Source organism: Camellia sinensis, chromosome 1 (assembly GCF_055761805.1).
Source record: "Camellia sinensis isolate YWXY chromosome 1, ASM5576180v1, whole genome shotgun sequence".
Taxonomy (NCBI): Eukaryota; Viridiplantae; Streptophyta; class Magnoliopsida; order Ericales; family Theaceae; genus Camellia; species Camellia sinensis.
Window position 1 is genome coordinate 5,565,117 of NC_138961.1, and position 72,089 is coordinate 5,637,205.

At 37.4% G+C, this 72,089-nt stretch overlaps 2 long non-coding RNA genes across 3 annotated transcripts; both read right to left on the minus strand.

Moving 5' to 3' along the window:
• Positions 1 to 4,317: 4,317 nt before the first annotated feature.
• Positions 4,318 to 40,526, minus strand: LOC145791199 (uncharacterized). Of its 2 annotated transcripts, none has more exons than XR_014331074.1 (6): positions 40,457 to 40,526; positions 38,340 to 38,437; positions 36,876 to 36,952; positions 32,132 to 32,161; positions 7,884 to 7,996; positions 4,318 to 4,740 (listed from the first exon to the last, which is right to left on the minus strand). It is a non-coding gene; the product is annotated as an uncharacterized LOC145791199 (long non-coding RNA). The 2 variants fall into 2 exon arrangements; XR_014331076.1 differs by having other exon boundaries at positions 7,884 to 8,000.
• A 15,864-nt stretch (positions 40,527 to 56,390) lies between these two features.
• On the minus strand, positions 56,391 to 59,249 carry LOC114264590 (uncharacterized). Its single transcript, XR_014331050.1, has 2 exons — positions 59,120 to 59,249; positions 56,391 to 56,660 (listed from the first exon to the last, which is right to left on the minus strand). It is a non-coding gene; the product is annotated as an uncharacterized LOC114264590 (long non-coding RNA).
• Between the last annotated feature and the right edge of the window lie 12,840 nt (positions 59,250 to 72,089).

Genomic DNA, 72,089 nt, shown 5'->3' on the forward strand with positions numbered 1-72,089 from the left:
CTCGAAGTATGCTTCATACTATGGCATCTAAACGAGCGTACTAGGTTGCTTCCAATGTAAAGGTTCTTCATGTCGGTGTATTGAATTTGTTTATATTTATTTTTTACATATGTTCAATTAAGTAAAAATATTTATTAATCGTGTTCATTCGTGTCGTTGGGTATTAGATAACCTTTAGCAGAGACGTTGGAATTTTTTTTTTCCAGGCCTATAATGTTAGTTTCTGCCTTACAGACTTTACCCTATATAATGTAACATTGTACACATTTTAGGGTTAGAGAAAAAAGAGGAGAGCGAAAAAGCAAGAAAGAGCGTTTGTAATTCTATAATCAATATAGTGAATTGGTGTGGCTTCTAAGGACGTGGGCACATTATTGAACTTGAATGAGCGAAAAATTTTATTTTATATTTTTAGAAGTGTGTTTTTGGGCTTAGAAATGGACTTATTTCCTCTATTAAAATTGGGCTCCTTTTTGTTCATCTAGCTGACATACTACTCGATGACTTATCTGATGAATCGGTGACAAAATAACTAGGCATATGTAATGCCCCAAATTTCTAGCCCAAATGATAAGACAACAATCATGGCTCTTTCAAGGAAAACCGAATATAAATTTCCAAATTTACATTACATGATACAATAGTTCTTCATGCAACAATACATTAATCCAACAACAAGTAAATAAACAAATAAATACCCCCAAGGGTTTACAAGTTTCCAAGGCTTGAGCTTGGTTACACAAAACAGTTATTCAAACCCACACAAACACAGCCCTTGGCTTACACACAGAGTCACAGCAAATGAGAGCATTGTACTCCCAACACACATACTTCCACGCCCCTAGTTGAGCCGGATCACCACATCTTTTCCTGCACAAAAATCTCGTAGGGTGAGCATAAAGCCCAGTAGGAAATTCTTAACAAAGTATATACATTTTATACAACTCTCAAGAGATGAAATGCACATGCCATGCTATGCCCTTTTTGAACATAAATCACATTTTCATCTTTTAAAAACTAGCATGCTCAATGATATCATGCAATTTCAATTGTTCAAAACTTAACAATTTATTTCAAGGGCGATAAATATGACTTTGGTAATCCCTAGGTCGGTGTCTGCAAGTAGACTATACAAGTACTACCAACTTGTCATTTCTACCGGTATTAACCGGAAGGCTCAACACCTATCTGCGCGGGTTTTCGGTCTTTCACCTCGGACTCTCAGACCAATTTATTCAATATCATCTACACCAGCTATCAAGACTTACCAACGTATTTACCCCAAAACCACTCTATGAAAACTTGTTTCTCAACATTCTTTTCTCAATGCAAGTTTTCAAATCAACTTTCAAAGTTTAATGTAATCAAATGAATTGATATGCCAATAACACAAGATGAATATAAATACTTTTATTCCAATTCATCATCCAAGGAATAACACAACTCCCTCTTCTCAAGTATCCTCAACAATTAGTCATTTCAAGACTATTTCAACATTTTGAACAATAATTTTCAAAATGAACAACAATTCTCATATTCCCTGAAATTCATCATTTATATAAATATAAATAAGAAAATTTCCAAACATCCATTTATTTTGACACACAAAATAAATATAACAATATCATTCATGGATTTTCAGTCTCTTTTAAAAAAAATCCCCAAATTCTAGGTTTTCTCACCAAAACTATACAACTCAAATCTTTTGAAAGAAAACTTTTCAAAATCATCTTTTCTTCAATCAACGAAGATCAAAACCCATAAGATCATTTTAAAAGAACAAGTGACAAACCCACTTTCAAAATCGCTTAACTTCTTGAATCAACAATCAATTTTCAAAGCTATCGAAATATGATTTCGAAAATCATCTAGATTTTGCAAAAATATATATATAACTCTAAAAAAATCCCTACCTCAAGTTTTGAAGAAGAAATGAGATGAAACCCCCAAAATCAATGGTGTCGAAACTCGATCTTCACCGCACATAACGAAGCCCTCGAGAAGTTAACCAACTTTGATGAAGAACTTATGGCAAAACTCTAATGAATCTTGAGAAATCAAGGTTTTGATCCTATTTGGCATAGGGAAATGCAGAAAGAAGGGAGAGGAAAGGGTTCTTAGAGAAAAAGAGATATACAAAAGTGATATTAAATATCAGATTCACGAACTGATATAACATGGTCCGCTCGTGTGTGGAAAGCCCCGCTCGAGCGTCAAATACACTTTCCTAGTACTTTTGTAGACAGGTCAAACTTCTGAAACCAAACATTCTCCACTCGAGCACATAAATGGCCGCTCGAGCAGACAAGCAACTTCTAATGTATTTTGCATTTTTGCTTCAGGGGCGCTGCCCTAGGACCCGCCAAAGAGCACTGCCCCCTGGACCCCCGCGAGCTGACCGGACATCTCTATCCCCGACATACTCAGCAAAGTGGCAAAATTGGAATCGCTACAGCGTAAACCTGTTATTATCCCTTTGGTCTATTCCTATTGGATCTCCACTTCTTAATATTTTTTTATCAAATTTTTACCCTAATGTAACCACCCTTATTACCAATTCCAAACCCTAACCTTACACAACCCTTATTACTAATTCATTTGGAACCCTATCCACATGTTCTCCCTACACCCTACCTTCTCTCCGCAACTCTAGAGCGATTGGCAACTCTCCGCAACTCTAGAGTGACTGACAAATAGAATAATACGAGAGAAAAATTGATAGAATTGGAATTTAAGGTGCAAGGTCACTCTTAACAATTTTTATTTTGGTACTTCTAGCTCCAAACCCTTAATCTTCCAAAACCATGCAAACACTGATAATGTAATCAAATTTCTCAATTGCCACTGTCAACTAATTTGCGCTTGAATATTTAATCTTCAGTGGATTTAAGCTTATATAGTGGAATATTTTTAAATTCAATATTTGAATTAGAACTCTATTTTTTTTATTCTTTCACATTGGTTGCATATAGGACACATTTGATTGGGATATTAAGAAGTAGATTGAGTGCAAAGAACATGTAACGCTCTGTTTAATTGTGGGATAAGGAGGGAATTAGAGGTGGGGTATTTGTTTTGCATAGTACTAATACTATAGTTTAGAACTAAACTCTAGATAATTTTAATATTATTAAATAAAATCATCACCAGTGTAGTATTAGAATAATGAAGTCACTCAATATACCTGATGAATTCTCAAGATAATTGTAGGATCAGCCCTTGTAAGCATGCAACCGAATTTCATTTATAAATAAATAAATAAATAATAAAAATAAAAATAAAAACTATTTACAATCTCATCTAATCCAAAGCTTTATTGCAAGCAAGCAACATTTTATCTGCCTCAAGCAAAACAATAATATTTTAATATTTTAACAATTGCAAAGCATTTAACAAGATATGAAATAGTATGATTGCAAACATCTCTCATATATATGTATAAATATATCACCCCAAACTCTTAACTTGCAATTCTATTTAAAATGAAACATTGTTCTAATTGGATAATTACTCCATCCATACATAACAGTCACTGATTGGAGGCATAATTTTTAGACTTCAGTGTGCTCAGGACATTCATGAAGTAGTGGCGAGAAGAACAACAGCACGACATTTAGGAGAGCCTATTTAAATTGGGGACAATTGTTGTGATAGTATTTACAAAACCCTTTCATTTATTTCTTGCCAAGGCACTGCACAATTCAATAAAGAGACAATTGTTATAAATCTGGACCTCATGATAATGTAACACTATCATGATAAAGAGACAATTGTTACATTATCATGATAATGTAACACTAACGTGTTTAGTACAAATGCAATGGTTAAATAATTCCAAATGCAATGCCGGAATAATTATGTTATAACTACAAACATAAGTATGGAATACAATGAAAGAATGAGAACACTTCTATGTCATCAAGTATATATATATATATTGGGGTTATTTATAACATCTCATACCAAATAGTGTGGAATTGTTTTCAGGAACTTAAAAAGAAAAAAAGCAATAAATACATAAGAAAGCACAAAACATTTTCCCTATCCATCACAATATAGTTTACAATTGTAAGATTGAATGTAGTTCCTTCTAGGCTGTGTTTTAGACATTAGATTTGTAATAAATAAAATAAAGAGAACTATTTCATTAACTTTTGCCTTCATTTTTCTTCTCTCCCAAACAAATTCAAGATCCAAACATAATCATAGGAAAAACAAACGAACTTCAAAATGATGACAACTGTTAATCAATATCCATAAATCACACATGAAAAGAGATCATACATAACATAGGAAACAGTTAATATTTTGCTTGATAAAAAGGGTAGGAGTGTACAATTGTAATGCCCGAAAAAAATTGGGCAGGGTATATCTATTTATACAACAAACCCACCTGATAAACAAACACATATATCTAGCTAACTATTCCATACATCCATTTCCATTTAATCCCAAATGCCAAATACATGTTGTTCACATCTCAATGCCCCAGTCCTAATCCCACGCATGCATTTTACAACAAGTATGAAATGGAAGCCAAACAGACAATAAATGCCCTATAGGCTTACAAATTTATCCAAGAACATTCTTGGTTACACAAAATGGAGTTTCAACTCAATGCAAACAACCCTGGGCTTACATTCAACAAATAACCATAAAACAAAAATGAAGCCTCAACTCCGAGTCCTCCAAAGTCAGTGCCTTGGCGGAGGCATAGCACATGTACCTGAAATGGTTTCCCTTATAGGGTAAGCCGCATCCCATTAGAGACATACTACACAACATATGGACCAAGACAAGAGTAAAGAGTATGCCCATGCCATGCTCATGATAAAACAGTTTATCTTCTTTTTTTTTTATAAAGCATGCAATGCTAAGATGCAACAACAGATATAAAATCATTTCCATTTTAAACCATATATGTTACATGAATACAGGCTGTGTGAATCTCTAGGTGAGTGTCTACAAGTAGGCCCTAATGCACCACCACTATCATTTTTACCAGTAAACTGGAAGGCTCAACACCTAACCGCGCGGTTCTACACCCCCTACCCAGATTTACCAAGTATTCATCTTTTCACAAATAGATACATTTCCAAACATTTCTCAAAAATAGATGCATTTCCAATGAAATGAATGTAATGCAATGTCCAATGCAACAAATGCGAAATGTGGTTCAATTTACCTAACTCTCATGCATTTCTACAACCATCATGGCTATTCTCCACCGATAACCCAAAACAGATATTTAAGCAATTAAATTCTAAAAATTTTGATAAATACAATCTATTCCACATCTCATCAAATATGAACAACTACACTAGTTTTCATATCACCATCACGTCCAGTAAACTCTCAAAGTCCATTTCCAACTGTGTCAGTTTTGTTCCAACGGATACATTAAGCAAAATAATAACATTAATGCCCAAGAAAACATCATTTTCTTTCCAAACTCATTCTCCAAGCATTATTCAACTATGACATCCTATTTTGATTGAAAGCCCCAAAAGTTAAACGTAATTCCTTTGTTTTCTTTAAAAATGCTCTTTTGGCTACAAACCGGTAAAAATTTCAAAATCAATCTAATCGAAGTCCATTTTTGTTCAAATTTAAAACATAACTCTTTCATAACCTTACAAACATATTCCAAGTTTACACTTTCGCAATTTGGGCATCAACTTTTTATTTTTCTCAAAATTTCTCTTTTAAGCAAATAAACCACAAATTTTTCAAAAATTCTAATTAAATTATATACAACTCTAAGCTCCCTATAATCAAGTAAAAGTACATAAAGAAGTGTAGGAAAAATCCCTACCTTAAGCTACAAGAGGAAATAAGCAAAAACCCTAATTTTCAACTTTGTCGGATTTTGATCTCCACCGATCAAAACGTTACTCTTACCAAGCTCTTCATTTTGGTCTCAAGAACATGGGTCTAAAACCTAATAGATTTTGTTGGATCATAGATTTTGTGTAATGAATGTTCAAAGAAAAAAAAAATGAAAGAGAGATTCAGCCGATAGCACAGAGGCGAAAGAAGAAATGAGAAGAAAGAAGAAGAAAAGAGAAAAAGAAATGAGTGAAAGGAGTGGAGGGGTAGCCACCCACGTGGGTTGCCTCTCATTACATTAAAATATATATATATATATATATATATATATCAATTCAAGTATATTTTCACACCATCATAATAGTTTGTAACATAAATGATAAAATGATATAATATTTTCTCACCACAAAATATATTTCGTTTAATGGTGCACACCATAAAATCAACTATCAAATATTTATTATGATCCTATATAATAAATAATAAATAATAACTCCTAAGTGGTTATTACCAATCACATTTTAAAAGGACCAAACTGTTAAACGTGAGTCATTAAACAATTGGGTCTCACCCGTAAGTCAAATATGGTCTAATTATATACCAAAATAAACCTAACAAATTTATCTCAAATCATGGTTCGAACACCCAAAACTCAATTTTTAATTCTGCTATATATTAAACTAAACACCAATCAGTCCATGAATTTTCATAAAATAAATACTCATCATTAAATTCTAAAATTTTTATCCAACGTGCTAGACTCATATAGGAACAACATATAAACATTTCATAATTTTCTGAGATCGGAAACTATTTTTAAAAAATACAAAATCGAACTGTTTTCCCACAGAATTTACACGGCAATCAAATTTGAAAATTTGCTCAATTAAATTATGCGTTGGCTATTTAAAAAAAAAATTGGGTCATTACAACAGTAGTAGCAATCCTCCTACGGCTTGACCAATGAAGCCACTACCTACCAGTGACCCGAACAAGAGGGGCCTAGACTAGTTTGAGCCCTACCAAGGTCCTAGCAAGCGGAGGTCAGAAGCACATGTGGATGGGAACCACATTGCCCCATGAAGACTCAAACCCAAAGCCACTTGCTCACGCAATGGAAGTGAGCTCCTATGTTGCATAGACTTGGGTACAGGTGTCTCGTGCGGGTGTGTATCTAGAGGTCGAATACATCAAACTTCAAATTTAAGGATACGCAGACTCGATAAAAAAATGGTATTTATGTATTTGTAATACATTATGTGAGTTAGAATGTGACATTTAGTGTCAAAAATATATTTCTCATTTTATAGCAATCATGACACAACATATATAATGATAGTGTAAAATAAAAATATATAAGAAGTGTCCGATGCAAAATATTGGACACATATCCCACACGTCTGTCCAAGTGTCAAGTATCTGACAAGGATATTTGATTTATTTTGAAGAATCAATGTAACATAGGTGAGCCCCCACCCGGTAGGCAACCACCCTTGGTGGTATGAAAGAGTTAATATAATCCATGCGTAATGGGTTTTGGTTCCTTTTTCTGGCAAAAGAAATTAATGATTTTACCTATGATTTTAGGCAAACTTATTTAAGGATCAATTCCTATTTCAAGTTATGAATTTGTTGCAGTCCTAGGTTCAAAAATATGAATTATGTTTACTTAAATAGGACAACTTAATAGATATAACCAAGGACTGCATCAAATTCGTATTCATTGTTTCCTATCCTACCATATTCATTATTTACAAGCCATAATAACAAAATGGATAAGAGAAACGCATGATTAACATGATAATGTATTTGTCTTCAACATTGACACTGATTCTTGATCCATAGGATTGAAAAGGATAACACATTTTGATCATAAAACTTAAACGACAAGAAAAAAATTGAAATGGGATTCAAAATAAAAATTAATCCAAACCATATGATTCTACCATAAACTACACATTCCATATTATTCATTCTCAAGCATAAAAAGCAAGAAATGATTATTATAGCACATGAACAAATATCTAGAAGTCTCTAAAATAAACACAATTTACCTCATTGTGCAACTCGTAAACTATTTTGCACTTTTCAGTGTCCTTTGCATTTTCATGTCTCAAGTAATGTTCGATGCAGGCAAAACCTGCAGCGGTTGCTTTTCTCTGGAGATCTTCCTTATGTTTTGCATTAAAAAGCAAGACCAACACAATTCAGAATGCATATAAAAAATTGTTTTGGTTAAATTACAAATATACCCCTTGGGGTTTATCAAAAGTACAAATTTCCCTAAAAATTTGAGAAATTACAAATATCTCCTGTCAAAATTTGTCTTTTAATAGAATTAATAAGAAAATATAAATTACCTAATTACCCATAGTACCAAACACACATTAATGTGTATTGATTGGCATTTTTTTTTTTTTTACCCATAGTACCAAATTAAATTTCCCCTAATACGCACATCTCCTTGCCCCAACATCCAAACCCCTCCACCCTCATCCACTCTACCCAAGCTCTACCCTTTCCCCACCCTCAACTGCCATCCCCACCCATTTCCCATGCTCAACCAACAACCTTTGGCAGCCATGGAGGAGAAAGCTACAAGTTACAACAATTGCTCTCTATATTACTTGCACTCTCTACTTAGCCTCAATCCCTTTGTTCCTTTTTATTCTCTCCCACTTTATCATACCACCATCAACGATTGGTTTAATACATGCTATGTTCTCATTAAATGAAGTTGTTGGAACCTAAGTAGCACAAACACAAATACACCAACCTAAGAAGCATGGATACGGACACGTAACACAACACGGGTACGCCGGCACGTTAATTTTCAAAAAGTACAGGACACGACACGTGGGGGACACACATGAAATATATAATTTTATATGTATATTATGTGTTATATATATAAATATATCATTCAAAGATAATAAAAAATACAATATGACACTAATTCTTATAAATTTATATGGGTTTTGTTTTATTATTGTATCTTAAGTTGTTTTGTTCAAACTTATAATTAGTTTCACATGTGTCTAATTAATAGACGCGTGTGTTTAAGCAATTGACGCGTGTGTCTTCCAAGTGTCCAGAGAGTGTTCGGGTCTTTAAAAAAATTTAAAAAATATGACACATTTTGAAGAGTGTTGGACACATGTCCTAAGAGCGTCCAAAGACTGTCCAAAGAGTGTCGGTGTCCAACATGGACACAGCACGGATACGTCACCTTCTTAGAAGTGTTTGTGGTTCTTAGACACCAACATTGCGATTTTTGAAAAATACAGAACACGTCACACTTGGGATAAAAATAATAGAACAACTAATTACATTAAAAAGCAATATATTTCATAGCTTAAACATTAAGATTTCATTCACGTATCAAGTACATTATAAAGAATGCAAAACAATTATAAAACATTGTAATACATATGATGCAATCATCTTACAAATGCTTCAAAACATATTTAGGCATTATTTGGCATCCCTTATAAAAGTGTACTTTTTTTATTTTCTTATTTTTTTTGAGTCACATCCTCTACTTTTTTACACATCTTTTGGTAAAACGTCAAAAAATTATACTTATTTAGATCATCTCAAACACCCTCTTAGAGTGCATAGGAGCATCCACACCAGCCTCTTCAAATTTTTAGTCAAATTATAGCTAAAAAAACTATTTGACTATTTTAGCTAATCACCTCTTTAGTGCCTACTGCATCAAACTCTCTATTCTAACTTAATCTTGTTGAAATATTATTTTCTTATTGTGTTTGTATGGGAGAGTAGTTTGAAAATACTCTTCTGATCCTGGGAGACGCCCGTGATCCTCAGCTAGTCACCTGAAAAGGAATAAACACTCCGATCGGGGGTGCTGGAATTAGCACTCCGACAGGCAAGTCAGTCTCTACTCTCTGGATTACTTGTATTTTAAGTTAAGCGTAATGATTCTCACATCCCTTTCTCTGACTGATGATCCCGTATTTATAGTGTTCTCTTTGGGCCTTAGGGCCAGGCCCATCCTTGATCATTTACATGTACTTTAACTCGGCCTTTGTTTTACTGGCTGGAGTGTCGGTTATTTTATTCGGCTCTTCGATTGACTAGGATCAATGCCAAATAGAGGTTACATTTCGGACCGGACGGGTCCATTCGTCCCTATTGATCCAGTTAAATTCGGCTCCCACAATTGCCCTCCAAACACCCCACTAGCACCAGTTAGTCGGCGTGTTTGGCTTCTAGCGTAGGAAGTCAAAAATTCGGCGATTAACTCTCTTCCCAATGCGTGTTAGAACGCGTACACGCTTTTTGGTCATTGTAGCGCTTTCCCATCCCTTCGTACACTGCCTCCATTTAATGTGATTTGAAATTGTCTCTTCGAATGTATGTTTTGAACACTCAAAGATATCTAGTTCGCCTTCTAGTGCAACTCCTTCACTTCGCGGCTTCTGCAACTCCTTGTTTCTCGTCTTTCCCTTCGCACCCTGTAAGTTTTCTTCTCCTTCACTTTCAATCCCGCTTCCTTGTTTGCTTTTAGTTTTCCATAATCCTTGGGCTGGCCAAGATGGCAAAACATCTGAAGGAGCTCCTTTCAGCAGACCGAATCACTGGCTTTCGTCGCCATTTTTCCATCCCCGATGACGTCCATCTGTCACTTTTGGCAGACAGCACCACTGATATGGAGAGGGATGATGAGAGCACAATCCTCTTTCCCCTCCTGTCAATTGCTGAGAGCGGAGTCCGCTTTCCCCTTCATCCATTTTTTAGGGCCGTTCTACGATACTGGGGTCTAATCCCTTCCTAGCCCAACGTGAATTTCTTTCGTATCATAATGGGAATTGTAGAGCTAAATCGACGTCTTAAGATTAATTTAGGTATACCCGCCGTTCGGCACTTTTATGTCCTAGCCAAATCCACTGGCCGGCTAGGACGCTACTTTCTTAGAGCCAAGGATACTGATCATCACTTAGTGACGATGCTTGCCAGCTCTGGCAAGCGAGTTGATGACGTGATGGTTGTCGTCCGCGACAATTGGGAATTCGGCGAAGGTAAAGATCACCTAAACCCTGTGCCAAGGCGAAAAGGCGAACCAGGTGGCCGATTAGATCACTTTTGTTTATGTTATTTCCATATCTGAATTCGAGCCTATATACATCTAATCGCTTTGCTTATGCAGGAAGCGACTTGAAGAAAGTGTTGGTCTCAGACGACGGCGTTATACTTGTAGAAATCAAAACCGCGCTACAATTTATCGGTCGTCCAAACCTTCAAAAACAAGAGAGGGCAGCCCACATTCTTCAACGGTACGAGCCGACTTACACGACATTTTCGGCGGCAGACAACATCCCGATCCCGAAGGTGACAACCATCTTACAGCCCTTATCTTCCCCAACTTCAAAAACTTGAGACAAATTGGTTTAGAAGGATCCGATTCGAAACAAGTAGAAGAACAAGCGGCCGAACCAATCGCTGAGGACCTGAACCAGTTGGCGGCGGAGATTGACGAAGCTCTTAATTTGGCCTTTGAGGAAGCCGGACTCAACTCGTCCGACCCTCCGTCTATATCAGGCCGAGGGGACGTCTCCTTTGATGATATTTTTACGAATTTGGGAGACCTTCCCGGCGCTTACTCTGAAGGCATGGCTAGGGAAAGCCTCACGTAGTTGGCACGAAAGAGAAACGCCGAACGCATGGCCGCCCGACTGAAAGCCGAGGCCACCCGTTCTGGACCTGCCCTGACTGAATCTTCCGAACCTATTATAGTGGAAGAAATGGCTCAAGTTCGTGCGGCCAAGACGGAGAAGGATGTCGAGAGGCCGATGACAGAAGAACGGCCAATTTCAGAAGATCAGGGAGAAAAACATACCGCCGAGAGCGAGGCCGGCTCCGAAGAGGGCCCCGCTGACAAACGGCCACGCTTAGAGGAGTCGGGTGTGGTTGCTCCTTTCGTTGTCGAACCAAAGATAAAAAATATGCCGATCTCCTCTAAAGCGTCGGCTTTGAAAGATCCGACTGTGGCTCTGAGCTTGGCTGCCTCGGTCTCCTTGCCGGCTAATAAGGCAACCTTTTGTGCTGAGCCGAATTTGGTAACAATAGCATTAACTACCCAGTCGGCCCTTCTGGTATGTGACTTGATCTTTTTTACTCCTCGTTTGGTTTGCATACGATATTTCTTGGTATGTGATGGTCCCAACTCCTTGTTTTGTAAACGGTTGGAAGGATAGCCGAACTAGGCCGCCGCCAGCACGATGCCATTGAAAGAATTGGCCATTTGAAGTCGGAAGCTGAAGGTGAGAGGAGCAGGGCCGAGTTTAAGGCGGTTAGAGCCACAATGGAAAGTGCTCGAGCCGAAGTTGAGAAGGAGAGGGCTCGGACTGCTGACCAGCTCAGATCCGAAGCCGAGGAGAGGGCAAACGCGAGCCAGGAATCGCTCAAGTGAGCCAAGGAGGCGCTTGCCAAGGTGGAGGTCGAGTTAGAAGAGTTGAAGAAGGCCAAGAAAAAAATCGACTCTAAGGCTTCTGCAGCGTTCGAGGCTGGAAAGAGGGCCGCTCTTGAAAACTACGTAGAAGAAGTCCCCAAATTCGAGAATCGGGGATTCAAACACGGGTGGCTCAAAGCCCTTGTTGCCGCTGAAGTTACATTGGCCATGCCAATTCCATACGAGCAAGTGGACGTTGAGCCGCTTGAGTCTGATCCTGAGGCTTGATTCGGGAGACATTTTAGTTTTATTAGGTATTTTCTATTTCAATGTATGTTCTTCGTTAGCTGATTTTCATCCTTTTTGGATTTTCATGTGTAAAATGTCCGCTGTTAGTGCCCAATTTATAAATGAAAATTTTCTATGCTCTCAAGTTATTGCTTGTATTGTTTGTTTTATCAGCAGTTAAAACAAAATGTCACGACTACGTGAGACGGCAAAATTAATAGCCGATTAAATTAATGAATTTGATTTATGATTGAATCAAATGAATTCATGAGGTGCCGATAGGTCAGCTCATAAGGCAGCTAGGGTACATAAGCTGATTAGCTTGACGAATCTGCCCTTAGCTGGTTCATGAACAAGAACGCCGAATAACGGAGGTTCGTGAACTAGAACGCCGAATGAAATGAACTTATGAATATTGTACTGGTGAATCGATTTGTGGAGCGGCTAGGGCACTCAAGCCGACTAGATTGATGAATCTGCCCTTGCCCCAGCTGGTTCATGAACATAGAACGCCGAATAAAATGAACATAAAACGTCAAATGAAATGAACTTAAAATGCCGAATGAAATGAACTTATGAATATTGTACTGATGAATCGATTCGTGGAGCGGCCGGGGCACTCAAGCTGACTAGATTGATGAATCTGCCCTTGCCCCAGCTAGTTCATGAACATAAAACGCCGAATGATAGAGGTTGATGGGGCGATTGGGGCATATGACTCAATCGGCACCGGGCTGTTGAGGTTTCAATATGAATGAGATTGCCTCGAAGGTGCTGCCCTCGTAGGGAATAAATGGGCGTGTACTTCGTGAATGAAGGTCCTAGTTATATGCTCAATCAGCAACTCAGTCCAGCTCTTTGAGGAAGGTTAAACAAGTGCGAATGTCGAATAGACTTTTCTTCAACAGCAGAGGGGAAACGAGGACGCTAGCTGAGCTGGGAGGAGATATGAGTCGAAGTGGTGAACCTTCGCGCATGGAAAATAGGACTTCGAGGGATCGGGAGAGACACCAATCTCCTCGTCGTCGAAGTAGGTCGCCCAGAAGGGACAAGCAGCCACAGGGCAAATCTCCTCAACCCCGTTCTGGAAGGGAATCTGACGCGACTCCGCGCCCATTGAGTTTTGCAGTCTTCGTGGGGAATAGACCAATGACAGAGGCGGGTTCGATCGTTCGAGATCCAAATGTGGCAGTCGAGTTCACTCGACAGATTTTTCCACCCAAAGTCCAGCAGTCGATGGTAGGTCGGCAGGACTTCGAAGTGTTTCGTGAAGGCGTTCACGGGGCAGTGAAGGGGCTGTACACCGTTTATGAAATTGGCATGCGTCACCGTGCCGCTCGGCGCGATATAGAGTAGAGAGATGAACGCATTCGGAAGTTAGAAGCTCACGCGGAGAAGGCCGAGCGTGAGCTAAGGAAAATCAAGTCTAGCGAGTCTCAATCAACCGGCCATCCCAACCCAGTTGTGGAAGAGATGATGACTCAAAGGTTGATAAGTGATGCTATTGCCGATCGGAACACGGCCAGCATGTTCGCGATTGAGACTGCGAAGGCCGCGGCCTATGAAAAAGGCTTCCATGACAGCCGAAAGGTTGAAATTCAGAAGACCAAGGAGAAACTCGTCGAAGAAGTTTACCAATGTGAAAATCGTGGATTTAAGCACGACTGGATCAAGGCACTTCGGGAAGCTGAGGCTCTCCAGGCAGCAGGTGTGAATTCTGCGTTGCCGTTGTACCGACATAATGATTTCTCCTTTTCTGCTTTTGAAGTTGAAGAAAAGTGATGATGAGGGAGCCGCCGAACAGAAGAAGACCTTGTAATGCTTATGTAGATTGAGAGTGAAATTATGTATTTATTGGTTGATTTTAATAAAACGCTTAGTTTTCAATTTGTAGCGTACTTTTTATATATATTAGTACACTTGATGCCAATCGATTTATCTAAGGACACATTTTATTTTTGAATGTTCGCATGTTTTAGACTACGTTTATGCGGCTTGAACTATTCCATTGCGAATATTTGCATATTTCAGCCTTTGTTTATACGGCTTGTATGAAGGCCATCCGAATCCGAAGGCTTTAATCGGCCCAAAGGCGTCATGCGCTGATGGGGCTCCGAATTCGGACTCTGGTCAATTATGATATCTACGAAGGGCGCTCCGAATTCGGAGGCTTTATCGGCCTAAAGGCGTCATGCGTCAATGGGCCTCCAAATCCAGAGTCTATTTGGCCAATCGTGATATCTATGAAGGGCGCTCCGAATCAGGAGGCTTAATCGGCAAATCGTGATATCCACGAAGGGCACTCCGAATCCGGAGGCTTAATCGGCCAATCGTGATATTCACGAAGGGCGCTCCGAATCCGAAGGCTTTATCGACCCAAAGGCATCATGCGCCGATGGGGCTCCGAATCTGGAGACTATTTGGCCAATCGTGATATCCACGAAGGGCGCTCCGAATCCGGAGGCTTAATCAGCCAATCGTGATATCCACAAAGGGCGCTCTGAATCCGGAGGCTTTATCGGCCAATCGTGATATCCACGAAGGGCGCTCCAAATCCGAAGGCTTTATCGGCCCAAAGGCAACATGCGCCGATGGGGCTCTGAATCTAGAGACTATTTGGCCAATCGTGATATCCACGAAGGGCGCTCCGAATCCGGAGGCTTAATCAATCCAAAGGCGTCATGCGCCGATGGGGCTCCGAATCTGAAGTCTTGTGAACTGAATTGCGCGATGTAGAAATGAGAAACTTTGCATTGCAAAAGCGAAATATGTACAAGTATCAAGCCCTATAAGTCGGGTCAATGATAGAATTTACGTAAATACGTTGAATTCCAAGGCCGTGGAAGACTCTTCCCAGACATGTCTTTTAGCCGATATGCCCCTACTCCCGCGATCGAGTCGACCTGATAGGGTCCGTCCCAGTTAGGACCCAATTTTCCATCGGTTGGTTTCCTGGCAACTGGAAGTACTTTCTTCAGGACCAACTCTCCTAGTGTGTAGCGGAGCAGCTGAACACGCTAATTATACGACTTAGCAAGCTGCTATTGATACCACGCCACGGATGCAAGGGCACGTTCTCTTCATTCTTTAATCAGAACTAAATCTAAGGCTAGCATTATGTTGTTTTGGCCCATATCAAAAACTTTCGATTTCAAGGTTGGGAGGCCGATCTCCAGGGGTATGATTGCCTGGGTTCCAAAGCATAGAGCAAACGGTGTTTCCCCAGTGGATCGCCTCAGTGTAGTTCGATGAGCCCACAACACACTCGGCAATTCTTCGACCCATTTGCCTTTAGCTTTCTCTAGCCTCTTCTTGATGCCATCCAGGATGGATTTGTTAGAGGCTTCAGCCTGACCATTGCTTTGTGGATAAGCTGGCGTGAAAAAATAAGGCTGGATACCATACTTGCTGCACAACTCTCAGTAGATGCCACAATCAAACTGGGTGTCGTTGTCTGAGATAAGTGCTCTTGGAATGCCGAATCGTGTTATGATATTTCTCCAAACAAAACGCTTCACGTCGGTATCTCGGATGTGCGTTAATGCCTCTGCTTCTACCCATTTTGTAAAATAATCTGTCGCGATAATCAAGAACCACTTGTTACCCAAGGCACGAGGCAGTGGTCCGACGATGTCAAGCCCCATTGGGCGAATGGCCAAGGACTGGTTATCGAGCTTAGCTCTTTAGCAGGCAGGAAGGTCAAAGGAGAAAACTTCTGGCACTGTTCACACTTTTTCACGTAACATTCGGCGTCAGCTCTCATTGTCGGCCAGTAATAACCCTGAGTCACGACTCGATGAGCCAAAGAGCGCCCACCAGAATGGGCACCACAACTGCCTTCATGTATTTCAGTCAAAAGCTCTTCGACTTTGTCCTGATGCACACATTCCAAATATGGACTAGAAAGGGATTTTTTATAAAGCTTTCCTTGCGGATTCAAGTAGTATGGCAGGGCTTTGTTTCGCAGCTTATGCGCTTCTTTCTTGTCCTCTGGGAGCTGTTTGGAAGATAGGAATGCAGCAATGAGATCCATCTAACTCGGTCCAGCTTCTATGACATTGACCTGGACTTCCTCCAAAGGGCCAATGCTCGGCTCTGGGATGAAACCTACTTCTATGGTTCGTTTAATCTCTGAGTTAATGGAGGAGGCTAGGCAAGCCAGGGCATCTGCATGTGTGTTCTGATCACGTGTTATCTGATTCAATTCATGATGGTCAAATTTTGCCAGCAAGGAGTTAGTCGTTTTCATGTAAGCCGCCATACGGTCGTTTCTTGCCGCGTACTCCCCCTTTAGCTGATTGATCACTAGTTTTGAATCGCAAAATACAAGCAGACGCCGAGCACCCAGAAGATGTGCATTCCGCAAACCGATTAGAAGGGCTTCGTACTCGGCTTCGTTATTTGATGCTTCAAAGCCGAGCTTGACGGCCTGCTCAATTATTGCGCCGTCGGGAGCCATGATTACTACTCTGGCTCCGCTGTCCCGCTGATTGGATGATCCGTCACAATACAACTGCCAAATGTCACCAACATGAATTCTCCAGTTCGGCTTCGATCGAATTTCATTAGACTTGAAGTCAGCAAGACCCCAGTGAATTTGGCGACAAAGTTGGCCAGCACTTGTCCCTTGATTTAGGTTCTAGGTAAAAACTGAATATCGTACTGGCCGCTGCTCTCCCAGCTCTTCCTTTATCAGTACGGCACTGACGGCCTGGTCAGAAACTGCCAGATACAAAATGAGCGGATCACCTGCCGAAGGTGTTGTCAAGAGTGGTACTGATCGGAGGTAGGTCTTAAGGCCGTTGAAAGTGCTTTCGCACTCGACGGACCATTCGAAGTGTATAAAAGAATTGTCCGCAGCGATCTGTGGACCGACTGATGAACCTATTTAGTGCGGCGGCCATCCCCATCAACTTTTGAACCTTTCACTGAACGAGGGAAGCCGAGTTCCAAGATTGCTGTGATTTGCTTCGGGTTAGCTTCGATTCCTCGGTGGTTGACAATGTAACCCAAGAATTTGCCAGAGCCGATCCCAAATGCACATTTGGAAGCATTCAACTTCATTTTGTATTTGCGTAAAATGCCGAATGTCTCTTCCAGATCGGCTAGATGGGTTTGCTCTTCTTTGGACTTGACCACCATGTCATCAATGTACACTTCCATAGTCTAGCCGAGTTGTTCCTTGAACATGGCAGTGACCAGTCTTTGGTAAGTTGCCCCTGCATTCTTTAGCCCAAAAGGCATAACCTTATAACAGTAGGTTCTTCTTGGGGTGAGGAATGCAATTTTGTCTTGGTCCTCCAGATGCATGGCAATTTGATGGTAACCTCTGTAAGCATCGAGGAAGCTCATACGCTGATGGCATGCCGTCACATCTACAAGTTGGTCAATTCTAGGTAGGGGAAAGCAATCCTTAGGGCAGGCTTTGTTCAGGTCCGTGAAATCAACGCACACTCGCCAAGTCCCATTTTTCTTCTTCACAACCACAGTATTAGAGAGCCATGTAGGGTAGGTCACTTCCCTGATTGCCCCGGCGTCAAGCAGCCTGTCAACCTCCTCAACAACGGCCACAATGTGCTCTGCGGCTGACCGGCAGCTTTTCTAAATGATCGGCTTGCATTTAGGGTAAACATTCAAACGGTGTTGTGAAATGAACAGATCTATACCCGGCATCTCGTATGGAGTCCACGCAAAGACATCAAGGTTGCTGAGAAGGAAAGAAATTAGCTGCTGCCTGTCGGCTTGATTTAAGGAGGCGCCGACCATGAAGAACGTCTCTGGGCTTCCATTGATTTCAGCTCGATCTAGGGCTTCCGTGGCCTTTTCACTTGGGAGCCACCCAACATCGTCGAGGCTCTCCTGATCCGGCACCTCAATGGAATTCACTTGCAAATCTTTTGGCGTCTTTCCAGCAATGAGATAACATGCTTGTGCTGATTTCTGGAAGCCACGGATTCGCTCAATGTCGCGTTCTGTTGGGAAGCGTAGCGGTTGATGATAGGTACTCGGCACGGCCTGCATGGTGTGCAACCAATTTCGCCCCATGATGAGGTTATACGGCAACGGCAGCTTAACGACCAAGAATTTCACTTCCACTATTTGGGAGCCCGCTCGAACGGGTAGTGTGATTTTTCCCAATGGGTATTCTAGATTGGTGTTGAAGCCGAATAGTGGATAAGGTGCCGGAGAGAGATCTGATTCGGAGAAGCCGAGTTTGGTGAATGTCTTGTAATACATGACTTCCGATGTGCTCCCTGGATCAATGAGTACACGCTCAACGGTGAATCGGTTTACGCGTAACTCAATTGCTAAGGGATCGTTATGGGGGAGTGCCACTCCGACCAAATTTGAATCGTCAAAAGTAATGCTCGCAGCTTCATGGGGCCGTTTAGCTGGAGTGAGTTGATTTTGAGGATCGAGATTCGACTAAATCGTATGCACCACGGATGACATTGGTAGGCTGTATATCATGTGAATCACGCCAAGTGTAGGTGAATCTGGTTCTAAGGCTATTACTTTGGTTGAGTTGCCTTTGCAGACATACTGTTGTAGTCGACCATCTTGTACCAATTCCTCCAGGTGATCCTTCAATGTGTAACAACTCTCAGTATCATGGCCGTGATCCTTGTGATACTCGCATCGCCTATCCCGTCTTCTTGTTTCGGGAGGTCCCACCATTTTGGACGGCCATTTGAAGAACGAAAGATGTTGGACTTTGGACATAACCACGCTGATCGGCTCTGCCAACTCTGTGTATTTCTTGTCGGTGCGCCTTGTGCGCATGCCATCGACTTGCAGTTGTTCATTTGCTCGGTGGGGGCATTGGTCGCTCGATCGGCAAGAATCCCATCTCTTGTCCCGTTTAGCCCGATGCAGCCGTTCGGGGCTCTGAGGTGGTACGGAACTTATCGACTGAGCCATTTCGAAAGGGGCTATCTTATTGGCCACGTTTCTGGCTTTGACCCGCAAGACATCGTCCTCCACTTTGCAGTATTCATCAACTTTCTTCATCAACGACCAGGCTGCTTTGGGGGGTCGTCTAGTCAAGGAGCTGCGGAGAGCGCTGTCAGGATGCAAACCCATTTTGAAGGCGGTGATGGCCATGAAGTCATTGCAAGCGCCATCAACAAGATTAAAGCACTCCCAGTAGCGTGCCGAATACGCTTGTGATACCCCTGTTCCATGGTATGCTAATTGGTCATTAATTTGAGTATGATTATGTGACTAATATGATTCATTGTGCCATTATGTGAATATATGTGGTTTTGAATTTCTATCTGTTCACCGTAGGAATATCTGTTTGATTATCTACTTTGAAAATTAAATTGAAGGCCTTATCGGCTATAGAACCCGAAATTGATTGCGCCATTATGATTAGCGTAATTTTTAGAGCCTACGGTGAAATTTAATTAAAAATTGATTCGGGTCAGATTAAATTGATTTATTTAATGGCTTTGTGCTCAAATTGTTAATATTTGTAATTTTGGTTAGTGGGATTTGTTGTGTAAGAGCATTACACCTCTCATTCCCTCTTGTATCTTCACTTGGGCTGATCAAACTCTAAGAAAGAGAGAGGGGCCGACTGTTAGAGAGAGAAAGGGAGAGAATTGTGTAATTTTTTACTCAAGCTTGGGAATTTGAAGTCTAGTTCAAGAATTAACCATAGATTGGGCTTCTAGGTAAGCACTGATTCTTGAATTCATGAGTTTAAGGTGTAATCTTGTGTGTTCAAAGTTAATTAATGGTCAAGAGCATATTTTGAATTTGTTTTGTTGAATTGGAAGACCATATATGCATGCATGTATGTAATTGTTTGGAATTTGCATAATTGAGCTTGAATTACATTATTCATGTTGCAATTTGGTTGAAATCCATGTAAAGTTGTAGTTGAAGCTCATGTATAATCACCATTGGTATCATCTAAGCTGAGAATGGGAGCTAGACATCACATGCATGTACAATCCATGAAAATAAGAGCTTTGAATGCATAAGTGTGTATGTTAGAATTGAGTTTGGTGTCAATTTGAGCCATGCATGTGTTAAATCTTTGAAATTGAGCTCCATGATGATGTGTTTTGGTGTTTATACCATGTTAGTACAAGTATGTGTGGAATTGGAGCTAAAAAATGCATGAAATGTTGGTTGAGAGTCGAATTTGAACTCAAGAACACAATCTGGGAAACCCAGAATTTTGATGTCCGCTCGAGCGGGGTAATGGCCGCTCGAGCTGGAAATACGTGCTCCCAGTACTTTTTGCAGACTTGGTGTCCGCTCGAGCGGGATATTTCACGCTCGAGCATGGAGCTTTGTAGACAGGCCTTCCGCTCGAGCGCCCTATTTCACGCTCGAGCTTATTTTTCATGCAACCAGTACTTTTGCAGGTCCGCTCGAGCGGGGTAGTCCACGCTCGAGCGGGGACCCTGTCTTCTGAGATTTTGTTTTCGCATTCTGTGTTTCATTTTCCGTTCCCTTTCACTTACAAGCACTCTTAGGCATGTGTTAAACATTGTAAATGAGTTAAAGAGATAAGAATAAAGCCTAAAGAAGAAAATGTGAATTTAGAACGGATTGGATTGTTAGTGACCCTTTTGTGTTCATGGAATGTGTAAGGTCGAGCTCCAGGGAAAATCCGCAAACCGATCACTGTGAGTAATATCTGAAATATGTTATTGTCCAATTGCTTACTTCTATGTAAGTTTTGTAAAGTTAATTAATGCTGAATGGTGGACACAGTTTGAAATGAAAGTCTGAAAGGCTTAAATGCCAGTTTGATATGAAAAATCTGAGAGGCTTAAATGCCAGTTTGAAATGAAAGTCTGAAAGGCTTAAATGCCAGTTTGATATGACAAGTTTGAAAGGCTTAAACGCCAGTTTGATATGACAAGTTTGGAAGGGCCAAAGGGCCAGTCTAATACGAAAGTTTGATAAGACCAAAAGGCTAGTTTGATATGAACGTTCGAAAAGGCCAAAGGCCAGTTTGACATGAATGAATTGGGCCCGAGGCCGTCTGATGTATAATGTTCCAACGTATTTACTTTATTTGATATTATTCACTGGGCTTTCGCTCACGCTCATTCATGTGTTTGTAGGTGAGCCAAGAGAGGTCCAAACCCAACCCCAGTGAAGTCTGCATGGAGCAACTGGGTTTTTGGAGAGTCAGCCCATGTGTCTCACGCACGAGACTCGCCATCGTCTTTTGTCATTTTGTTTTATGTTGTCGTGTTGGCGAAGTTTTTGTATACGTCTATGTATAGTTTTCATGGGTTGACTTAACTTTTGGACTATCCTGTTTGTACAGAACTTATGCTACTGTATTTCAGTTGTGAGTTATTAATGTATATACATGTTTGGTTGTTTGGATGTGCCATGTATGCACAGCTCTAAGGACAAAGTTTTGAACTGCTTCCGTTTGGCCCCCATTTTAACTCTGTTAAGATACATTTGTTTTGGTTTGAGGCCGTAGATAATCTCATGATTACTGGCCGGTTATGTCTTTAACCCACGGGGGCGGGTTCGGGTCATGACAACCCTCTTAGTGTTTCTCCTGGATAGATCTGCATTGCCCAGAGAGAGTCAGCTTGTTTCGGCTGGACCTCGTTGGTGATGAATCTGGCCCTGAAGGATTTTTGTAATTGATGGAAGCCCTTGATCGAAACCGGCTCGAGTTTATAATACCACCTGACAACCAATGGTCCCAAACTGCTGGGAAATATTTGGCACATGAGGGCCTCGTCATCTGCATGCAATGTCATGGCCTGCTTGTAGTGATGGATGTGATCGGTGGGGTCTGATTTTCCATCATAGAGAGTGAACGACGGAGCTTTGAACTTTTTGGGTAGGACCGCCCTTGCGATTCGTCGTACAAAGGGATCATGCTGGTCTTCTTCGTCTAAACTGTTTTTTCTTCGCTTATGCCTTATACGTACAGTCTCTTCAGAAGAACTGGTAGCTTCAATTCGACCCTTCTTTTTGGGCTCCGGGGATAATAAGTCAGACTTACTGTCAGTGTCTTGTCGTCGGGCTCGAGGTCGTCGACCACCAGCCCTCAGAGGTCATTCCGGATCTTGGCATACAGCTTGTTTGGACTTCGCTACTTCCAAGGCCAAATCCTGACGGAGATGTTCGTTCTCAGCAATCATGTTCTCCAACCTCTGTTTGTTTTGCTTTGCTTGCTCCATAATCGCTTGCATTGCCTCTTGTGCTGATGTCGAGGGTGAACCGAAATTCAAGGCCCTTCTTGCGGCAATATTCTCTGGCCCAAGCATATTGCTTGGAGTGGTTTCATCTTGCGGTGTAGGGTCGACAGTGACTGTCGGAGGATCTTCCATCACGCCCGCCATGAATGTGCTTGAGTATTCCCACAGACGGCGCCAATTGTGGGAGAGTGGTTTGGAAATACTCTTCTGATCCTGGGAGACGCTCGCGATCCTCAGCTAGTCACCTGAAAATGAATAAACACTCTGGTCGGAGGTGCCGGAATTAGCACTCCGACGGGCAAGTCAGTCTCTACTCTCTAGATTACTTGTATTTTAAGTTAAGCGTAATGATTCTCACATCCCTTTCTCTGACTGATGATCCCATATTTATCGTGTTCTCTGTGGGCCTTAGGGCTAGGCCCATCCTCGATCCTTTACATGTACTTTTACTCGACCTTTGTTCTACTGGCTGGAGTGCCGGTTATTTTATTCGGCTCTTCGATTGACTAGGATCAATGCCGAATAGAGGTTACGTTTCGAACCAGACGAGTCCATTCGTCCCTATTGATCCAGTTAAATTCGGCTCCCACAGTTTGTTATTCTTTTTTTATTAAATTGATGAGTTACCAACCAAATAATTCTTTAAAAAAAAATTTAAAAAAAAATTGTCTGTTGACCGGTTGACCAGCCAGACTTCCAGGCGGACATCCGATAGCACTAATCTCCGTGTTGTAGCGATAAATAGTACCTCACTAATCATAAATTAGCAAGATACTGTAGCGAGACTGATGGACGTCCATTTTTTATGAACAGTATCACTAGTTTAGCTAAAAAACGATTTTAGCTAGTTTGATGTGAATGCTCTAAGTTGTGCTCTATAGAATGCAGGACATTGTGATTATAAAGGGATTTATCACATGGGACCTGTTCAGAGGGTTCAAGAAACGTTGTCGAAGTGTTCACAATGTGTCATTAAGTGTTCGATATTATAAATTTAACTTTTTAAGTAAAACAAGACGAAGAAGGGTCGGACACGCTTTTAGGAGTGTCAGAAGAGTCTTAGTGCTGGAAATTTGTGTTAATGTATATAATAAGATAGTGGCATGTATATAATATGATAGTGGTGTTGGTGGCAGATAGTGGCATGTATAGAATATGATAGTGGTGTTGGTGGCAGATAGTGGCATGTATATAATATGATAGTGGTAGATAGTGGTAATATATAATATGTAAGTGGCATATAATGGGTTATAATGATGTTTGTAATATCTCCTATATAAGGAGTGTCATTTGGTCTTTTAAGATAAGAAGTTTTGAATATAACAGAAATATATTCCTTCTTCCTCATATTTTTGGAGTTCTTCTTCCTCATATTTTCTAAGTTGGTATCAGAGCAACAAAAAACACAGCAGCCCTAAAACCATCATAGCCATGTCGGAAGTCACGTCCGAAACCACTTCAACCCCTGCCGCTGCCATTCCGGTGAAAACGTCCAACTCTCACTCTGTACAAATCACCACCATCCACCTAAATGGTGATAATTTTCTCCGCTGGTCACAATCTGTCCGGATGTATATCCGTGGGCAAGGAAAGATCGATTACATCACTGGTGACAAGAAGGCTCCTGCTGTTAATGATCCGCTGTTCGACAGTTGGGACGTTGAAAACTCCATGGTTATGACATGGTTGGTCAATTCCATGGAGGAGGATATAAGCTCTAATTACATGTGCTATACTACTGCACAAGAGTTGTGGGATAATGTTAGTCAGATGTATTCTGACCTAGGAAATCAATCTCAAGTTTTCGAATTAACTTTGAAGTTGGGAGAGATTCGTCAAAGAGATGATTCCGTCACCAAATATTTCAATTCGTTGAAAAGGTTGTGGCAGGATCTTGACATCTTCAATACATACGAATGGAAATCGGTTGACGACTGCAACCACCACAAGAAAACTGTGGAAGACAACCGTATTTTACAAGTTTCTTGCCGGCCTCAACATTGAGTTCGATGAAGTGCGAGGAAGAATTATTGGCAGACCTCCTCTCCCATCCATTCGTGAAGTATTTGCCGAAGTCAGAAGGGAAGAGAGCCGAAGGAGCGTCATGCTTAAGAAAAAAGGTACTGGTGAATCAATTGAAATTTCTGCTTTAATTAGCGATGCTGCGGCCAACAAGGCTGCTAATTACCAGCGCAGGTTTGATGATAAGCCACGGGTCTGGTGTGATTTTTGCAACAAGCCTCGCCATACACGCGAAACGTGTTGGAAGATCCATGGCAAACCTGTCAACTGGAAAAGCAGCAAACAAGGAGAGAAGAATCGTGGCTTTCCTACCGCTAATGAAGCCGATTCAGGTCCCTTCAACAAAGAGCAGATTGATCAACTCTTAAAGCTGATAAAATCCAACTCCTCATCCGGTACTCCTAGTGTTTTGTTGGCACAAACAGGTAGAAATCCTAAAGCCTTCTCTTGCCTAAACTTCTCTCCGTGGATCATAGATTCCGGTGCCTCCGATCACATGACTAGTTTTTCCCATTTATTTAGTACCTATTTCCCTTGTTCTGGTCATGACAAAATCAGAATAGCCGATGGTAGTTTTTCACCTATTGCAGGAAAAGGATTTATTAAACTAACTGAGAAAATTAGTCTCAATGCTGTTCTTCACGTCCCCAACTTAGCCTGTAACCTTTTGTCTGTCAGTAAACTATCTAAGGATTCTAATTGTCGTGTTACATTTTTTGAATCCCATTGTGAATTTCAGGACTAGAACTCGGGGATGATGATTGGGCGTGCTAGGATGCTTGAAGGTCTTTACTACTTTGATGAAGTACCTGTTAGTAATAAAAAAGCTCAGAGCTTTAATAGTACTAGTTCAATCTCTGTTCGAGAAAAAATAATGCTATGGCACTATAGGCTAGGACATCCTAGTTTTCTTTATCTGAAACATTTATTTCCAGAATTATTTAAAGGGATTGATTGTCCTTCTTTTCATTGTGAAAGTTGCATTTTTGCAAAATTTCATCGCTCTACTTATTTGCCAAAACCTTACCAGGCTTCCAAACCTTTTTATTTGATTCATAGTGATGTTTGGGGCCCTTCTAAAATCACTACTCTTTCTGGTAAAAGATGGTTTGTTACATTTATTGATGACCATACCCGCTTATGTTGGATTTATTTGATGAATAAAAAATCTGACATGAAAAATTTATTCACAAATTTTTACAATATGATTGAAAACCAATTTCAAACCAAAATTGGTATTTTACATTCTGATAATGGAACAGAATATTTCAATGAGCAGTTGGGTGAGTTTTGGGGAAAAAAGGGAATTTTTCATCAATCTACATGTCGGGATACCCCTCAACAAAATGGCATTGCAGAACGAAAAAATAAACATTTACTTGAAGTAGCACGTGCTATAATGTTTTACATGCATGTTCCTAAATATTTATGGGGTGAAGCAATTTTAACAACCTCTTATTTGATAAACAGGATGCCTACAAAGGTGTTAACATACAAAACACCTTTTGATTGTCTCAAAACTTTTTTTCCTGACACGAGGTTATTTTCTGATTTACCCGCCAAAGTTTTTGGATGTACTGCCTATGTTCATGTTCCCAATCAATTTCATTCAAAACTTGACCCCCGTGCTATAAAATGTGTTTTTTTGGGTTATTCCTCAAACAAAAAGGGGTATAAGTGTTTCGATCCTCAAACCATGAAATTTCATGTGAGTATAGATGTGTCATTTGTGGAAACAAAATCCTATTTCCCCAACACTTCTCTTCAGGGGGAGACAAGTGGAGTAGAAGACCATTTTTGGGATATTTCTATCCCGCTCCCCAATGTCATTTATCCTACACAAAAACCACATCTGTCTGATAATGATCACTTAGGAGAACCAAGTTCTATGGTGCCTAGTCAAGAAGATTTTTGTTTAGGGGGAGAAGTACTACAAAATGATCTAAATTCTGAGCTTCAGGTTTATACTAGGAAGCGATTTCATCTGAGAAATAATAACCCGAATGTCCATCCTAATGACCCGAATGTCTACCCGAGTTCTGGCATCGAAATTTTAGGTAATCCTATTCCTTCTATTTCCGACCTTGATGTTCCTATAGCAATTAGGAAAGGTGTCCGAAATTGCATTAAACATCCTATTGCAAATTACCTCTCCTATCAAAGACTGTCTAAAAACCATAGAGCTTTCACATCTAGGATTTCACAGTTGTTTGTTCCAAGGAATATACAGGAAGCATTGGATGCTCCGAATTGGAAATTAGCAGTTATGGAGGAGATGAATGCTTTAAGGAGAAGTGGTACTTGGGGGATAGTTGATCTACCCAAAGACAAGAAAACAGTTGGGTGTAAATGGGTGTTTACAATAAAATGTAACGCAGATGGAAGCGTTGAGAGATACAAGGCGAGACTGGTGGCTAAAGGCTTCACTCAAACTTATGGGATCGACTATCAGCAGACGTTTGCTCCTGTTGCTAAAATAAATTCCATCAGAGTACTATTATCTCTTGCAGTAAATTCAGATTGGCCTCTACATCAACTTGACATTAAAAATGCATTTCTCAATGGTGATCTTGAAGAGGAGTTGTTCATGAGCCTACCGCCGGGATTTGAGCAGAGACTTGGAAGCGACAGAGTATGCAGATTGAACAAGTCATTATACGGACTCAAACAATCACCAAGAGCGTGGTTTGAACGCTTTGGGAAGGCAGTTATCAGTTGTGGCTTCTCGCAGAGTCAAGCAGATCACACAATATTTTATAAACATTCAAAAAATAGTAAAATTGCAATTTTGATTGTTTATGTTGATGACATCATTTTAACTGGGTAATGATGAAGCAGAGTTAGCAGCCCTCAAAGAGAAACTCGCAAAAGAATTTCACATTAAGGATCTGGGAGCCCTCAAGTATTTCCTCGGAATGGAATTTGCAAGATCCAAGGAAGGTATATTCGTTAATCAGAGAAAATATGTTCTTGATTTCCTTGGAGAAACAGGTATGCTTGGTTGTAAGATGGTGGAGACTCCGATCGAGCCTAACTTGAAGTTACAAGCTGCTAAGGCTGAAGAAGTCAAAGAGAGGGAACAATATCAGCAACTTGTAGGGAAATTGATTTACTTGTCGCATACGCGGCCTGATATTGCCTTTGCAATCAGCATGGTCAATCAGTTCATGCACTCACCAGGGGCAGAGCACTTTGAGGCCGTTTATAAGATCTTAAGATATTTGAAAGGAACTCCAGGGAGAGGCTTACTGTTCAAGAAACATGGACATCTTCAAGTTGAAGTATACACAGATGCAGACTGGGCAGGAAGTGTTACAGACAGAAGATCAACATCCGGATACTGCTCCTTTGTAGGTGGGAACCTAGTTACATGGCGGAGTAAAAAACAGAATGTGGTAGCTAGAAGTAGTGCAGAAGCAGAGTTCAGAGCTGTTGCCCATGGAATCTGTGAAGTAATGTGAATTAAAAGAATTCTTGAAAATTAAAGCTTTCTCACCCGACACCTATGAAGGTCTATTGTGACAACAAAGCAGCTATATCTATAGCTCATAATCCAGTTCTACATGATCGCACAAAACATATAGAAGTGGATAAACATTTCATCAAGGAGAAAATCAATGCTGGCATAATCTGTATGACCTACCTTCCAACAGGTGAACAATTAGCTGATGTGCTAACGAAGGGACTACACAAGAAGCAATTTGATAAGCTGACTAGCAAGCTGGCTATGGAAGATATCTTCAAACCAGCTTGAGGGGGAGTGCTGGAAATTTGTGTTAATGTATATAATAAGATAGTGGCATGCATATAATATGATAGTGGTGTTGGTGGCAGATTGTGGCATGTATAGAATATGATAGTGGTGTTGGTGGCAGATAGTGGCATGTATATAATATGATAGTGGTAGTTAGTGGTAATATATAATATGTAAGTGGCATATAATGGGTTATAATGATGTTTGTAATATCTCCTATATAAGGAGTGTCATTTGGTCTTGTAAGATAAGAAGTTTTGAATATAACATAAATATATTCCTTCTTCCTCATATTTTCGGAGTTCTTCTTCCTCATATTTTCTAAGTCTTAGTGTTGAACATGACATGTTTTCTCCACAAAAGTGTCCATGGTTCTTAGGTTGGAATAATAGCTTTGTGTTTCTTGGGTTATGTGTCACTTCCAAGGAATGTCAAATCAGAATAAAGAGCACCATCAAGTTTCACCCACTTCCTTTTCACTCTTCTCACTTTATCACCATCGTCAACAATTGGTTTATCACGAGCACTTTTCTTAGGAGCAGTTGCTGGAGTAATAACTTTGAGGGTATTTGGCGCAATTTATTTGAGATGCACATCATTTAAGAGGTGCAACACAGTCAATACAATAGCTGCCCCTTGGAGATTTCGGTCATATTTTAGCTATGTTGAGGAGGGGTTTTGAGTAATAAATTTGAAAATGGTCGGTTGTATATGTTTGTATCAGTAAAGGATAATTAAGTGACACAAGTAGGTTAGCGGGCTTTTGAGACCACACTATTTCTATGTTGATATTCCCCTCTTCAAGTGATACAAGTGCTCCATCTTGAAATGGTGTTTTCCTATGCTTCTTTCTGGTGCACCAAATATGTTACTAATAGCTAAGGGTGGAGGATTCATACCCTTTAGCATCCATGGAAAAGAAAACTAAAACAAAAGAGAACAAAGCTGGGGAGGATGCTCTACTAATCAGGTAGGAGAGCAAATTATCTTTTAATGTTTTGATTGATATTGATATATCTATTGTTAAAGGCATAGAGAGGGCTAAAAAAACATTAAGGAGAAATTTTGATTGCCATCTCATTAATAAAGAATTGTGTAATTAATTGGACCCGCAGTCCTCTATCCTATATATATATATATATATATATTGCATAAAATTTTAAAGGTTTGAGTGGTGAATTAATTGTGTTGTTGGTGACTAGTTCGGTGTGGGTTTCGAGCAGCAAGTGTGTGCGTTTTAGGAGTGTGGTGGGTTTGTAGTGCATTTTGGCTGAGGCCAAAGATGCTCACCATGAAAAATGAACATTATTATTAGCAAATAAAAAATTTCAGACAATATTAAATACTTGACATTTACAAAACAAAAAGTATCTACAAAATAAAAAGATAAAAATTAATAACATATACTAAATACTTTTAGGGACAATCACAAACAAAAAAAAAAATAAAAAACCTCAAGTTTGAGCCTTGTATGTAACAAAATAAACTATGCCTTTTAATTTTATCAATTTAAACCCAAGTCTTTTGATTTCTTTTCAATTTAAATCATTCGTCTATTTTTGTTAAGTAAAATCAACAAAAAAATAATATTTTAGTCATTAAACTCATGTTACATAAAATGTCTAAAATATACTTTTTATTGAGTTTAATGACTAAAATACTTGATTTTTTCATTGATTTTACTTAATAAAAATAAACAAATGGTTTAGATTGAAAACAAATCAAAAGTTTAAGATTTAAAATGATAAAATTAAAAACTCAGAGTTTATCTTATTACAAGGCTCAAACCTTTGAGTTTTTTTTTGTAATTTCCCCATACTTTTATCACACCGATCATAGCCATATTGGTCATAGCTAACACCAAAATGAGTCATCGAATACCAATTTGATCGTAATCAATGTCATTATAATAAGTCGTAACTAAAACCACTTTTACAAATAATCAAATATAATAATGAGACTTAACCAATTTTTATTTAATAATTTGTTAGCATCACCACCACAATGGCTCATAACTAAAACCACAATGACTCGTAACCAACACCAATGTAGACCATAATTAGCATATGGTATACATTATGGGTGTGTTTGATTGGGGGGATAAGGGGGGGGATTATTTACTGTGCGAATTGTAATCCGCATAGTAAATCCAATCCGATGTTTGTTTTTTTTTTGTCCGCCGGACATGGAGTCCGGCCGGACTCCTTATCCCTCATATGGGGGATTATACTATCCTAGGGGGGGTGTGGGACAATTTTGAGGGGATTATTTACTGTTGGAATTAGGTAGTGAAATGGCCATTTTGACCCTCTACGATTTAATTATGTATTATATTTAGTAAAATTCAATAAAATTTAAATGTCTCAATTTAAAAATAAAATAATTTTATTTAACTTTCTATTGATGTTTTATTTATTTTTTTTTAAATAATTTCTTATAGATATTTTATTGATGTTTTATTTTAAAATTTTATTTATATTTTATTTAATTTCATTATTTAAATGTTAATAGATGTTTTATTTAATTTCATTGTTTAATTATTATTATTTTAAAAAACAAATTTATTTAAAATTTTAATTAAAAAAATAATATAAATTTTTATTGATATTTTATTTATTTATTTAATTTTAAAAAAATAAATTTATTTAATTGTGTAAAAAATAAAATAAAATAAATTTTTATTTAATCTAGCTAAAAATAGTTAAAATATTAAAGATATGTTTAATATTACTATTACTTAGTAAACAATTGAAAAAGGGTAAAATAGTCTTTTGTTCATTTATCCTATCCAGTCCGTCCAATCAAATATTGGATTCACTAAAAATAGTCATTTCCAGACATCTAATCCCATGAAAAAACAAACACAGGATACATTTCCAATCTAACCAAATAGTCCGGGGGATTTACAGTCCCAGCACTCAAGTCCGATGGATTCTAATCCCCCCTTATCCTGTCCGTTCAATCAAACACACCCTATGTATTGTATCATGACCTAACTAAAGCTTTCAAAAAAATTGAGATTTTGGAGAGGCCAACTCTTTACAAGTTACAAAACCAAATATGGCATATTTTACAAGAATTTTGAAATGTATAAAGGGGCTTGGAAAATACTCGCCAAAAGTTCGATAGATTGTCTCATAAGGATGTAGCCTTACTGGTATTGGCAATTTGCAATCATTAACAGAGTTGTATATGAATGTATATGTGAGTATACAACAATAAAAATAAACTGAAAAAGTCATCAGTTTTCCTTACGGGGTGTGGTTGAGAAGGCAAGAGAGGGAGAAATGAAGAGAATAGGAAAAACAGAGAGAGATATGAGCAAAGCGTTCAGTATGTTGAAAAATAAAATTGCTAACATCATCTACTTTTGTTAGTTAACGGTTGACTAACAAAGGGAGAATTGTCATGTGATTTGAAACCTCAAGGGGTAGTATTTATTTTCTAGAACCTTAAGAAGTCAAATGAAAATTTGATAAACCTCAAGGGGGGTATTCATAACTTTCCAAAACATTTTCTAAATGAAAATAGAATGAATAAACATAAATCAACACCACTACAGAAGTTTGACTGCTTTAATTGGAAAACAAAATAGACAGTAGCATGAAATCAAAAGGTCAAACTTACCCTCGTAGCTTCTAACCCCTTTTTGAACACCTGGAATTACATACATGATGCATGAGAAAAAATAACTATAAATAACTAAAACATGAAATCTATAAAGATCAACAGGGTAACATTAGGCTGCTTGTGCCATCAAACAAATGTTGATGACTAAAGCATGAGAAATCCAATTACAGCATACAGTGTTAACATTAATACAAACAAGCTTTTCCAAACTAACAAAAACAAAAACTCAGTCAGCCCAAACCAACACGCACACACACTCATATATCAAACAAAAGCTGTTGTGGCTGGCCACTCCTTGTCAAAATTATTCAAAGCTTCTGTCTAAAAGAATTTCCAATGATAAGTTTCTAACTAAAAATTCTCATTGGCTTATCGGAGATGGAACTGAAACTCACTTCTGGACAGATAACTGGTTGCTGGATGAGTCATTAATAGAATATGCTACAGTCAATAATCGTTGTTTTCCTAAAATTTAAGACCCTTTCAAATTTTAGGCCAATCAATCTTTGTAACTTTAGTTACAAGGTGATCGCGAAGATCCTATCCAACAGGCTAAGTTGACTTCTTCTTATTGTTCTCTCGACCACCACTCTCTCGTACCGCTAATACAAAACACACACGCACATATACTATAAATAAAAAAAAAACCTAACTAATATAATTTAAATGTATATGCAGCCTTAAGAAAGTTGGTAGGAGAATGGTTATAGACCTGTGATGACGAGTACACCCCATCATCTGCCTTACAGACAAGTTTGGCGATAAACTAACATATCAAAATCCTTCATACTTCAAGTAACCTTATCCCCATTAATCTTCTTTCTTTTTCATTTTTTTTTTTTTTTTGATAAAAATCCCCATTAATCTTCTTTGAAACTACCATAATGACATTAAAGTCACCACCAACACACCAACTGGAAGAACACAACCCATAAAAAGCAACTAACTCCTCCTAGAAGAAAGCTATTAGCCTAGGATTGTTCGGGCTATAAACTCCCATAAACCCCACTTTCTCCTAAATCCTTCCTCCCTCCTCTTCATGTTGTCTAAAGTAATTAACGGCAGCATTAGAATCGCAGCCACCAAATAGTATAAGATCCTTACTAGGAAAAAGAATATCATCTCGAGCCCCAAAGGAAGCATTTCTCAAAGAGTTGGAAGGTGGTGGAGATTCAGTATCAAAGTTAACCTTTGGTAAGAAAAAAATAAAAAAGAGCGAGCATCACAATTCCTATCCACTTTGTTTTGACAATTAACATAACCAAAAATGGAAAACAAATAATGGAAGGTGGTGATGGTGTTGTCTTTCGTTGGAAGTGCATATGGGCTGCAGGTTCACCTTCTAAGGTAGTCTTTTTTGTTTGGATAGAAACTTTGGGCCGCATTCTGACTATTGACAACCTCATTCATCAATGGCATATTTTGGTGAATGGGTGTTGTATGTGTGGCGGGGATATGGAGACAGTGGATCACTTGCTTGCTCATTGTCCGGTTGCATCTCGACCATGGAGTTTGATTGTTGCTTTGTTTGGTTTAGTCTGGGTACAACTGGGGTCTATGATGGGTGTGTTACAGAGTTGGGGTGGGGCTAGGGTTGGGGAAAAGCGTCGGAAGGTTTGGTTACATGTTTCCCACTGTTTGCTTTGGTTGATTTGGTTGGAGCATAATAAGCAAGTTTTCTGAGAAGTGTGTCATTCAGTTCCTTAGTTAGAGAGTAGACTTTTATTGGTTTTGCATAGTTGGGTTATGGGTTCGATTGATCTTGATGTTTTGGTTTTTGTAGATTTTGTGAAAGATTTGATTCGTTAGTTTTGCAGGGCTTGTTTGTGGGCTGTTTCTTTTTTGTATTCTTTGCATCGCCATGATGCTTTTCTAATAAAGTTTTGTTTATTTATCCAAAAAAATATAATAAAATAAAATAGTGCCCCTTCAAAGCCAAGTACTCATATGATTTATCGGGGAAAAAAAAAGAAGCCAAAACTCATATAATCATACCCATTTGATTCACATACATTAGGATCCATTTTAATAGTGAAAACACCATTACCATTTGTTCCCTCATTTTCTTTGTATATCAATCCTGATGGATGATTTTCCTCTAGTTCTTGGCCAGAGCCATTGCTGAATAAAATCACCATGTCAAAGTTGGACTCTTGCAACACTAAGATCGAGTCTTTGTCGCGATCATCCCCATCCAAAGACTCATCTAAGAAGTCATCTGATTCATCAATGACTTCCCTATGAATTGATTGAATACCCCCACCATCATCACAAAATCCTCTTGATCGAGATCATCCTTCAAAAAACCTTCATGCATAGCCGTCACCATCTCTTTGCAATTTTTCACTAGCCAGATCACCAAGCTCGAGCCATCTTTCCTACTCTTGAAGCAACTGAAGATTTCTTATTGGAAAAACACCATCAAGAAGTCTTACTTCCGACTGATCACCCTATATTGATCGAACAAAGAAGGACCATCAACAACTTTTATAACTCATAGGAGGCGTTACTCCACCTTATCAATAGTTTAAAAGGTCAGCTTGCATGACGTCTCCACAAATATATTTATTTCTATTTAATTAATGTAGCACTCCTCTCCCCCCACCCCCAAGCCAATAGTATTTTCCATTCAAGATGTTTGTTTATAACAAATTACAAATTAATAACATTATGAGCTCTAACTATGTTGTGTGATTGGAGCTAATAATGTTAGTAATTTGTAATTTTGTTATAGACATAACCTCTTGAATGTGTGATTGGAGCTGATAATGTTAGAAATGATTAGCGAAGATAGTTTGGACAAGTGCAACAAAGATTGGTAGAGGCAACAATAAGGAAGCGCAATAGGATCACTGCTAATGGAAATGCTAGGGGGAGGGGAAGACCTAGATTGACATGTGATACTATGGTGAAGAAGGATATGAATTTACTTAAGCATATGGCCCTGCAAAACATAATGGAGAAAAATTATTCATGTAACCGACCATAATTGATTGGGACACAAGGTTTGGTTAACCTTGATTTGGCTAAGTACAAAATAAGTTACACCCTAACTCTAGATACAAAATTCCCAAACACTAATAATCAATAATAATTGGCCTACATTTTTCAGCATGCATTCTCTGTTGTCCAAAAGACCGCCTCACAAGTTAGTATTAATCGCAGCTTTATAAATTGGGATTCATGTCTAGTTTCCAAACCTAAACATTTCAGCCCACCATAGGTTTCTAATTTTTACTTTCTCCCTCCTTAATTTTACACACTGTTGTCTCCATTTATCAAATTTACACCCTATTGTCTACTCTTTGTTTCTTTATCTTTCTTTCGAAAGTAACCTTATTTAATCACAATTTAAAAAGCAGCCGCAACTGTTACATAACGGTTGTGGTAGTTACCGCCACCCGTTACGGTCGCTTTTGCAGTGTGACTGAAATTCACAGGTGTGTTAGCCGTAGTGACTACTGTAGCGGTCATAACGGTGTCGTAACATCCGTAACGGCCTATTACGCACCATTACGTAATGGTTTTGAACTGCTTCTTTCGAAAAAAACACACAAAAAAAAACTGAAAACGGGGGAAGAGGGATAGAGAGAAGAGGGAAGATAAAGAGAGAAAATAGAGGAGCAAGAGATAGAGAGAGAAGAGGGAAGATAAAGAACATGTTATTGATTTGTTGAAGCTGTGAGACCTATGCTATTCTATTCAGCTACTATCACTCAACCATTTTGTTTGTGTGTGTCTATCTATATATTGTTTGAAAATAATAATAATAATAATAAGTGTGGTCATTATCTATTTGGCTTAGTTAAAATATGTATATATATATATATATTTATATATTTAGGCTTTTATTTATTCTCTTACTTTTTTCATTATTTATCTTATATATAACAGTTAGTGATTGATTTTTTGTATAATATAAAGTCATTAATTATTGAAATAAAATGTAAAAAACTCAATTTATAGTGATTTAAAAATATGAAATATATTAGATCATACTTAAAAATTTACAAAAATTGATCACTATTTATTTTAAACCCAATAAATATGATCATAGAAGAAAAAAAATATGCATATCGATAAGTTTTTTTCAAATTGTGCAAAAAATAAAAAAATTCATGGTTCCGGTTACCGTAACCGCGCCACCGCCACCGTTACGGCGACCGCAACCACTTTTCAGAATCTTGGTTCCAATTGAAATTTATGCTAGCTGCTTTTTTGATAAGTAATGGTAACTATAATTACAAAGCAAAAGCAATATACATTGTCTAAGAACTTAGAGCAACCAAGTTTATAAACTACATTGCCTCCCAAAAAAGTCAAAAATAAAACGAATCCAATAAATACAGTAAATTGGAAGGCCTACAACAATCTAATGACATCCCAAAAAAATAGTGATCAGGCAAATACAAACTTGATTCTGTCAACACATGCTACTCCCACGAACATTAGAACGTGGGATTTTGCATTTCGATGGATCAAAAGTCATATTAAAATAGATAAAGACACCTTAAAATACAATCCTATAAGATGATTGAACCTTCTTAGTTTTCCTTTTAGAATTGGTATGGAACTCTTGGTTCGAATGAGATACGGTATAGAGTTTCTTGCATAATTAAAATGCAAAAACCATCTTAAAAGCACCAAGGAATCATCATTTTATTCTTTTATATCTAATGGCAGAAGTGGCACCTCAGAGAAAACAAGAAAGTCTCTAGATATGCATACAAACCCTACTTACTTTCAAAGCAAGATGCCATCCTTTTGCGAATTTTTTCAGTGTTGGGCATCATAATTGGTTGAAGTTCTGCTCATGCACTGCATAATAGAGAAAGGACAAAATATAAGTACAAACACTGTACTCAAAAAGAAAATTGAAGAGTGAAACATAAAATCTCTCCAAACACTCATTGAGATAAAACAAAAAATCTTTGCATTATGAAATTTAAATATTTGGATTTAAGCCATAAACCTATGACTCATCCTGATACAGGAAGGGATAGAGAGAGGGAGAAGAACTCAAAGTTGGCCACTGCCTTTTACTCTCAAATATTATTCTCAAAACTGAATATTACAATGTCAAAACCATAATATTTATATAACCAAAGTCCTACATTGTAATTAGGAAATCAAACCAACTAATAATCCTGGCTAATTTTATTTAATTAAATCTAATTAAACAATAATAATAAACTACCAATTACAATTATGGGACCAAAAAGACTTTGGACTCGTGGACTTCAACATTTGCTTCCAAATCCGATAATTAGCATCTAACCAATCAAGGGCTGCACCATCACATCCTCAACTAAGAAAAGAGGCAACAACTACTATATCACCTATAACCATTCCCAATGATTCTGAACTGTGAAAATTTGTACCTCTTCATATTCTTTGACTAAAATCTCACATGAATATGGCTCTAATTGAAGGTTTGCCAAGTTCTTGTTTTAGAGCAGATAAACAGATTAAATTTGAAGCAATTTGTGTAACTACGCAGATAGATAACACAAGGGCAAGGGTAAACACATAAAAAAGATATCATAAACATAAAATAAAAAGGAAGAAAGCTAGAGAATTTGCTAAAAACTGATCGCTATTTCCCTTAGAAATGAAAAGCGGGGAAGTCACTAGGAGCAATCAAGCAACTTCATTTAGTATGAGAAAAATGCTTCACATTAAACTGTTTAAACCAGAAGAGGCTGAAGAAGATTTTCCTGTAAAAGACAAGAGCAACAAATTTGAGAAGAAAAACATGGAAAGACAATACCAAACAATTAACCCATAACATGTATTAGTTGAACTAAAGCATAAAAACATCAATTTGCAACATAGGTTGAGGTTGTAAAAAACTTACAAGTTCAACAAAGAACCTTTATTAGAATATATCCACAAACACAGATTGAGAGAGAAATGTCAATGATAAAAATAAAACTAGTGATAAATCAAGCACGAAAAAGTAACTAACAACTTCTGTTTTTAATTTTTGGTTTCCAATATGCTGCAAGTTGTATGCAGATGCCATGTACCTTTTGTGACTAGATCAAAGACATTGAAATTTTAAAAAACCTCTGCCATTTAGCAAATGGTTTCAGATTTCAAAAAGCACAAACAAATAGAAAAAAGCAAAAATATATATAATTAAATTATCTACAAAGCAAGACAGAAAGAAAGAGAGATATGGCAAAAGGAAATAAATACTGACCGCCGCCACCAAAAGAACAAGTCATGAATCCTTATCAACAGGAAACAAGGTTGTAAAAATTTGGGGGTTACACAAGATTGCTTTTAGATTCTACCAGCCTAGATAGGATAAAAAATCAAGAATCGTAAGATCCTATAAGATATATAATATATATACATAACAATTTTTATGTGATTAATGAATACTATCAAAATTCAGAGAGAATGCACTTCAATAAAATAAAAACTAAAACTATCTTAAAAAAACAAAATTAACACTTCATCATTGCCACAATCAACATTGTTGGTGATAACGCAACCATAAAGGTCTCATATAACACATTGATAAATAACATAATCAAAGCCACCAAAATCCCTTTAGATTCTCATCCATATCATCATCACTTCATGAATTTTATCAACCTCTTTCTGACTTATTTTTAGACTACCTCGACTGAAATCTAAGAATGCTTGATAATTTTTCTCTGTGTCATTCGACACTTGTGAACATGGTTCAACATTTGATAAGTTTAAGCTAAGTAAAGTTTGCCCAGATCATGCGATTCAGAGGTGCCACTTGGTCCTCAAGTTTACACTCACGGGGTGGGTCTAAAGGACTCTGCGTAGGACACAGTTCCCAAAAATTAAAAAAAACTAGGTGACGTTTCAACTTATGTATGTCTCATGCGTGAATAACACAACACTTGCACTTCACCTTTTTCGAAGCAGAATCTACGTCAAACCCATGTTCCTAACTCTGATTTGAGTTTTGACCCGAATCATTTTCCCTCCTTTTTTAAAACATGTTGTGCTAATCAATAATCAATACTCAAACTGGAATAGGGATCAATCTAATACATTCAAAGTCCTTTGGGGGATGATAATGTATTGGATTTATCCCTGTGTTATTTTATGATGTATCCAATTCAAGTATTGACTATTGATAGGGTAATGTCTGCCTTTGGTTCTAGAAAATTGAAGATGAAAAATCCCTATAGGTCCAATGTTGTTAAAGGTGAGAGGAGCATTGAGGAGCAAAGGTCTCCTAGGCTTAGGCGTGAAGCTATGTTACATGGACTCAACAATTTGAGGATGTGGAATCTGTATTTGAGGCAGCATTGATTATCACCGAAGAAGCACGGACACAGGATACAACAATTCTGAAATAATTAGGAAATGGACACTGCTGGAATATGGGAGGAAAAAAAAATTCTTTATTTGTTATGTATACGGATATGAATTAAGGCAAAGACGTATAATAAGAGGCATCATTGTATATGTGGGTGTCTTTCAGTTTTCCCCCTCTTTGTTTCCATATATTTTTAGTTTGACCCCAAAGTAGCTTCCTAAAATTTGCAAGTGATGGTTTCAATTTGTTAGTAAATTTTGGATTAAAAAAAAAATACTCAGTTTTGAAGTTTATATCCATATATCCAATTTTTTTTGACACTTTTTAACGAAGTCCCCTTATTTGAGAATTAGGAGTATATGCAAATCCGACTCCTGGACACATACCCATATCCAAGAACTGTATCCAGTCTGGATAACATAGTAACATAGGCACAAGGCACAAGGCACAAGGCACGGCATGGGATTCACCAAAGCAAGGAGCACACAACTTTGACAGGAAGGAAATTGACAATTGAATGAAGACAAATAATTGAAGGGTTAAACATTTGAAATTATAAGAAGGGAAAAGTTAGGGATCATGAAAAAAAATTTATGAAAATGATCATGAAAAATTTATGATCTTTGGATTATCTTGATTAGTGTATGGTGCTTTATTCTAAGTGTAATTCAAGGGTCACAAACCTTTCATGATTATTTTCATGAAAGATTTTTCATGATACCTAGCATTGCTATTATAACAAACTAGTACAACAGCACATTCATTCAGTTAATAGAATTGATTTAAAATGCTAATTCCATAACAACTCTCAAAGAAATAGGCAAACAAATTCATAATAAGCAGAGAAATTCATAAGCATTGTAATTCACAAGCATAATCAGTGCATATATCTAACCAGCATAGAGGGGGTTGGTGGGTGGGGGAACAATTCAAGGTCATTAACGCAGAAAAATAAGAACCAAAAAAAAAACATAAAAAAGAGCCAGCAACGTGGAGAAGAAGAGATGTACCTGAGGATAGAAGATTTTCTTTCTTTCTGTCGATTTTCTTCAAATTGCGCCTTGCATTGTATGTCTCGTGTTGCGATGCATGATATATATACTGCTGTTTCATTACCCTTCCCATTATTATATTTTGGATAAGGAGATTTGATTAAAATACAAATCATCGTTCTGAAAATTATATTTCACCTTATGATATTTCTAATTTTATAATAAATTGTCTCTTTTATTAATAAATTATTAAGTCAATTAACAATTTTTAATAGTATTATAAATATGTTTCAATTAATAATTTAAGTAATTTTATTATTGTATAGAAGAGAAATTATAAATTCTTTTTTTTTTTAGTTAATTCTGTTAAATAAAAAAATTTAATAATAGAGTATTTGTAATTTTTCAAACTACAGAGGACAATCTGTACTTTAAGCAAACCTCGGGAATGTATTTGTGATTTATCTTATATTTTGGATAAATTATTATATTTTCTCCTTTCTATGTTTCACTATTTTTTCTTTTTGGCCCTTCAAATTTTATTTATTTTTTAATTTTTTTCTTTTATGTTTAAAATTTTTCTTAATTTACTTTAAAACTTAATTTATATTCAAAATTATACAAAAAATAACATATTAAACATCACGTGATATATAAATATTTTATTATATATAACTCACACCTCTAATACAAACCTAAACTTTAATATAATAATATATTTTATATTATTTGATAGTTAACGTAATATTTTATGTCTAATTTTAAACAAAAGTTAATTTTAAAAGTAAACCAGAAACAAACTTGAAATATGAGGGGCCAAAATGAAAAATAATAATAATAAAAAAAACTTAAAGGTCAACAAGGAACAAAAATAACTAAATATAGAGGAGCAAACTATAATATGTCCTTATATTTTTATTGTAATTTTAATCTTATTTTTATTTTTTATTTATTTATTTTTCGATTTGAATCTTACATTTATTTAAAAGGATAAATTACACCCTTTTTTTTTTTAGGTTTCATATTTTAATCCCTATTGTTTGGAAAGAAAAATTACAATTTATTTCTAAAATCAATTTCAATCCAAATTTGAAAAATTATATACCAAGTTGCTAGTCACGTGATATAAAATGAATAAATTACACTTGGCTCTCATTAAGTTTCATAAATTTTTCTTCTTTAATTTATAAAATATTACTTTTCTTGTTTCTACTCATAACATTTGTAATATTTTATCAATTCACTTCCAAAACCAACTTCCATCAAATTTTTAATATAAAAAAAAAATTGTCTAATGTTAGCAACTAGGGGTGTGCATAATACCGCCGAAACCGCCGAAACCGCCGAAACCGCACCGAACCGCACCGCCAAGGCAAATTCGTTATTATTTGTCAATCGAACCGCCGGTTTTTGGTAAGAAAAATGGCAAATTCTAGTGACACTTTTATCAATCCGCCGGTTTCTATTTTTCTTCCAAACCGCACCGACCCGCACCGCTATTAAATCATGTTTTATAGGATTCTAAAAATTCTTTTTTACTTAAGTTTGCTTGTTGTTCTATACCTTAGAATATAGTATTACATTACTGCTCGAGGGGAATTTTATGTATTGTATTTGATCATTGTAGCTTTCACAGATGCTTGTAATGAACTGATGGTATAGTCGTTGATATTATCATGTTGTTGCTACACTTGCTACATCAGAAGAAAGTTTCGCAAGATGCTTAACATTACGATATCTCTCGTCTTTTTTTTACTTTTTAATTTAAGTTTTGTAATTTGAATTATATTTTTTATAAACTGCCAATCCGCCCGAACCACCAAGGCAAATCCGCCATTATTTGCCAACCGAACCGCCGGTTTTTGATAAGGAAAATGACAAATTCTAGTGACACTTTTATCAATCCGCAACCCGCCATACGGTTTCTATTTTTCTCTCAAACCGCACCGACCCGCACCGCGCACACCCCTATTAGCAACCATGTTGTGTCGCAGGGCATAAAAATCAAATTTTATGATCCAAGATTCAAAATCTAAATACAAACCTAAATCCAAATCCAAATTACAACACGTATCACTGTCTCTCTTTTATACCATGATCACCTTTTACAAACATTCAAATTTCTAAAAATACACCTTAAATTTTTTATTTTGCGTTTTAAATATTAAATTTGTAAGGGTAAATTACACTTATACCCCTTGAGATTTCTAACAAATACAGGGATCTCCCCTCTAGTTTTAATAATTACAAAAACCTCCCCTACTTTAATTGACAATATCAAGATTCTCCCAATTCGTCAATTTTGCACAAACGACGTTATTTTCTTATATAAAATGACCATATTACCCTTTTATTTGAATGCAAAAAGGCAAAAATATCCCTTGATCTTTTATTAATCTTACAAAGTATATATTGATCCTCTCTCTCCCTCCATTACCCTCTGTGAAGAAATGAATTTTGTTTGTTCTCTCACATCCAATCGAAATGCGAGAGAGAGAGAGAGAAGCTCCTCTTCACTAGCGCACCGTCATCTGATGTCCGCCATCGCCGTCTTTTCTCTTCCTCCTCTTCCTCTTCTTCTTCTTTCACTCCCTCTCCGCCGCCCGCTTTTCCCCTCCTCATCCTCTTCCTCTTCCTCTTCTTCCGAAACCCTAACCCTAGATTTATGGTTTTCAGAGCAGTGGTGAGAGGTAATGGCAACAGCGTTGGGTCTGGGTTTGTGATGGCTAGTTGCAATCTTGGTCACGATTAGGGAAAAAAAAAGAAAATGATGAGGAAGAAGAGAGAAAGGGGACGAACGGTAGGAGAAAGAAATGAGGATGAGGAGGTTGACTGGAGATGGAGGGATTCATTATCTCTTTTTGATTGCAGGGCAATTGTGGGCTTGAGATTGGGATAATGTTGAAGAAATAGGAAATTAAAGCTTTTGCCTATCTAAGATTGAGATTGAAAATGAAGAAAGAACAGTGGGTTGTTGATCTGAAATTGAGATTGCCTATCTGGGATTGAGATTGCCTATCTCTTATTTCGCTATTTTGGTTTAAGAATGTTCAAAACTTTGCTTTGTATCAATTGGGTGTTGATCTGGAATGAATTTTTTTATTTTTTATTTTCTTGCATTTTCTAGGTGACCAAACAGAACAAAATTGATTGTTTTTCTTTATAATGAGCTATGGGGCAGAGTTAGGTCCTCATCTTTCATCTACTGCAATATATTTTCCTCTTTCTTCTCTCAAGACCCATAACACTTTGTAGAATTGATTTTTGGGGGTGTTGTTTAACAAATTTGTGGGTTTAAGGTGTGAAGGTGGTTTGTGATGGGTTTGGTCAGTTGCATCTTACATTTATGTAATAAATATATATATATATATATATATATGTGTGTGTGTGTGTGTGTGTGTGTGATTGAATAAATAAATAAATAAATAAATAATTGAATCAATATGTTGGATATATATGTTTGATATATATATACATATGTATACTTAAATATCTTACATATATATATATATATATATATATATATATATATATATATATCTTTATGTATATTTCTGATTTTGTGGGAGGTGTTACAATGGTGAATGGGTTGGTACTGGTAATGACACGAGTAGAAGGTGAATTAGAAGGCAGTGAGGGTATTTTTGGCATTTCATAATTCATAATGAGTGACATCAACCCTTTCTGTTAGGTCTTGTAACAGCAGTTATAAATTGGGGAAATCTTGATAATGTCAGTTAAAGTAGGGGAGGTTTCTGTAATTATTAAAACCATAGGGAAGAATCCCTGTATTTGTTAGAAACCTCAGGGAGTGTCAGTATAATTCACCCAATTCGTAAATATAATGAGTTTGTCACGCGATATTTTTCATCCATAATTGAACTATAAATTGATTTCAGGAATAATTGAGGAAAATTACAAGAATAAGGGCCCAAAGTGAGAAAAAAAATACTTCATAGGCTAAAATGCTAAAAATCATAAAACTTAAGGGGGAAAGTGTAATTTATCCAAAATTTTAGTATATTATACTTTGTGACACGTGGCATTTGAAGTTCAAATTGGAGGAAAGTTGGTTTTCCTTATCAAAACTAATGAGTGAGACACACGATACGTATGTAATTCAAATAATTAATAATAAAAATAAATAATAATAAATTTAATATTATAATATGTATGTTGCTTAAGTGATAAGTATATTTTTAATGAAATTCAAAATTTTGGATTCAAAACTTACTTATGTTTTGTATAATAATTTTTTTATTTTAACATATCTAAAGTTGTCACATGTATAACGAGAAAAAGAAAGCTTACTAAACTAATTCAGGCCTTCACGTAATAGTAATTTAGGCCTTCACTTAATAGTATGAATAGATAAAGGTTTAGGTTTGGATTCTTACTCTTTCCATTTATTCTTTTTTTTTTTTTTAAGTGATAAAATTATTATTTATTAATCAATATCTCAGGTTTGAATCTTTTTCACTACCTTAATATTTAATTTTTATCATGTATTAGTCAAGTAATAAGTAACTTCTTTGTCTAATCAAAGGTTTAGGTTTTGAGTCTCACTCTTTCCATCTATCCTCTCTTTTTTCTCTTTTTTTTTTTTTCAAGTGACAAAAGTATTATTTACCAAATCAATAATCTTAGGTTTGAGTATTTTTCACTACCTTAATATTTATTTTTTTATTTTTAATAGAGAAATAAGAAACACATGACATAATATAATAGTGTAGATATAGATATAAATAGATAGATTACAAATATTAATGGGTTAAATTGGTGAAAAGTTACTTTAAGGAATACAATGAGAACAATATAACACTTAAAAGGGACAATATGTAATTATCATATATAAAATTACTAAAATTTAGTAAGTAAATTATAGGAATCTCCCTTGATTTTTGAAAAAAAAAAATATATATATATATATATATATATAGTCTTACAATTTTGCCATAATTTACTGAACTCCTTTATTTTTTTGAATTACAAAACATTTAACTCACGTTTGTTTGGGTTCCATTAGGAATGGACAATGTGTGTATTAAGGCCTCGTTTCGAAATAGGTTTTTTTAGTAATTTTTTAGTTTTTAGCTAAAATATGAGGTAAAAAAAATTAATATATTTGGAATAATTTTTTTATTTTTTATAAAAAAATATACAAAAAGTAGAGAGAAAATGAAATCTTTAATTTTTTAATATATGTTATAAGCTTTTTAATTTTTTTTAGTAATTTTTTGACTTTCAAACGAAAACAATTGCATATCAAACGAGACCTAAGTTGTCATTTGGCATTGACTTTTTTAATTAACTTTTTTGAGTTGGGACTTTTTTTTTTAACTTGGGACTAAAAAGTTCGTTTGGTTTGATTTTTTTTGACTTTTATGAGAGAAAAAATGAAATAATTATGGTTTGGATATGATATTTTGTCTTATTGACTTATTTAGCATATTTTGTCTTTTGTGTTTTTTTAGTCCAACTAAGGGGTGTTTTGAAAAGATCATTAAAAGTTGACTTTTTGACTTTTTTAACTTTTTTTACTATTTTATGTGAGAGGTGATATGATAAAAAATAGATCAAAAGCTGACTTTTGACTTTTAACTCTGAGAGGGTAATTTATATGTAAATTGGGCCGAGCTGGGTGATAGGCCGTTCTGTGGGCCACAATAAAAAGGGCTGAGTAAAAGAGCTTTGTAGTTAGCCCGGTCCAAAAAGAGCTTTGTAGTTAGCCCGGTCCAAAAGAGTCTTGTAGTTAGCTCGGTCCAAAAGAGCCTTGTATTTAGCTCGGTCACCGCTGTTAGAGTGATGGCCGTTAGCTCGGCCATACTCTTCTGAGCTGAAGTATTTTGAGCTTTTCTCAGGACCTTGCTACGGTTTAGCTCGGTCCAATCTCGTTATGGCTAGCACGGTCTCAGCTGGAGAAGCCGATGTGCACGCAGTGAAGGGGAGAACCGAGCTAGGTAAAGCTTGGTCATTTCAGCCAATATAGCATGGTTGTGGTAGCTCGGTCATTTTGTCATACCACCGAGGTAAAGCCATCTCACTTGGTTTAAGTAGTGAGGTGGTTGTTGAAGGATAAGCATTATCTTTCAGGAGTGTGACTCCTAGGAGGACTCTGCATGGAGGAATAAGAGTCCTACTAGGATTGTGCCACGCGGAACCTATAAAAGCTCATTACATCACCTATGGAGAGGTAACACAACTTTGATTCCCGAATACTTAGAGCTTTTGTCTATTTGTCTATTTTGTTGACTTAGGCATCGGAGAGGTATCCGGCATACACCCGCCGGCTAGCTCACGTTTGTGTTTTTAGGGAGTACAGCGACGATGTTTGGAGGAACGCAGACTTGGTCAACAGGATTATACGAGAAGAATATTTCTTACTCGTACAATTGGCGCCGTCGGTGGGAATCACAGAAAGAACAAAACCTCTTGATCAAAGTTTTTCCTCGCTAGATTAGACGCAATGGCGCACAATGACGATTTGCCGCAGTCCGCCATTGAAAAACAAACCCCAGAGGGAGGTGGAAGGCGCGAAGGTTTGCCTTCCATCTCTCCCATGGCAGATTTAGAGCCCCAGCGATAGAACCCCCGGAGGGATGCAAGGGGGGGGCGGGGTAACAGCCCCCGTCGCTCATCAAGTCCAGATAGGCAGAGGCGAAGGATCGACCCTCAAGTTTTAGAGGATCGGGTAAAGGAGCAGGACGAGTTAATAAGGAAGATGGCGTCAAACATGAAGGCTATAAAACGCCAGATCGAAGGAAAAGGGGTAGCGACAGGAGAGGGGCACAAAAGCAACACGCCCCCTCGCCACTCAGAAGATCGTGGTAGGCATACCACGCCATCGCAAGTAGAGAGTAGAAGCCTCAAAATAGGCGACACTCAATCAAGGACTTCCAAGACTCGTTACTCCAGGTCTAAGAGAATGAGAACATCGAGGTCTTACACTGAGGGAAGCACCTATCGGCCCTCACATACGCACCAGACATCATCCAGGCAAACGGAGCTGCCTAGATCGTCCGACTTACGGACTGTGCTTGAAAAAAAGACACGACGGAAGGAGGATACCAGGGCACACGACCCGCGCAGAATTTCAGCCCCTCAGCGGTTGGCTCCTCGGACGCATGGAAACGTCGAGGTAGGAATGCCAGTACCGCACCTTGCCTACGAACTAACAGATAAAGCATTGGCAAGGCTACCTAGCTCGCCGTTCGTTCCGGCGATTGAGAACACACCATTACCTTCAGGCTTCATCCAGCCTAAATTTACAACGTACGAGGGGAAGACGGACCCTTACATGCACTTGAGCCACTTTCTCCAGGTCATGGCAGTATACCGGCAGAACGAAGCTTTGATGTGCATTCTATTTCCATCCAACCTTGGCAACCTAGGTTTAACCTGGTTCGAAAGGCTATCAGAAGGCAGCATAGCCTCCTGGGCGCAATTAGTGGAGGCATTCGTGACAAGGTTCATAACGAACACCAAGACGCCAGTAGAGATCGATCAACTACTCTCCATTGACATGGGCAACAAGGAGACGTTGAGATCCTACAACGGTCGTTATTGGGAAACGTTCAACCAGATAGGAGATTGCCCCACAAATCTCGCCATCGCGCAATACAAAAAAGGTCTTCCAGTCGGAAACTAGCTAAGGGACTCAATTACCATGACACCCCCCCTCACAATGGAAGCCTTAATGGAGAGGGTACACCAGCACATTCGGGCGGAAGAGGACGGCGCCCGTGCTAAAATAAAGTCTGGTACAACCGCAATACTAGATAAAAAGACTACGGCAAAAGTCAACGCGGTAGAACGTCCAAACAGGAACGAGCGAGGCAGGCGGGACAATGGAGAGGACCAAGATAAAAAGTGGTTGAGAGTCCGCACTGCCATTACCATGGTGTTCAAAAAACTGATCTATCGGATTCTCAGTGAGATACGCGATGAACCTTTCGTCAGATGGCCAGCTAAACTAGGGAAAGCTCAAAAGGATTATGACGAAACATCTTGGTGCACCTTTCATAAGGAAAAAGGGCACCGCGATGAAAATTGCACGCCGTTGAGACAGCGCCTGGAGGAGTTAGTGGCAGCTGGGCACCTTGACCAGTACACAGAAGGAGGGACACAGCCAGCCCCCAAAAACCACGATCACCTAGACGGAACGCCCAATCGATGCCCCACCTCAAGGTGTGATAAACGTAATACATGGGATATTCGAACCTGAGTGAGTATGTGAGCTCAGGGGAATAATCATGAAGGATGAACACTTAAGGGAGGTATTAAGTGCGCAGCCTACCATTAAAAAGGGGAGAACAGAGGACACGAATGTCATGTCTTTTTCAGACAGAGACTTGGCAAGAATATATTGCCCTCACAACGATGCACTGGTCGTCACTCTTCGCGTCAAGGATTACGACGTCAAGCGAATTTTGATTGACCAAGGGAGCTCATGTGAAATAATGTATTACGAAACCTTCAAACAACTGAAACTGAAGGACAAAGACTTGGCACCTGCCGTATCTCCTCTGACCGGATTCAACTCAATGCCAGAGTAGCCAGTTGGCAAGATTATCCTCCCCGTCAGAGCAGGAAGCATAACGAAACAAATGGAATTCTAGGTATTGAAAGTCCCTTCCACTTACAACATAATCTTGGGAAGGACATGGCTGCATGCCATGCGATCGGTAGCGTCAACCTACCATCAAGTGATGCGGCTCCCCAACGAAGCCGGAGTAATTGAAGAGGTCTTTGGAGAGCAAATTATGTCCAAACAGTGCTTCGTCACAATAAATGGCAGCTGAGCTGCCAAAGAGTTTGTTTAGATGGTGGAAGAACCTGAGAACAATGAATTGTTTGCGGATGTTGGCAAAGCCGCTGAACAGAAGGCAGTGGAAGACTTGGTACAGGTAAGAATAGATGAAAAGGACCTGGAAAAGTTCTTTTTGCTTGACTCATCTATGTCCAGCACCGAGAGAATAGAGGTCATGGAATTCTTGACCTCTAACATCGAAGTGTTTGCCTGGACGCCGTATGGGATGCCTGGCATTGACCCAAACTTCATCTGTCACCAATTGAATGTCCATCCAAGTGCAAGACCAATCATACAGTGCACTCGCAGATCAGCACTCCACCACGCCGAGATAGTGGCGGAAGAAGTGGAAAACCTTCTAGAGGCAGGAGCTATCAGAGAAGTGCACTATCCGAAGTGGATATCCAATACGGTAGTGGTACCAAAGAAGAATGGAAAATGGCGTGTCTGCGTGGACTACAAAACAAGCAACAAGGCATGCCCAAAAGATAGCTTTTCCCTACCACGAATAGACCAATTGGTAAACCTAACAGCAGGACACAACCGACTTAGCTTTCTTGATGCGTACAGAGGTTATCATCAGATCGCTATGTATGAACCAGACTAGGAGGTCACATCTTTTACAATGCCAAGAGGTCTGTATTGCTACAAGATCATGCCTTTTGGCCTAAAAAATGCAGGGGCAACATTCCAGCAGATGGTCACCAAGATGTTCGAACCATTGTTAGGCAGAACAATGGAGGCTTACATCGATGACATGGTAGTCAAAAGCAAGGATGAGAATGACCATCTCAGGGACCTAGGTGAGATGTTTCAGATTCTAAAAACGCACAAGTTGCGCCTTAATGCATCTAAGTGTGCGTTCGACGTAGGATCAGGCAAATTCCTAGGCTTCCTGGTGACCAACCGAGATGTAGAGGTAGACCCTTCTCAGATCAAAGCAATTCAGGATTTAGAGAGGCCCAACTCAGTAAAAGAAGTACAACATCTCACCGGTATGGCAGCCGCACTAAACCGGTTCATAAGTCGGTCGTCAGACAAATGTCGACCATTTTTTCAAGCATTAAAGGCCAAATTTGAGTGGGATAAAGAATGCGACCGCGCCCTAGAAAGTTTGAAAGAATACATGTCTTCTCCACCATTGCTAGTAACCCCAATACCTGGAGAAGAACTCTTTTTGTACCTGGCAGTCTCACAGCACGCAGTTAGTGCGGTATTGGTCAGAGCAGAGGGAATCCAACACCTGCCCATCTTTTATGTCAGCAAGACATTACTGGGCGCAGAAACTAGGTACTTACCATTGCAAAAACTAGCCTTAGCCTTGATTATGGCATCAAGGAAGTTGTCGCATTACTTTCACGCCCACACCATAATCGTCCTCACAGCCTTCCCCTTAAAAGCTCTGTTTGAGAGGGCGAACTTCTCTGGGTGAATCTTGAAGTGGGCGGTGGAACTGAGACAGTACGATATCAAGTTTCAATCTAGAACTGCAATAAAAGCCCAAGCATTGGCAGACTTTGTGGCAAAATTCACCCTAGGAAGCCATCACATCTGCCTAGTTGACTTGACTGGTGCCACCGAAATGGGGACAGAAAGCGCCGCAGGAAGCGCGTAACCCCTAAATCAGGATACCCAGTCACACCCTAAAACGGATCAGAGTAATGACGAGCTGGAAGAGGCAAACCATGCTACACCAACCAAAGACCCATCAACAAATAAAGACTTGGAACAATCAGATAACGAGGGGCAAACAGTAAGTGTGGACTTTGAAGAAAACACTAGCAACACTCAGGACCCCAAGGCATCATCCGATCCCTCTACCTACTGGAAGCTCTTCGTTAGAGAGATGTGGAAGCTCTTCGTAGATGGAGCATCCAACAGACACGGAGCAGGACTCGGCATAGTCCCCATCTCACCAGATGGCCTAGTAGTGGAACAGGCAGTCAACCTTGGCTTCCCAGCATCAAACAACGAAGCGGAGTATGAAGCACTTCTGGCAGGACTAAAATCAGCACTCTACATGAAGGCCACCAAGCTAATGGTTTACAGTGACTCACAACTGGTGGTAAACCAAATTTCAGGCGACTATGAAGCAAAGGATGAAAGAATGGCTAAGTACCAAGAGTTAGTCTAAAAAGAGATCATGAAGTTCGAAGTAGTGCGAATAGAGCTGATTGGCAGAGAAGAAAACAGCAGAGCAGACGAACTAGCAGGCTTTGCTTCAATGGCAGATACATCCATCCCACATCCACTACTGATCGACTTCCTACCTAGACCAAGCATTGAAGAACCTGAAGTAGAAGAAGTATGTTGCACCGAACTAGGCCCTTCATAGATGGATCCCATCATAATGTTCCTAAAAGACGACATTTTACCCAAAGAGAAGAAGGAGGCCAACAAGATAAGAGCAAAGTCACAGCGATTTTGGCTCTCCCCATCAATGGCCTTGTATAAGAAATCCTTCACAGGACCTTACCTGAAGTGTGTCCATCCCAGCAAGGTCGAAGCATTCCTGTTCGAGATTCACGAAGGCGTATGCGGAAGCCACCAAAGGGGTAGATCATTGGCTTACAGGGCAATTTCGCAGGGATATTGGTGGCCTTACATGCAAGCAGATTCGGAGAAGTATGTCAAGAAGTGCGAGAAATGCCAGAAGTTCGCACACCAAATACATCAGCTAGCCAGAGAGCTTCTACCTTTAACTAGCCCATGGCCCTTCGCAATGTGGGGCTTGGACATAGTAGGACCACTTCCAACAGCACTCAGCAACAGAAAGTTCTTCCTTAACAGAATACTTCACAATGTGGGTGGAAGCAGAAGCATTAGCATCAATAAAGGACAAAGATGTGAAGAAGTTCGTCTGGTAGAATATAATCACTCGGTTCGGCATACCCAAGGCACTATATTAGACAACGGCACCCAGTTCGACGGCAAAATTTTTAAAGGCTTTTGTGAAGAGTACAAGATAGAATTCTATAACTTTACACCGGCATACCCCCAAGCAAATGGCCAGGCAGAAGCATCAAACAAAGTTGTCTTGGATGGATTGAAGAAAAGGTTAGAGAAAGCAAAAGAAAAGTGGGCTGAGAAGCTTCCTCATGTTTTATCGGCTTACCATACCACACCTTGACGATCAACTGGAGAAACACCATTCTTCTTAGCCTACGGCATGGAAGCAGTAATCCCACTGGAAATTGGTCTCCCCACCATCAGAAGCGAAAATTTTGACCTAGACTTAAATGGAGAAGCCATAGCATTGGAGCTCGATCTTGCAGAAGAAAGAAGAGAAAAAGTACTGGTTCACATCGCCTCATACCAACAGGAGTTATCCAGAAAATACAACAAGACAGTACATCCAAGGCAATTCAAAGTTGGAGATTGGGTACTGCGCAAAGTAATGGGAAACACCCTGGTACCTGGAGACGACAAGTTAGGGCCCAATTGGGAAGGACCTTACAAAGTGGTTGGGTTAGCAGGAAAAGGGGCATACCACCTGGAAGACAAGGACAGCAACGCCATTCCCAGGCCATGGAACACTGCCAATCTCAAACTATTTTATTTTTAGCTTTTTCTTTAAACATACTTGTAGTTTTCCTTTCTCAATAAAATAAGTAGTTTCTTTTCAGCATAGATTGTTTCCTTCTGTAAAAGATTGTTTTGGTAAGCTAGGGGCATTGAAAGCATAGTTGGCCGGAATAACCAACACCCCTCGTAAGCCTAGGATAAGGATCTAGGCTACAAGATGTTTGGCAGGAATAATCAAACACTTTACTCTAGGTTGGCAGGAATAACCAACTTAGAGATTGGCTGGAATAACCAACACCCCTCCTAAGCCCAGGATAAAGATCCAGGCTGCAGGACGTTTGGCACGAACAACCAAACACTTTACTCTAGGTTGGTAGGAATAACCAATTTAGAGGTTGGATGGAATAACAAACACCCCTCCTAAGCCCAGGATAAGGATCCAGGCTGCAGGACATTTGGCACGAACAACCAAACATTCTACTCTAGGTTGGCAGGAATAACCAACTTAGAGGTTGGCTGGAATAACCAACACCCCTTCTAAGCCCAGGATAAGGATCCAGGTTGCAGGACGTTTGGCAGAAATAACTAAACACTCCACTCTAGGTTGGCAGGAATAACCAACTTAGAGGTTGACTGGAAAAACCAACACTAATTGTTCTTCAGCCAAGATAAGGATCTAGGCTGAAAAGGTTGGCTGGAAAAACCAACACTTATTGTTCTTCAGCCGAGATAAGGATCTAGGCTGAAGAGGTTGGCTGGAAAAACCAACACTTATTGTCCTTCAGCCGAGATAAGGATCTAGGCTGTAGAGGTTGGCTGGAAAAACCAACACTTATTCTTCCTCAGCCGAGATAAGGATCTAGGTTGAAGAGGTTGGCTGGAAAAACCAACACTTATTGTTCTTCAGCCGAGATAAGGATCTAGGCTGAAGAGTTTGGCTGGAAAAACCAACACTTATTATTCTTCAGCCGAGATAAGGATCTAGGCTAAAGAGGTTGGCAGGTATAGCCAGCTAGATAGCAAGGTTAAGACCAGGATAAATATCTCGGCCAGAGAATATTATACTTCATTCAGATTACAGAGTAAAGTACATGCATGGAAGTTAACCGGAATAATAGTTGGAACAAAAGAAGATTTCGTCGAGAGTACAAATCAAGAGTTACAAAATGGTGGGATTTCAACCCGGTTACAGTTTTCTTTCCAAAAGTAAAAAGAAGAAAATACAAAGTCAAGCAAACAGGTCGTCAAGATCAGCATCCAATTCAACTCGGAGCCCGGTTTCAGTTGGTAGCTCGGTTGTCAGATCTTCCACCGGTGGTTCCACCCGAGCTGACTAGATGGCAGGATCATTGACGACCGCGGCATTGTTCGGCACGGTCTCTTTTTCATTATCCTCAGATTCAAGGAATTTTTGTTGAATGGCAGCTACATACTCCGCCATACAGCTCGGTATGAAGTACGATGGAAGGTTCAGGAAAACCTCAGCCTCTGGACCGTGACCGAGCTATTCCACTGCCGTTTTCCCCCCGCACTTGAAAAATAGATCCTTGGCAGCTTCGCACTGCAGGATGTAGGTTGCTTCACCTTCTTTGTAGCCACGGTCTTCCGCATCGCCAATCTTCTTCTCAAGTTCAGTTATTTTGGCCTTCTTGTTCTGCTCAACTGTGGCAAGCTCACGCAGGTAACGATCCTTCAACTCGGTTAAAGCTTTTTGTTTGTCCACTTCGGCTAAGTCAACTAGGCCGGTGAGGCGGGCGATCTCAAATTGTAGCTCAGCCATTTTTTGTTTGACCTCGTTTAGCTCGGCCGTCTTCTTGTCAGCCTCTGCCACGGCTTGCCTTGTTGTTTCGCGTAGCTCTAGCACACGCTTATGAGCAATCTGGTTCTTTTGCATGGCATGCATAAATGTGGTAAACAATTTTGAGTGAGAAACGAGCTAACAGTTGCACAAAATAGGAAAACAAAGGAAAGAGTACTCACCAGCACCATTGATTTGGTGGCCGAGCAGATAGCTTTTAGCTCGATAAGGTGGGCATGGTGATCCATATCAGGGGGCAGACACACGCTCTTATCCAGGTTGAAGGCCAGCATGTGATCTTTATCTGCCACCACTGAATCTATTTGTCTGATGGCTCAGTTCAGATATGTTAATCTCCGTGCCCAATCAGAAGAGTTAGCTCGGTCTGGGCTCTCAGGTTATGGGCTCGGTACTTCGGTTGGGGGAAGCACAGTTTCGTCCTCATCGACGAGGCATGGCTCGGTAGTGGAAGACCGAGCGCGCTTGCGAGTCCGAGACGATTCAGGTTGATGGGATGGCAGGGCTACCACGGTCTCCTGGGTTTGACCGGCTTGTGGTACCTCGGGCAGGTTTGTCTCGGTGAGGAGTGCTCTTACGGCTCTCTTCTTGGCCATTTCTTGTTCAGCAGTTAGTGGGATGAGATTGATTTGAGGCAAGGATGGATCTGGCTCTGGCGAAGGTTCAAGGAGGAAATCGGTCACTCTGGTCTTCCTACGGCTACTATATTGGTAGGTCGGTTCAAAATTTAGTAGCTCGGCCCAGCTTCTGTTTGAATATCGGAGTGCAGCACGAAGTGCGTTTAAGTTGGGGTAGCTGTGCTGAGACTTAAGGAAGTTCAAATCTGCATGAAGGAAAAAAGATAACAGTTACTACGGTTCAAAATAAGAAAACCAAAGTAAAGAAAAGCATGGAATTGAGCCGAGGTAATCCTACCAGCTACACCTTTGTTCTAATTTATTCTGTCGCCCGGGATCTGGGCTTATTGATCCTCAAAATTCCCAGATACCCAGAAGAAATCATCATCATTCACATCTTTATCCGGGGTATTCTTTATTATCTTTTCACACCGGTGCCTTATTCTTAAATAGTAAACCCAGCCATCTTCAGCCGATCCTATGGAATATTGGTAGAAGAGCCCGGCTAAACCGAGGTTAAGGCCAGCTCGGCAATTTAGCTCAGCGATGCCATTTATTATGCGGTATGAATTTGTGGAAAGTTGGGTAGGGCAGAGGTTGGTTTGTCTGAGGAACTCACAAAGAAGGGGCTGAATAGGGAATCTTTGTCCGGTTTCTACAATGGAAAGAAGTGTAAAGGGAACAAAGCCAGGGTTTTCCCAGGGTGTGATATCTAGGTCGGCTAAGGTAAGGTGGACATCGTCAGGAATGTTAAAGTCCCTTCGGAACTCGGCCATAGCCCCTGGTGAGTTTACCAAAAATCTATATTTACCCATGAGGTTTTAAATTATGTATAAATTAACGGAGTATTAGCTCGGTCGTGAAATGACGCTGAGTAGCTCGGTTGAGCATTCAAGGGAGTGCCTAGCAACCTAAGTCTGCAAAGTGAAAAAAAGAAACGTGTTAAGCACAAATCGTTGGACCGTGCTAAAAAAAAAATAACAACAAAGGCAAGATAAATGTAGTCCCAGCTCGGCTACGTGGGCCGTTATTGTCACGACCCAAACCCGCCCCTATAGGTTTAGCATCGTAACCGGCCAGTAATCCTGGGATTACCGACGGCCTCTGAGACAGATTAACATAATATTAAGGGCTAGCGGAAGCAAATAACAATATACAACGTCCATTGAGCTGTGCAAACCTATATGAGACAGAAAAATTTTAAACTTTTTATATACATATATACACATTATCTTTAAGTCATCCTATGTATACAGATTAGACAAAAAAGGACTTAACCCTATTTACAAAAATACACAAGACTTGTTTAACCAAACAAGAAAATAGAACTTAAACTTTAAATCACTTAGCGACAATCACTTGACATATCCGGAACCTCCACAGGAGGCATATAGGTTGGCTGACAAAAACAGATTCTAGGCAGATGCCTCTAAGCCTGGTCACGCGCCTGATCACCTACATACATGAATAATACAGTGAGCTAGAGCCCAGTGAATAATAACAAAGTAAAGGGTTTTAATGAATGAGTCCACACAAATTCAAAATTCATAATTCAGTTTCGTATCAAATTCATAATTTGTCCAGATCATATACAGAAATCATAAGTCATGCTTAAACATGCGTGATACATCTATTAGCATTAACAGAACAGAACATAACATAACATAACGTATACACGTGAGATTACGAATAACCTGTTCCATAAAGAAACCTCCGGATCCGGGTAACAGAACAGAACAAAAATATGCTGAGCCCCCGTGACGAGGCCTCCGGTACGGGTAACAGAGTGCTAACAGATTAAGTTTCATAAAGGAACCTCCAATACCGGATAACAGCCAACAGATATCACATGATGCTAAGGATGTCACGAATACATACCAGAAATTGGACAATCATTCATTGTGCAGAACATATCATTTCAGAAAACAGATCTCATTTTGTCACACAGAAAATAAGTACAGTTGAACATAACTTTACTAAGTTATTACTCACAGATAGCCACAGAAGCAAATCAGACGGACTAGACATATCGGATAAATCAGGCAGACAATGGCACGTGACCTACACAAGCACATAACATATACACATTGAAATACAATATTACTCCCTTGATCAAACTTGACTTTCCTAGTCTTTTCCCGTCTAAACAGTCCGAAGTTCTACTATGCTTATTCTTACTCATTCAAATAAACCGGGTTCTTATTTCACATATTCTTTCATTACTAAGCCCTTCTTTTCCAAATAGATTGATCTTTTACTTGGCTTCTTAAAAAATTACAACTAGATCAATGATTCATTCCTTAACTAACTAATCTATGTTGACTGGTAGCTTATTAATCTTTATTGAATCACAAATCATGTCTAGAGTGCTTTGGAAAGAGATGAGGATAAAAATATGAACTAAATGCAACTTTCCAAAATATGCTGAAAATGGGTCTCCGCTCAAGCGCCACTTTGGTCGCTCGAGCGGACTGTAAAATTTGAAAACTTCTGGGAGCTCGATTTCCACGCTCGAGCGAGACTTTCCTCGCTCGAGCGGACAACGTAAATTCTGAAATTCCAAAATTGCAATTGAAGTTCAAATTCGGTATTCAAAGCCTCAAAACATGTACTTTTAGTACACAAAAATGGAAAACCATTATATAATTAAATAAACACTTTCAATCAGAAATCATTCATTCAAAATCATACTCCAATTGTCCAAATTTAGTTTTAACTCACTTTCTTTATATCAAACCCACAATATTAAAATATGAATTAGACTTTCCAATTCTTGAAATTACATTACATGCATGGGTTAAAATTTAATTATAAAATCAAAACTTTAGGATTAATTCCAAATTTTCATAAACTTGACTTTCTTAAAACATTTCCTTCATCTCTTCAAAAAGAACTTGAATGGCTCAATTTCCTTAAAACCCATGTACTACAAGAAAATACTACAAAATCAAATAAAAACAATTAAGTTTCCAAATTAATTTCCACAATTATGAGTCTACTTAATTTCTTACTTAAAACCTTATTTCTTACGAAATCCATGAGACTAATTCCATAACTTCCTTAATTCAATGATGCATGGAGGATTATCTAAAACATGAAATTAAAGTTATAAAACTCTTAGAAAAATATTTGCATGTGTGAAATTAGAGTCAAAATTCAAACCAATTACATCCAAAATTCCTTTAATTCAATGTTAAGTTCAAAATGTTCATAAATTCATAATTTCCCAAAACTTGCTCTCCTTGTACCCAAACATGAAATTAATTCTCCAACTTTCTCAAAGATTCATTGATGCATGTAAAGATGAAGCCCAAATTCATGAGGAATAACACAAACTAAACTTAAAATAATCAATTTCTAATTTATTTTCCATAATCATCCACATGCATGTAACCCATTTCATGTTTTGAACCCAATTCCAAATTAACTTCCATATTTTGAATCCAATTCAATTCCTTCATCATTTTACTAATTCTTCTTAAATCATGAAATTGAAATGATAAACTCTTTTAAAGAAATATTTGCATATATGAAATTAGGATCAAAATTACTGATTTTATATTTTTCCCAAACAAATCATAATTTAATTCTTGAATTACTTCAACCTAGATTTTTATTAATTTCCTTCATATCTAACCCAAATTTAAACTTATCAATCTTTTACACATGAATTAAATCTAAAACCTTGAAATTCCAACATGCATGCAAGGATGAGTTTTAATTTGTGAAGAATAATAGAAATCAAACTCTAACTAATTAATTTTCAAAATGTATTCCCGTTATCTTAAAACATAATTCAAAATTTCTTCATCTTCTTGCTAATTCCTATTAATTACAAGATTTTGAGTCCAAACTCACCTTCAATTTCAAGGGTAATATAAATATTCTACAAGAAATCAAGCATAATTTCATACCTTAAACTTATTTCCAGCATGTTTGGTAAATTTTCCTTTCTTCCTTCAAAATTTCGACTCCTTGTTGAATTTCCAGCACCTCTCTCTCTCTCTCTCTCTCTCTCTCTCTCTCTCACAGTTTCTCTCTTTCTCTTTTTTTTTTTCTTCTAACTCTCTATTTTCCCTACAAGAACTCATATATTAATGCATTTATATATATCATTTGTTGCCTTCCTCTTTACACGTGCACACACACTTGTAAATCATAACCAGATTTCTTAGTACACCCGCCTAAATTCTCGGTGCACCCACAACCAAAATTCTAGTTTGTTCCACTAGACAATTTATGCTTAGGATTAATTTTAATTAAGCAACACTTGGTCTTAATAAATCTTGGTTAACACGCAAATAATTAATCATAACAAATCACAATTCCCATAATTTAATTAGTCTAATTTGACTTTCATTAAGGCCTAATTAATTTTATTTAATTTTATTAATCTGGATCAGATTTTTTTTTAATCGAACTCCTAAAAGGTTCCAAATATTAAATTAAACTTATTTTCATCCTCAATTTTGATTTCCCAAATCATTTAGGCCTTCAATTTTTGATCAAACACCAAATCTTCATCAATCAATTACATATTCAAATTGGACCTTCCATAAATGAATTTAATTCATAATAGTCACAATTCTCAACCCTCATAATTTAGTTAACTTAATTTTCTCCAATTCGGATCAAATTAATCGAATCTCAATTTTACTTCCTTAAGCCATTTGGACCCTTAATTTCTAATTCCAAAATAAATCCTTAACAGAATCATATACGAGTCAGATCCCACAATTCTCATAAATCCCAACTTAAATTATAATACTCGGCAATTATATTCCAAATCCTCTTAATTAATCAAGTACTAATCAGTATACGTGATGGGGTCGTTACAGTTATCCCATCTTAGTTCGGTTTGAGCAAGGGCCTTTAGCCCGGTTGAGCCTTTGGGGCAGCATTCTTAGTTCTGTTTGAACTAAGGGAGCTGGTTTAGCCCCAAGTTTTAGCTCGGTCGGTGGGTGAGGCTTTCTAGCATGGTATTACGCAAACCTAGTACGGTTCGATAGCTCAATTAAAAGAAACAAAAGGTCCCTAACCTATGGAAACCGCAAATATGGCGTGAAGTTTTAGTGCGGTTGTTGGGTGCGGCTAGGCTTGCATCTAATACAAACAGTATCCTAGTTCGGTTGATGTGTGATTTTGGATCAAAAAGAGTATTTTTCAGATTATTCGTAAAATCAAGTGGTTCTATTGCGTGGTTTTTCCCAGAAATATAGAAGCAAAAATGGAATGTTCTTTGAAAAACATACAAATAAAACATGCTTTGTGTTGCAAAAAAGGTGCGAAATCAACAGAAAGGACGAAGATTCAAATCACTTACCAGTTCAAGGCGAAGGCACTGAAGATGGAGGTAGTAGCAGCAACAAACACGAGCTCTGCAAATACAAGGTTGGGGAGAGATAGAGGCTCAGAGAGAGAGAAAGAAGGAAATGAATAGTGAAGTGTATGATTCAAAACGAAGGATTTGTTTTGTGTAGAGGGAAGCAAAATGACGGGACTGTTCAAATTTTGTGAAATACGAAGACAGCGTGACAGCTATGCTAGGCGAATGACAGCTCGCCATGTGTCATCGGAATGGGAAGTGATTCAGTTTTAGTACGACTGAAGAGACGTTTTGTAACCGTACCAATCGGTAGCCCGGCGACATACTAGCTCGGTTAAAAGGCTAAAGTTTTTTAGCTCAGCTGGAAAAAGATAATCCCTATCATGCTGCGCAGATGGAATTAATGGGCAATTGAGAGGTTAATTTATATGTAAATTGGGCCGAGCTGGGTGATGGGCCATTCTGTAGGCCACAATAAAAAGGGCTGAGTAAAAGAGCTTTGTAGTTAGCCCGGTCCAAAAGAGTCTTGTAGTTAGCTCAATCCAAGAGAACCTTGTATTTAGCTCGATCACCGCTATTAGAGTGATGGTCGTTAGCTCGGCCATACTCTTCTGAGCCGAAGTATTTTGAGCTTTTCTCAAGACCTTGCTACGGTTTAGCTCGGTCCAATCTCGTTATGGTTAGCACGGTCTCAGCTGGAGAAGCCGATGTGCACGCAGTGAAGGGAAGAATCGAGCTAGGTATAGCTCGGTCATTTCAGCCAGTATAGCATGGCTGTGGTAGCTCTGTCGTTTTGTCATACCACCGAGGTAAAACCATCTCACTTGGTTTAAACAGTGAGGGGGGTGTTGAAGGATAAGCATTATCTTTCAGGAGTGTGACTCCTAAGAGGACTCTGCATGGAGGAATAAGAGTCCTACTAGGATTGTGCCAAGCGGAACCTATAAAAGCTCATAACATCACCTATGGAGAGGTAACACAACTTTGATTCCCGAATACACAGAACTTTTGTCTATTTGTCTATTTTGCTGACTTAGGCATCGAAGAGGTATCCGGCACACACCCGCCGGCTAGCTCATATTTGTGTTTTCAGGGAGTAAAGCGACGACGTTTGGAGGAGCGCAGACTTGATCAACAGGATTATATAAGAAGAATATTTCTTACTCGTACAAACTCATATTCTCAAATAGTCTCTAAGTTAGCCAAATGAGGGCAAAATTCCTCATAACGGTCTATTTCAAACAAAATATTGTTAATTTATAATTTTAGAGCGCATGGTAAGAAAATTTGAAAGGCAATATATATTTTTTAATATACTCACTTTTGAAAAGATTTTACATATACCCTTAGAACATACATTAATAAAATTATTATAAAAACAAACTTATTGTTAATTTTTTTTAAAGATAAACGTAATAAAAATTTTAAAAAATTACAATTAACTGATGAGCATAATTTTTACACAAGCGATATACATATAATAGGCCAGATTGAACCTCTCTAATGTGACCAAGGACAGGAGACGAACTACCCTCCAATAGTCCGCACCATTTGCAGGGCGAACATAGGATTATTACAAGGCCCATAAAATTAGGCCGTTAAGTTGGGCACTAACTAATGATATGATATTACATGGATAAGTTGGTCCGAAAAGTCTATACTTGCTCTTATGTTGGGTTTGATTTAAAGATTTGATAAGAAATTTAAAGATCTAATAAAAAAATTTCAAAGAAAAAAAAAATATTAATAAAATATAATTATATTTTACACTTTTCACATACTTTTTTTGTTTATCTTTATGAATTATTATCAAAATTAATCAACCAAACACAATCTTAGTAATTAATGAGTAAGAGATTCTAGTAGGTTACGCATACGTACGAACATGGCACAAAGATAATTATTGTCCATTATGTAATTACTTGACTTCATTCCAGGCAGTGAGTTTCCTCCGGTCTCAGATCAGATTGAAGGGTGTTGTTGAGTCTATAGAAGTCCATCACAGATCCTGTTTCGATAATTAGAACAGTTCAATGTATAGAACTTATCGAGTATTATATGCCTGTAAGAAATCACGTTGATCAGATATCGATATCTATCTCATCGGATCAATTTTCTATCAACAATTTATTTTTTCACCGTCTATTTCGTTCATACAAAACTGATTTGATCAGGTAGTTATCGATGTCCGATCAATGTGATTTTTTTATAAATATATAATACTCAATGAATTCTACACATTAAACGGTTCGAATTGTCGAAATGAAATCCCTAATGAATCTTCACACGTCTAATAATATCCTTCGATCCAATCTGAAATTGGAGAGAAGGCAAGCCCTTCATTTTAATAGGATAGGACCAGTCCATTCATTGGCCATGTAATTAGCTCACATTCTTTAGTGGTTATATCTATCTATATACTATCATTATTATAATACAAGTGGGAGTTGTGAGTTGCTACAGTATAGATGGCTCTATTTTCTCTTTGGCCGTTTCTGCCCCTGTTGCTTGCTCACTTGTGCACTTCCATCTGCTTTAACAAGTTGGATTATTTCGTAAACTACTACCCAAAGTGAAAAGGATTTGTTTGGAAAGTAGGTTAATTTTTAAAATTTTTAAATTTTTAGTTTTGGATAAATTATATTTAGTCTTCTAAAATTTAGATTTAATATATATCATTTTTAACGTTTGAAAACCCCTTGTTACTATAATTATTTGGACGAAATAAAGATATTGAACTCATGTAGTCTCTCTTTTCTTACTTTGTTTTACTTCCTCCATAATTTTTTTTCCTTTTCTTTGCTTTACTTTTTTTTTTTTTTGCAATATAATTTCTTCCGTTTTTCTAAGAGTTATTGACTTTTATATAAGTAGGAAGTTTGTGTAATGAGACTATTAATTACAGGAGTAGAAATATAATTTTCAGAACATCATGGGGTGGGATATAATTAGACCAAATCTCAGGGGGTGTCAGCGTAATTTACTCTTTAGTTTTTTAAATATTTTAGTTTGAAATTAAAATTTTCGTTTGAGTTTTATTTTTTTTTGAACTTTTTTTACTTTTATAAAAAAAAATATTATTATGATTTAATTGTGATATTTTATCTTATTAACTTTTTAATTTATTTTGTCTCTTATGACTATTATAAAAAAAAAAAAAAAAAAAAAAAAAAAAAAAACCAACATACCAAAGGAGAACAATGTTTGCTTTTAGTATATCTATCTATATATTATATAAGGAAAATGGAGTTTTTAGTGAAGAGTATTGTGAGAGTTTCAATATCTCATACTAATTTTCTTAATTTTAAACAATTAAAAAAATCTCCATTAGCTAGCTAAATTAGTCTATGATTTATTTGATAATCTCACATCGAGATAAAAAGGAAAAAGTGAATTGTTTTACTCATATAAAGTCAATCTTATACTCTCATTTAATATTATAGTATTGTACATGTTTCAATTTAATATAATTTAAATTTTAAAATAAAATTTAAAAGTTTTAAGTAATTAACTTTTGTGCAAGTTAGTTGATTTTTTGACCAGGCCAGTTAGGCTGAATTATTTTTAATTTTATTAATTCGTTAGTTTAACCGCGATTTTAACAGTTTTATGAAAGTATATTGATTAGATTTGTTTGATTCAAAATAAATTAAAGATTGAGCTGATTAAAGATTGAACGACTCAGATTGCTTGATTAAAAATAAATTTCTCGTCCAAATAATTGTTAACTTTTATTTTATAATCTCACATCAGGAAGAAAATAAAAAAAAAAATAAGTTGTTTTACTTATATAAAGTGAACATTAATATGATAGTACTGTGCATGTTTCAATTCAAACTAGTTTAAATTTTAAAATTTAAATATCATTTAAAAGTTTTAATTAATTAATTTTTATATAAGTTGGTTGGTCATTTGACCTAATTGATTAGGCTAAACCGTTTTCAGTTCGGAGCATTGTGAGAATTTTAATATCTCATACTAATTTTCTTAATTTGATTAATTTTACACAATTAAGAAAATCTTCATTAAGCTAGCTCATTAGTCCATGATTTATTTGATAATATTGGGAGAAGAAAGAAAAAGTGAATTGTTTTACTCTTATAAAGTGAATCTTATACTCGCAATAGAGTTGTGCATGTTTCAATTTAATATAATTTAAATTATAAAATTAAATTTAAAAGTTTAATTAATTAATTTTTATGTGAATTGATTGGTCTTTTGACCTAACCGATTAGGCTAAATCATTTTTGATTTGACTAATTCGTTGGTTTAACCACGATTTTAGCAGTTTTATTAAAATATGTTGATTAGATTTGTTTGATTCGAAATAAATTAAAAAAAGATTGAACGGCTAAGATTGTTTGATTAGAAATAAATTTATTATCCAAATAATTGCAAACTTTTATTTTATAATCCTATATCGAAAAAAAGAAATAAAAAGTGGGTTGCTTTACTTATATAAAGTGAACCTTAATATTGTACTATTGTGCATGTTTCAATTTAAGCCAATTTAAATTTTAAAATTAAGATATCATTTAAAAGTTTTAATTTATTAATTTTTGTATAAGTTGGTCGGTCATTTGACCTAATCGATTAGGCTGAACCGTTTTTAGTTTGAGTAATTAGCCGGTTTAATCACGATTTCTCATACTGATTTTCTTAATTTTAAACAATTAAAAAAAATCCATTGACTAACTTTCATTTAACCATATAAAAATAAAATTCTAATAGTTTATAATTTATTTTATAATCCCACATCGGAAGAAGAAGAAAAAAAGAGAATTGTTTCACTTATATAAAGTAAATCTTATACTCCCATTTAATATTGTAATATTGTGCATAGTTCAATCCAAGATAGTTTAAATTTTAAAATAAAAACTCTAATTAGTCTATGATATGATTTATTTTATAATCCCACATCGAAAAAAAAAAAAAAAAAGTAAATTGTTTCACTTATATAAAGTGAATTTTATTCTCTCATTTAATGTTGTAATGTTGTGCATAATTCAATCCAAGATAGTTTAAATTTTAAAATAAAAACTCTAATTAGTCTATGATATGATTTATTTTATAATCCCGAAAAAAAAAAGTGAGTTGTTTCACTTATATAAAGTGAATTTTATACTCCCATTTAATATTGTAATGTTGTACATGTTTCAATTTAAGACAATTTAAATTTTAAAATAAAATTTAAAAGTTTTAATTGAATAATTTTTGTGTAAGTTGGTTAGACTTTTGATCCATTTTAACAATTTTATCAATATATATATATATATATATATACGTATATTGTTTTATTTCTAAAAGGTATGTTTAAGTTTTATGACAAACTTTAATATAGGATAAACTAAAACTAAAAAAATTATAAAATGAAATTTATTTTTATTTTATCATTAATATAATTTTTTTTTGTAATTTATTCTCTTTTTTTTCATCTTTACCAATTATTTTTATTTTATGACATCTATTTCATATTGTGAATTTAAAATATACAATTAATGACATAATAACTGCAATATATATATATATATATATATATATTCTAATAAAATGGTTAAAATTTAATTTATTCTAAATTATTTTTCTTTACTTTTTAAATAAATTTTATATTATTATTTAATTTTAAAATTATTTATTTAGCCTATGCATTGTACGGGTTTATATGCTAGTTTTGTTTATACCAAAGGAGATATATCCAACTTGAGAGAAACCAATCTCATATAATATTTTTTTTGAACGAATTAAGGGTTGATTTGAGAAGATGGTTAAAAATTGATTTTTTATTATTTTTCAAAGAATATGTAAAATATATGAAAAGTGATATGATTTAAAATAAATTAAAACCAGACTTTTAACTTTTTTTACTCTTCCCAAACTAGCCCTAAATATGAAGGATTAGAATGTGATATCCTATGTTTATTTTGTTATGCAATTAAATCCAAACCCATGGACTAATCCAATCAAAGAGCAGACAAGGTTGTTTGGGAAGTGGATTTAGTAACTTTTTGATTAAAATAATTAATAAAGATAAAAAATATTAAAATAGTTAAAAAGATAAAATATTATATTTAAATTATAATTATTATTTTTTTTCTACAATTATCAAATTAATTAAAAAAATAAACCATCATTTCAAACGTAATTTTTTAATTAAATTAAAATGATTAAAAAAATCAATTAAAATAATGAGTTGCACTCCGATCTTTTGGCTTAGTTTATTTTGGGAGGTAGAGAGGGGATTGAGATTAGAATTGAGGTGAAATCTATTAATATTATATTTGTTAAGTAAAAATTATAATTTATTTTATTTTATTTTATTTTTTACAAGTTCGGTATTTTTTTTTTAACATTAATATTTAATATTTTTGTATTTTTTATTTATTTTATTATTTTATATAAAAATAATTTAATAACTTTTATGTCAATAATTATTATCAAAATAAATATAATTTTATTTAATACTCTCACTATTAATTTTTTCATTATCAACTTCTTCTATTCCACCTCTAAAAATAGACCGACGCTTAGAGCTATTTAGCCCCAATCCAACCGATCCCGTCCAACAAAATAAAAAATAAAAAAATGGAGAAAGGACAAGCAAAAGCGCTGGCAGTCTGCGCAGGCGCGGGGGAAGAAAGTGGTTGTTCCCCCCTGACCTTGAGGCCTTTGCAGACCCGTTAATGTGGGCCCACATTCTATTCTTTCGGTTCACTCAACATTCGAAATATTTCAAGATATATATATATACACGTCCTGTTCGGGAATGATTAATTGGATTAAAATAATCAATAAAAATAAAAAATTAATTTTTTTAATTTTTTCTAAAGAAATATATAAAAAAATAAAAAAAAATTGATGTGATTAAAAAAATTAAAAAATTACTTTTAACTTGTCAAAATGACCCAAAATAACTAAAATAGTTAATATTTCTGTTGTTTTAAAATATTAGTATGTTATTCTTTTTTTATTATTTCAAAATATTAATTTGGGAGCTTTTTTGATAAATCCATTTTTTAAGAGTTTTATTCCATCTAACCCATATTCTTTTTGACTATTTCATTAGGTCCGATTTGAGATAAGAAGACTAAAATACCCTTTTCATCTACTTATGTTCTATTTAGTTCACATTATTTTCTTATGTTTCAATAAGTCCTATGGGTGACATAATTACCAAAATACCCTTAATGCGAATGTTCACACCGTCAATATAAATGTTTATATCGTCAATGTGTAGGGGCCCGACTCATGTCGATCCTCGTGGGTGCTCGGAAAAATTCAAGTCGGACCGGGTCGGCCCACAAGCCAAAAAAAATAAGCCCGACCCGGCCCGTTGATAATATGAATATTCACATTGACAAGTTAACATTCACATTGATAGGAGTGTAAAATTGGCCTGCGGCCCGTGGGCGGCCAGAAACTAGCCCGTCGCCCGGGGCGGGCTCGGGCCGGCCCGTTCACAATATGAATATTCACATGGACATATTAACATTAACATTAACATTGACAAGAGTGTAAAATTGGCCCATGACCAGTGGGCAGCCTGAAGCCCGGGCTCGGGCCCGGGTCGGGGCGGGCCCAGCCCGGCCCGTTAACAATGTGAATATTCACATTGACATGTTAACATTCACATTGATAGGAGTGTAAAATTAGTCCGCGGCCTGTGGCCGGCCCGAAAGCCGCCTGCGACTCGTGGGCTGCCCTAGGCGGGCCCGGCCCGACCCGTTGATAATGCAAATATTCACATTGACATGTTAACATTCACATTGATAAGAGTATAAAATTAGCCCGCACCCCATGGCTGCCCGAAACTAGCCCACGGCCCGTGGGCGACCCGGGACAGGCCCGACCCGGCCTGTTGACAATGTGAATATTCATATTGATATATTAACATTCACATTGATAAGAGTGTAAAATTGACTCGCGTCCCATGGACGGCCCGGGGAGAGCCCGATCCGGCCCGTTGACAATGCGAATATTCACATTGACATATTAACATTCACATTGATAGGAGTGTAAAATTGGTCCGTGGCCCGTGGGCGGCCCGAAGCCCACCCGCTGCCCAGGGCGGGCCCGGCCTGGCTCGTTGGCAACGTGAATATTCATATTGACATGTTAATATTCACATTGATAAGAGTGTAACATTAGCCCGTGCCCCGTGGCTGCCTGAAACACGCCCACGGCCCGTGGGCAGCCCAAGGCGGGCCCGGCCCGGCCTGTTGACAATGTGAATATTCACATTGACATGCTAACATTCACATTGATAAGAGTGTAAAATTGACTCGCGTCCTATGGGCGGCCCGAAGCTCGTGGGCAGCCTGGGGTGGTCCGGGTTTGGGTCCGGGCCTACCCCGGGCCGCGGGCGAGCTTCGGGCAGCGGACAAGTTTTACACTCCTATCAATGTTAATGTTAACATGTCAATATCAATATTCACATTGTCACGGGTCGGGCCAAGCCCGCCTCGGGCTGCGATCAGGCTTCGGGCCGCGCCACGGGCTGCGGGCCAATTTTACACTCCTATCAATGTGAATGTTAATATGTCAATGCGAATATTCACATTGCCAACGGACCGGGCCCGCCCTGGCCCGAGGTCGGGCTTCGGGCTGCCCACAGGTCACGAGCCAATTGTACACTCTTATCAATTTGAATGTTAACATGTCAATGTGAGTTAACAGACCGGCCCGGGCCCGCCCCGGGCCGCCCATGGGCCGTGGACGGGTTTCGGGCAGCCACGGGGCACGGGCTAATTTTACACTCCTATCAATGTGCATGTTAATATGTCAATGTGAATATTCACATTGTCACGGGTCGGGCCAAGCCTGCCTCGGGCCGTGGTCAGGCTTCGGGCAGCCCAATTTTACACTCTTATCAATGTGAATGTTAACATGTCAATGTGAATATTCACATTGTCAACAGGCCGAGCCGGGCCCGCCCCGGGCCGCAGGCAGGCTTTTGGCCGTCTATGGGCCGCGGGCCAATTTTATACTCTTATCAATGTGAATGTTAACATGTCAATGTGAATATTCACATTGTCAACGGGCCGGACCGGGCCCGCCCCGGGCCGCCCATGGGCCGCAGGCGGGTTTCGCGCCGCCACGGGACATGGGCCAATTTTACACTCCTATTAATGTGAATGTTAACATGTCAATGTGAATATTCACATTGTCAACAGGCCGGGCCGGGCCGAGTCGGCCCCGCCCGGGGCTGCTGTCTAGTTTTATACTCTTATCAATGTGAATGTTAACATGTTAATGTGAACATTCACATTGTCAACAGGCCGGGTCGGGCCCGCCCACGGGCCGTGGGTGAGTTTTGGGCAGCTACGAGGCGCGGGCTAATTTTACACTCCTATCAATGTGAATGTTAACATGTCAATGTGAATATTCACATTGTCAACGGGCCGAGCCGAGCCCGCCTCGGGCTGTAGGCGGGCTTTTGGTTGCCCATGGGCCGCGGCCCAATTTTATACTCTTATCAATGTGAATGTTAACATATCAATGTGAATATTCACATTGTCAACGGGCCGGACCGGGCCCGCGCCGGGCCGCCCATGGGCCGCTGGCGGGTTTCATGCCGCGACGAGATAGGGGCCAATTTTACACTCCTATTAATATGAATTTCAACATGTCAATGTGAATATTCACATTGTCAACGGGCCGGGCCCGCCCTGGCTCGCGGGCGAGTTTCGGGCCGCCCACGGGCCAATTTACATTCCTACAAATGTAAATTTTAAAATATGAATGTTCACATCATTTAATTGCTAATCGTTGAAAAAATATTTATAAGGGTATCAAAATTAAATATAAGGGCGTAAGTGTCCAAGAAAATAGTGTAAATCAAGAAAATGAATTTTATGGAATAAAACTATACATATATGGGACTAAATGGGTTAAAAAATTCCTTCATGGACTTCTTGGGTTAAAACACTTCTAAATTGGACTTATCAATAAAAATCCCTATTAATTTTTTAAAACAAATTAAGAATTACAATAATATAAATTTCTTAATTTATCCTTATTTTAAATTCATTAACAACATAAAAAATATAATTATGATAATTGATATTCTCAAAATAATATACTATCAAATGATAATTTTAAAAAATTAATCAGTATGTTTGGTTTGGATTTTCAAGATTTATTTTTCAAAAAATTGAAATTTTTTATTTTCCACATTTTTTGTTTTCACTATTTTTTTTTAATATTCTAAGCAATTTTTTTAATTTTTAGATACACCTAACATAAATACACTTAAAAAGTATAATATTTGTTAAAAAATCTTTAGAAAATTCACTAAATATCAAAAATACAAAAACAAAATATGAGAATTTAATACATTTTTCATATTCTTGTGTATTTATTATTTTTCAAAATATTTTTTTACAAATATTTTTCTTTATATATATATCTAACTAAAGTGCATCTAAAAAGTAAAAAAATTGCTTAAAACTTTAAAAATATTTACTAAAAATAAAATAATACGAAAAATAATTTTCATAAAATTGAAATCAAACACGCTGAATATTTTTAAAGGATGATAATTTTACTAACAAAAAAAAAAAAAAAAAAAAATTGGATTCTCCAAAAAAACTAATATTTTAGGACGAGGTGAGTAAGGTAACATGTCACATCTAATCCATCATCATTTTACTTTTTCTCACAATCATCAAATCAACTATAAAAAAAATTAGGATAAATTACAAATACACATCCTGGGGTTTGCTTAAAATACGAATTGCTCCCTGTGATTTGAAAAATTATAAATGCCTCCCTGTCAGAATTTTTTGTTTAACAGAATTAGTTGAAATACGAATACACCCCCTGAAGTTTGCTTAAAATACGAATTGCTCCATTGGATTTGGAAAATTACAAATACCTTTCGGTCAGAATTTTTTATTTAATAGAATTAATTGAAAATGTGAAATTTCTAACTGTTCACCTATACAATAATAAAATTATCTGAATTATTAATTAAAATAAATTTTAACATTATTAAAAATTGTTAATTAACTTGATGATTTATTAATAAAAGAACCTATTTGTCATGAAATTAAAAATATTAAAGGGTATAATGTAATTTCTAAAATTACAAAGAATAATTTATAATTTAAATAAATCTTAAAAAATATATTTGTAATTTATCAAAAAAAATAACTTTTAAACATAATTTTTTAATTAAATTAAAATAATCCAAGAGTCAACTGCCCGAACGAGCCTATATATATTCTAAAAAATAGGAAAAAAATTACCTAATAGTGACAAAAAATTGTTGAACAGTGGAAAATCTTTCAAAATTACAATAGTAATGAGGAGTTAAAAAAGAGTAATTATAAAAGTAGAGAGAGAATGAATGAGATGGGTGCCATGTAAGAACAAAAAAATTATTGGTATTTTGTCTAATAAATTTTATTAAGAGGGGTTCAAAGTCAAAAACTACTCTTTCTGATGTCGGAATTTTTTTGTTACACTCTCTTCGAATCTTTGTTGTTAAACATTGTTCGTTTATTGTTATTCGGTCAATTTTTATTCACGTGGGGAATTGTTGAAAACAATAATAATTT